The sequence below is a fragment of the Triticum dicoccoides genome, chromosome 4B (assembly GCF_002162155.2).
Source record: "Triticum dicoccoides isolate Atlit2015 ecotype Zavitan chromosome 4B, WEW_v2.0, whole genome shotgun sequence".
NCBI lineage: Eukaryota > Viridiplantae > Streptophyta > Magnoliopsida > Poales > Poaceae > Triticum > Triticum dicoccoides.
This window is the reverse complement of record NC_041387.1, coordinates 291,150,656-291,222,744: the sequence shown is the minus strand read 5'-3', so window position 1 is coordinate 291,222,744 and position 72,089 is coordinate 291,150,656.

Here is a 72,089-nt window from a genome sequence, read left to right as displayed (position 1 = left end):
GCTAAATATAAACTTGCTGGAGATAAGGGTAGAAAACATGTTGTGTTTGCACCTGGAGATCTTATTTGGTTACATTTGCGTAAGGATAGATTTCCTGATTTGCGCAAATCAAAGCTAATGCCACATGCTGATGGTCCCTTTAAGGTGTTAGAGAAAATAAATGATAATGACTATAAACTTGAGCTGCCTGCAGATTTTGGGGTTAGTCCCACTTTTAACATTGCATATTTGAAGCCTTATTTGGGTGAGGAAGATGAGCTTCCGTCGAGGACGACTTCATTTCAAGAAGGGGAGGATGATGAGGACATCAATACCATTGTTACACCCACAGCCCCTACTACTACATATATTGGAGCAATTACTAGAGCTCGCGCACACCAATTAAATTATCAGGTACTTTCGTTTCTTGGAAATTATTCTAATGTTCATGAGAATATGATGCTGCCTAAATTGGATACATTTGTTTTGCTTAAAATGAAGGGCCTAGCTTGGAGAAAGATGAACATTGGAGCAAGAACAAGCATGGAGATGATGCCATGCGCAAGGGGAACAAGAACGGAGTTACAAGTGATGATTTCAGGACTTTGAAGCCACCATAATGAGTGCATGAAGCCATGGATGAAATATACAAGATGCCACTTCATAAATTTTGTTCCAAGGCTATTCTAGGTGCTGCATCACCTTATTATTGGGCCAGACCCATGTAATTTCGAAATACATAAGTATAGGCTATTTTTAGAGTCCGTATGTGTGGGGAAACAAGAGATAGGGTTGATTTCGGACCCCTCCACCAAGGGCCATGAAATTCACCCCCTCTTCCTCCATATATATAACCCTTAGGGCACCGTTTAGACTTTGGGTTTTGTTTAGATTAAAGTTCGCCATAGCTGCAACTTCGCGTACTTTGTCTGTGTTCAACAACTAGACAAAGGCGTCACAGAACCCCACCTTGATCAATAAAGCTTTCATATTATATTCGCAATATCCAGATTGCAATCTCAGTTTCTTGCTTGTTCTTCGTTTGCTCGCAAGAAACAGACCCTCGTGATCAGGTTGATCGTGCTCTGGCGTGGTCAATAACCTCTCGGAGTTGGTTTAGCGATTGCTAAGGCGCGACGTTCTCGCACGTTGGTAGTTGGATCATCAAAGTCGACTTCCACCAAAGCGAAATCCATCATCTCATCGAAAGACGGGACACCTTTGCCTCTATTACATCTTCATCTTGATGGAACCATGTGGGGGTGGATCATCGTCCATCATGGCCATCGGTTTTCCCATTGGAAGGATGGACTCGTCGAGGATAGGCATGTCGTCATGTAGGATACCTAGCACCAAAGAAGAAAACACACTAGGAGTAGAGGTTAAGTCATTAGAAATCATAGTGGCCTCACGTGCCGTGTCAACTACCTCACTCTCTAAGTGTTGTGGCTCACTCACTTCCTCAAGGATGCTCTCACTCATATGGTTGGTGGAGTCACTCAAATGGCTCTCAACCTCACATAGGATGTGTGGCATGCTCTCATGTGTGGGGCTAGTGGGGGTCACACTCATCCTCTCATAGGAAATGCTCTCAATGTCACGTATGGTGGAGTCACTCATGTCACTCATGTGGTGGTGGCTCTCCTCACATGGCACTTAGGGCATCTAAACATATGTGGTTGTCGGAGAGGTGTAGGTGCAAATGTCTCCATGCGTGGTCGCGTAGCTTGACTCGGAGTATGAGTCCAATATGGGTGCCGTCTTCATGTTGTTGAAGAGGTTCGCGCTCGTCACCGTAGTCAAAGGGGATGGCCCTTGCTCGACCGTCTTGTCGCCACCTTGGTGTTGGAGGCCCATATGATGTGGCACCTCGTAGCTCGTCTCCATGACCGAAGGGAGTTTCCCATGCTCGACCATTTTCCTTGAGGGGCTTCCGAAGATGGAAGTGTCGCCCTCGCTCGTAGGTAGTCTCCTTGGACTTGACGAAGTCGATGTAGGCATACTCGTGGGAAGTAGGCGAAGATGTCGTACGTCCAAAGGCGAAGATGCCTTGATAGCACTTGGCGAAGATGCCGAAGTGGTTGTTGTAGTCGTAGCACCGTCTTGGTGGTGGTCGTCTCGCGGTCTTCTTTGTGCTCATGAAGCATCGACTTGGCGTGAAGTAGGGCTTGTTGGGACTTGTGCATTTGCGCTTGTGGAGCATCTTCATGATGATGATGTCATCGTCGTGCTTGAGCTCGTAGTAATGTCGTTCGTCGTCGTCATGCACAGGTTCCTTGGAGGTGACTTGCCCTTCATGACGATGTGGATTACGAACGTGATGGTGGTCGCCATGTAGATGTGGACGAGGACGATTTGCACTTGCATCTTTTTCGCGCTCTGAAGAGTTGTGGCTTGAATGTCGCCGTCTAGAAGATGACGAAGGGGAAGAAGACTTGATCAAGGCTCTAATCTCCCCCATCCTTGCGTCTTGATCCTCTTTATGTGCGGAAAGCTTCTTGTCGATGTAGTCCCTTTTCCTTGCTTCGGAGTGACGAATGTTGATGGAGATGTTCTCGATGCGCTCTCGCAATCTTGATTGTGTGCCTTGCATTTGCCGTTGTAGATCGAAGATGGTGTTGTAGTTGTTCATGCCGTCGGTGTTGTCATAGACCGGAGAGGAAATGCCTTGCCTATCCATCACAAGACTCGAGCAAATATGAGTGGGAGAAAGAGAAGAACTTATACCGATGTACCTTGACCGATGTTGACAATGAATCAAGTTCACTCAAATGCGGACAATGAAATAGCACTATTGGTACCAATCCTTGTCGGTTCTCACACCTACACAAGTAAAAGCTTATGGTGGAGCTCGGTGAGGATAGTGGCGCAAATAATTTAATGCAAAATGTTAGCAAGAGTCAATAATGTTGAAAGAGATTCACAAATTCGCAAGCGAAACAAATGGACCAATAGCAATATGTGGCACACGGAAACACACACACGGATAGGTAAATGGGGTCGTGCAACCAAGGAATGAGCACAAAATGTGGAATCCCCAGAAAACGCTTGTGTTGCACAACTCAAGAAAGACGCTAGCACGATTGCTCAATAGGCGGATACGACACTTGTGCACAACCTATAAGAAGCAAAATGTATGGACTTCTATCCCAAGTATGCTATGTATGGTATTTCGGTGCTATGATCCAAGATGATCTTATATGACAATCTTAATGTAGTATGATGCTATGGTTCTTGCTTATAAGCTCTTTGCTTATCTTTCCTCTTTGCTTAAAAGCTTGGGTGGCTCTCTCACTTTTGAGCTCTTTTCTCATGCAAAACTTCACGAACCAAGATAGCAATTGTGTATGCTATGACAACTTTGTGACACACAAGTTGATTCCAAGATATGCACCACGGTGGTATGGTATGTATGCTATGGAGTACGATCACTAATGTGCACAAGTCACGTTGCCGACAATACTCAAATGGCTAGTCTCGATAGGCAAGTAACGCAAAATAGGCTAGGGATTAACAATGCAATGGTAAGGGGAATATACAAAGGAGGAATACCACGATACCAAGATGATATGAAGGTTACCGTCCTTGGCGATGATGAGTGGTGGTGTTCTTGATGTAGAAACCAAGATGATGGAGACTCGTCCCTAAGTAGCCGAAACACCTTAGGAAACGGAAAAACCGCGAACTCAAAATCTCAAACGTCAAATGTCAAAATGGGAATGCGGTGGTGGTTTGCACTTGGGAATGCGGAAGTGGAATGATGGGCTATACATGTGTCGGAGTTGAAGTTGTCGTCCGTAAGTAGCCTAAACACCTTAGGAGACACAAGCCACAACTCGAACAACCACTAATGCTGTATGGAACAAAATGGGTTAGGTTGCAGAAGTCGGTGGTGGTTATGCGGATGATATGGTCGAGGGCCTAGGAAAACTTGCCAAATTTTCAAAAATTTGATGGATTCAAATGGTGTTGGTGGTGTTTTTGTGGGAAGGGGGATGTCAAGAGCTTCAAAATGAGCTAAAGAACGTCAAAATCGGATTCTAAATGAATTAGTTATGGTCAAAACGGTGAAATGGAAAATGCTGAAATCCCAGGGGCCGGACATCCGGGGCTCGGGCCAGATTTCTGGGACCTGATGTACAGAAACTTGTGCGAAAATGCACTCCAGGAGCCGGATGTCCGGGCTATTGGCCGGATTTCCGGGATGGCCGGATGTCCGGGGGTCGGGCCGGATGTCCGGGCTCCAAATCCGAGGATGAACTCGAGGAACTCGATTTTGGGGCGGAAATTGATGATTTCGGGGGCAAAATTGGAGAGATTTTATGGATGAAAGATGGGAAAACTTGGGGGAAAGCTAGATCCACTTGAAACCAAGCAAATCCATGGATCAAAATCAACAAAACATCATCAAACCAACAAATCACAAAAAAATTAGGGGCTATTTTGGGCGGGGATTTTCGGATTTAGGACGAAATCAACAAAATCAAGCTAGAAAAAGAGGGGTAGGGGCTCCAAAAACATGATCAACGTGGCTCATGATACCAAGATGATGTAGGGAGGAACCCTAGGGGACGATCTTTCATGTTTGGAGTGGATCCTACGTGGAAACACGAAGAACGCGCGGAAATCACAAGGGAAAACACGGGGAGAAACGAGAGAATCACTCAACCGACAAGTAATTGATCACACAAGTGCTAGATCACCGAACACATGAGGTAGCACAAGATTCAAAATCAACAAAGGGAAGATACAAGAGTAACCGTTCTTCTCCGAGAGGAGGTCTTGAATCCACGAGGGGATCTTCTCGTAAAGGGGTCTTGAATCCAAGTGGATCTTCTCCGAAGAGGCCGTGGTCTCTCACGAGGAGGAGATCCAATGGATGAGCGAGGCTCTATCTCACAAATGAGCTAAATCAACGCTAACCCTAACTAGGAGGAGGTGGGAGAGTATATATAGTGCTAGTCCACGAAGGGGTAAGTGAGAGGGGGATACATGGGCCCTTGGCCCGTTCTTTGCGCACAGGCAGGTGCCGGATGTCCGGGGCTTCGCGACGGGCCGGATGTCCGAGCTGGGAGGCCGGATGTCCGGGCTGGCCTGGGTGCCCTACGGTTGCTCTCTGGACAGGCGGGGTCCGGATGTCCGGGCTGGGGGCCGGATGTCCGGCGGCTCGGGGAGAGCCGGATGTCCGGGCCTCTGGTCGGATGTCCGGGATGATGGGGTTCAGCTTCTGGACGCGTTCTGTGATGGGCGCCGGATGTCCGGGCTGTGGCCGGGTGTCCGGGCTTGCGGGAAGGGCCAGATGTCCGGGCTGGGGCCAGATGTTCGGGGCCAGTAGCAGCTGGCTCTTCTTCCTTCTCCTCTTCCATGCTTGGCCTTTGTCCTTTGATTCTCGATGGTCATCTCGGTTATACCTGAGTTTAGGCAAGGTCCATGCATGAGGTAGTAGCCATGTCTCACACGTGGAAAGTGACGGTTCGAAGAGGTGTGAATTCACCTTGTTTCCAATGGTGCATAGTCGAGGTCTCATCTTATGTCTTGGGGCATGGAGAGTAGAAGGATTGTACATGGGGATGAACGTGGGATGCTCCACATCATATATCCTCCCAAGGAACACTAGGTACAGGCAAAGGCATATATAAACCATGAGGAAACATTAGATACATGTCAGTTCTATCCATTATGTTACTTGTCGGTTTATGTTACCTGGCTCTGATACCAAGATGATGTAGGGCGGAACCCTATGGGGCCGATCTTTCACGTTTGAAGTGGATCCTACGGGGAGACACGGAGAACGCGCGGAAAACACAAGGCAAAACACGAGGAGAAACGAGAGGATCACTAAACTGACAAGTAATCGATCACACAAGGGCTAGATCACCGAACACATAGGGTAGCACAAGATTCAAAATCAACAAAGGAAAGATACAACGGTAGCCGTTCTTCTCCATGAGGAGGTCTTGATGGTCTTCCCTTGAAGGGGTCTTCAATCCGCTTGGGGGATCTTCTCCGAAGAGGTCGTGAGCTCCGAGGAGAAGTAACCAAGTGGATGAGCACGGCTCTCACACAAAATATGAGCTAAGCCAATGCTAACTCTAACTAGGAGGAGGTGGGGGAGGATATATAGTCTAAGGGACGAAGGGGTACATGGGACTCGTCCCGGATGAGCTGCACGCAGGCAGGGGGGCCGGATGTCCAGGCGTCGGGCCGGATGTCCGGGCCTTCATGAGACGCCGGATGTCCGGGCGCGGGGGCTGGATGTCCGGGCTGGCAGGGTCCAGCTTCTGTGATGGGGCGCCGGATTTCTGGGCGCTAGGCCGGATGTCCAGCGGCTCGCGACGGGCCAGATGTCTGGGCCTGGGGGCCGGATGTCCTGGCTGACTTGGCCGACTCTAGTGCTCTCTAGATAGAAGGTGGGCGAATTTCCGGGCGTTGGGCCGGATGTCCGGGCCTGACCAGATGTCTGCGACATGGCCGGATGTCCGGCTGCTGTAGCAGCAGACTCTTCTTCCTTCTCCTTCCTTCACTTCCGTGCACGCTTGTCCTTGGTCCTTGGGTTCTCAATGGTCTCCTCGGGTGTACCTGAGTATGCACAAGGTCCGCGCTTGAAGTAGCAACCATGTCTCACGCAAATGGAAAGGGGAAGCATTTAGGAACGGGTTCACCTTGTGTCCAATGGCGCATAGTCGAGGTCTCATCTTATGTATCCTTGGGGCTTGGGGAGTAGTCGGAGTGTACATGGGGATGAACGTGTGATAGAGGCCAAGGTGTCCCGTCTTTTGATGAGATGGTGGCTATCGTTTTGGAGGAAGTCGACTTTGACGATCCGACTACGAACGTGCAAGGACGTCGCACCTTAGCAATCGCTAAACCAACTCCGAGAGGTTATTGACCACGCCGAAGCACGATCAACCTGACCACGAAGGTCTGTTTCCTGCAGGCAAACGAAGAACAAGCAAGAAACTAAGATTGCAATCTGGATATTGCGAATATAAGAGGAAAGCTTTATTGATCAAGGTGGGGTTCTGTGACGCCTTTGTCTGGTCGTTGAACACAAACGAAGTATGCGAAGTTGCAGCTATGGCGAACTTTAATCTAAACAAAACCCAAAGTCTAAACGATGCCCTAAGGGTTGTATATATGGAGGAAGAGGGGGGAATTTCGTGGCCCTTGGTGGAGGGGTCAGAAATCAACCCTATCTCTTGTTTCCCCACACATACGGACACTCAAAATAGCCTTTACTTATGTATTTCGAAATTACATGGGCCTGGCCCAATAATAAGGTGATGCAGCACCTAGAATAGCCTCGTGAAGAAATTTATGAAGTGACAGCTTGTACATTTCGTCCAAGGCTTCATGCACCCATTATGGTGGCTTCAAAGTCCTAAAATCATCACTTGTAACTCCGTTCTTGTTTCCCTTGCGCATGCCATCATCTCCATGCTTGTTCTTGCTCCAATGCTCATCCTTCTCCAAGCTAGGCCCTTCATTTGTAAGCAAAACAAATGTATCGAATTTAGGCAGCATCATATTCTCATGAACATTAGAATCATTACCAAGAAACGAAAGTACCTGGTAATTTAGTTGGCGTGCGCGAGCTCTAATAATTGGTCCAGTATATATAGCAACAGGGGCTGTGGGTATAACAATGGTATTGATGTCCTCATCATCCTCCCCTTCTTGAAATGAAGTCGCCCTCGACGGAAGTTCATCTTCCTCACCCAAATAAGGCTTCACATATGCAATGTTAAAAGTGGGACTAACCCCAAAATCTGCAGGAAGCTCTTGTTTATATGCATTATCATTTATTTTCTCTAACACCTTGAAGGGACCATCAGCATGTGGCATTAGCTTTGATTTGCACAAATCAGGAAATCTATCCTTACGCAAATGTAACCAAACAAGATCTCCAGGTGCAAACACAACAGGTTTTCTACCCTTATCTCCAGCAAGTTTATATTTAGCATTCATACGCTCAATGTTTTCCTTAGTTAACTCATGCATTTTTTAAAATCAACTGATGAGGACATCAATACAATTGTTACACCCACAGCCCCTGCTGCTATACATACTGGACCAATTACTAGAGCTCGTGCACGCCAACTAAATTACCAGGTACTTTCGTTTCTTGGTAATGATTCTAATGTTCATGAGAATATGATGCTGCCTAAATTGGATACATTTGTTTTGCTTACAAATGAAGGGCCTAGCTTGGAGAAGGATGAACATTGGAGCAAGAACAAGCATGGAGATGATGGCATGCGCAAGGGGAACAAGAACGGAGTTACAAGTGATGATTTCAGGACTTTGAAGCCACCATAATGGGTGCATGAAGCCTTGGACGAAATATACAAGATGCCACTTCATAAATTTCGTCCCGAGGCTATTTTAGGTGCTGCGTCACCTTATTATTGGGCCAGGCCCATGTAATTTCGAAATACATAAGTATAGGCTATTTTTAGAGTCCGTATGTGTGGGGAAACAAAAGATAGGGTTGATTTCGGACTCCTCCACCAAGGGCCACGAAATTCCCCCCCTCTTCCTCCATATATATAGCCCTTAGGGCATCGTTTAGACTTTGGGTTTTGTTTAGATTAAAAGTTCGCCATAGCTGCAACTTCGCGTACTTCGTTTGTGTTCAACGACCAGACAAAGGCGTCACAGAACCCCACCTTGATCAATAAAGCTTTCATCTTATATTCGCAATATCCAGATTGCAATCTTAGTTTCTTGCTTGTTCTTCGTTTGCTCGCAGGAAACAGACCCTCGTGGTCAGGTTGATCGTGCTCCGGCGTGGTCAATAACCTCTCGGAGTTGGTTTAGCGATTGCTAAGGCGCGACGTCCTCGCACGTTCGTAGTCGGGTCGTCAAAGTCGACTTCCACCAAAGCGAAATCCACCATCTCATCGAAAGACGGGACACCTTTGCCTCTATCACGTTTTGTGAGAGATTTCAGCACCATTGCTGCACCTCTCAATGAGCTTACAAAGAAAGATGTGCCTTTTCTTTGGGGTACCGCACAGGAAGAAGCCTTCACGGTATTGAAAGATAAGTTGACACATGCTCCTTTACTCCAACTTCCTGATTTTAATAAGACTTTTGAGCTTGAATGTGATGCTAGTGGAATTGGATTAGGAGGTGTGTTATTACAAGATGGCAAACCTGTTGCATACTTTTCTAAAAAATTGAGTGGGCCTAGTCTGAATTATTCTACTTATGATAAAGAATTATATGCTCTTGTTCGGACTTTAGAAACATGGCAACATTATTTATGGCCCAAAGAATTTGTTATTCATTCTGATCATGAATCTTTGAAACATATTAAAAGTCAAGCTAAACTGAATCGTAGACATGCTAAATGGGTTGAATTCATTGAGACTTTCCCTTATGTCATTAAACACAAGATGGGAAAAGAAAATGTTATTGCTGATGCATTGTCTCATCGCTATACTATGCTTTCACAACTTGACTTCAAAATATTTGGTTTGGAGACCATCAAAGATCAATATGTGCATGATGCTGATTTTAAAGATGTAATGCAGAATTGTAAAGAAGGAAGAATGTGGAACAAGTTTGTTGTTAACGATGGATTTGTGTTTCGTGCTAACAAGCTATGCATTCCAGCTAGCTCCGTTCGTCTTTTGTTGTTGCAGGAGGCGCATGGAGGAGGATTAATGGGACACTTTGGCGTGAAGAAGGCGGAGGACGTACTTGCTACACATTTCTTTTGGCCAAAGATGAGACGGGATGTTGAGCGTTTTATTGCTCGCTGCACTACATGTCAAAAAGCTAAGTCACGACTCAATCCTTATGGTTTATATATGCCTTTGCCTGTACCTAGTGTTCCTTGGGAGGATATATCTATGGACTTTGTTTTAGGTTTACCTCGAACAAAGAAGGGGAGGGATAGCATATTTGTTGTCGTGGATAGATTCTCGAAAATGGCACACTTTATACCATGTCATAAAAGTGATGATGCTGTTAATGTTGCTGATTTGTTCTTTCGTGAAATTATTCGCTTGCATGGTGTGCCAAATACTATTGTTTCAGATCGTGATACTAAATTTCTTAACCACTTTTGCAGATGTTTATGGGCTAAGTTGGGGACTAAACTGCTTTTTAGTACTACTTGTCACCCCCAAACTGATGGCCAAACTGAAGTAGTCAATAGAACATTGTCTACTATGCTTAGGGCTGTTTTGAAGAGTAATAAGAAAATGTGGGAGGAATGCTTGCCTCATATTGAATTTGCTTATAATCGTTCATTGCATTCTACTATTAAGATGTGCCCTTTTGAAGTTGTGTATGGTTTCCTACCTCGTGCACCTATTGATTTGTTGCCTCTTCCATCTTCGGAGAAGGTTAATTTTGATGCTAAACAACGTGCTGAATTGATTTTAAAAATGCATGAGTTAACTAAGGAAAACATTGAGCGTATGAATGCCAAATATAAACTTGCTGGAGATAAGGGTAGAAAACATGTTGTGTTTGCACCTGGAGATCTTGTTTGGTTACATTTGCGTAAGGATAGATTTCCTGATTTGCGAAAATCAAAGTTAATGCCACGTGCTGATGGTCCCTTTAAGGTGTTAGAGAAAATAAATGATAATGCATATAAACTTGAGCTGCCTGCAGATTTTGGGGTTAGTCCCACTTTTAACATTGCAGATTTGAAGCCTTATTTGGGTGAGGAAGATGAACTTCCGTCGAGGACGACTTCATTTCAAGAAGGGGAGGATGATGAGGACATCAATACAATTGTTACACCCACAACCCCTGCTGCTATACATACTGGACCAATTACTAGAGCTCGTGCACGCCAACTAAATTACCAGGTACTTTCGTTTCTTGGTAATGATTCTAATGTTCATGAGAATATGATGCTGCCTAAATTGGATACATTTGTTTTGCTTACAAATGAAGGGCCTAGCTTGGAGAAGGATGAACATTGGAGCAAGAACAAGCATGGAGATTGATAGAGGCAAAGGTGTCCCGTCTTTCGATGAGATGGTGGATTTCGCTTTGGTGGAAGTCGACTTTGACGATCCGACTACGAACGTGTGAGGACGTCGCGCCTTAGCAATCGCTAAACCAACTCCGAGAGGTTATTGACCACGCCGGAGCACGATCAACCTGACCACGAGGGTCTGTTTCCTGCGAGCAAACGAAGAACAAGCAAGAAACTAAGATTGCAATCTGGATATTGCGAATATAAGATGAAAGCTTTATTGATCAAGGTGGGGTTCTGTGACGCCTTTGTCTGGTCGTTGAACACAAACGAAGTACGCGAAGTTGCAGCTATGGCGAACTTTTAATCTAAACAAAACCCAAAGTCTAAACGATGCCCTAAGGGCTGTATATATGGAGGAAGAGGGGGGGAATTTCGTGGCCCTTGGTGGAGGGGTCCGAAATCAACCCTATCTCTTGTTTCCCCACACATACGGACTCTAAAAATAGCCTATACTTATGTATTTCGAAATTACATGGGCCTGGCCCAATAATAAGGTGACGCAGCACCTAAAATAGCCTCGGGACGAAATTTATGAAGTGGCATCTTGTATATTTCATCCAAGGCTTCATGCACCCACTATGGTGGCTTCAAAGTCCTGAAATCATCACTTGTAACTCCGTTCTTGTTCCCCTTGCGCATGCCATCATCTCCATGCTTGTTCTTGCTCCAATGTTCATCCTTCTCCAAGCTAGGCCCTTCATTTGTAAGCAAAACAAATGTATCCAATTTAGGCAGCATCATATTCTCATGAACATTAGAATCATCACCAAGAAACGAAAGTACCTGGTAATTTAGTTGGCGTGCACGAGCTCTAGTAATTGGTCCAGTATGTATAGCAGCAGGGGCTGTGGGTGTAACAATTGTATTGATGTCCTCATCACTCCGTCTATTATGACGCGCACAGAACGTTCCTTCACAACTCCCTTGGTATGGAACAAATTGTGCCTCTGATTTTGCCCAGCTTGTGTGACCTGCACACTCAAAACACGTTGAGCAACTAAACATTCATACCTGTCAGCGTCTTCAGGAGCCATGTATTGCGTCTCATGATCAGAATCATCTCCACCATGTTCTTCACGTGTAATAAGAGCCAATGTCTCCTCATCATAGTCACTAGCGGACTCATATCCACCATCCGCGGTAGCAATCATCACACGCGGAGATTTGCATTCCCTCGCATAATGACCTCCTCCCTTACAACGACGACAAATAATATCACTTGTGTGCCCTGTTGATGCCATGGAAGAAGAAGAACATTGTGCAGGACCCGCAGGTGCGCTCTTGGAAGATAATGGTGGTTGTGCCTGTTTTCTTGTATCACGGCTGGAGATGGCACCGGATGGAGGTGCTGGTGCAGTTGAAGTAGAAGATGCACGTGGTGTCCATGATGAAGGTCGGCCTGCAGAAAAGTTAGTTCGCCCCAATGCTTGTCGATCCTGCACTTCACGTTCAGCTTTACAAGCAAGATGGAATAAACGAGTGATATTAGTATACTCCTTATAGTCTAGAATGGTCTGAATCTCTCTATTTAATCCACCCAGAAAACGTGCAAGCATAGCTTCATTCTCCTCAACAATACCACATCTAATCATGCCAGTTTGTAATTCCTGATAATATTCTTCTACAGAATTTTCCCCTTGTCTTAAACGCTGCAATTTTTGAAGCAATTCACGTTGATAATATGGTGGAACCCAACGCGTACGCATAGCAGTTTTCAAAGCAGCCCAAGTAGTTGGAATAGGATATAATCTACAATGTTCAGACCACCATACACATGCAAAACTAGTGAAAGCACAAACGGCAGCAGCAACTCGTCTCTCCTCAGGATATTGTAAACATGTAAATCGTTGTTCAGTTTCTAACTCCCAAGTAAGATATATATCAGGAACATATCTACCCTCAAATGGTGGAATATTCAATTTCAGTTTAGGAATATGGACATCATCTCATACCTGAGGTGGTGGTGCAGGCCTACCATTACGAATATATACCTGAGGTCGACCTGCTGGTGGTGGTATAGGTGGCTGCACGTAGTGTTGATTTTGATCAACCTCATCCTCATAATCTCCCACATAATCATCCTCCTCCGCATCAGCAGCAGGAGCCACAGAAGTATCAACAGCAGCACCAACAGTTTGGCCAAACGCAAGAGGAACACGGCTTGCTCGGCGGAGGTCTGCTTCGCGACGTGGAGGTAGTCATTGTTGTTGTTGTTGGAGAGGTGCGTTAGGTGCAGCGGGTGGTGGTGGTGGAAGACGCGCGAGCAATTCATTAAACTTGTTATCGAGCTTTGTTTCGAACATCTTCTCAAGGCCAGTGATCTTCTCCATGGCGTCTTCAAAATTGTTCAGCACATCTTGCACCTGTTCAGTCATCATTTGCTGAAACTTATCATGAAGCTCCTTGTTCGATAAATTCTCCCAGTCAATCTCGTCGGCTTGTGATCCTGGCATGGTTAGCAGCAATAGAAACACACAAGAATATGATCCTACAGACTACGAACAAGTGGTGGTGGTGGGTGTCACAAATCCGTCAAGCAAATCTCAAATTCTTACCAGTTCTTACCCAGCAGCAGGCGGTGATCGGCAACCGTTGTAGTCAAAAACTCTCAAAGCTTGGATAGAGCGATTACCAGGGAGAGTCAAACGCACGACGTAGATGTATGTGGAGCTGGGAAGGCTTATAATATGGTAGCAAAAAGGGTCAGCAATAATCAATTCAGAGATGCAAAGTTGAATAAACGCTCAACGACGGTACTGTGCTGGTCCTAGGCTAGACTGTGCTAGAGACGCGAGCCTAGAACACCAACAAAATCACGGTGCGGCACGTAAACAAGGGAAAAGCACACTCTGAAATTTTTTTTTCGCTCTTTTTTTTTGCGCTCTTTTTTTTTTGCGCTGCTTTTTTTTTGCGAAAAATCACTATAATGGCGAGTGTCTCAAAACTCTTCCTAGGTCAAACTGACAGGATGGGCACGAAATTTTTTTTTTCGACCAAATTTTTTTTTTCGACTGCCCGGACCCAAAAATTGGAAACGGGTCAAAAAAAACTTCCTATAATGGCACCTGTCTCAAAACACTCAGAAACACCTAAAAATAGGATAGCCAGAAATTTTTTCGAAAAATTCGTTTTCGAAAAATTTTGGGCCTAAACGGAGCGTGGCTACCCGACTCTTTTTTTTTTCCCGAAACCTACTCCGGCAAGGAAACACGAATCGGAAACTAGATGGATCTCGGAAACAAACCTAATAAGCAAGGAACTCGGATTGGTGGTAGATATATGGTGGTGGTATATGGCAGTGGTGGTGGTAGTGGTGGTAGTATATGGATATGGATCGGTGGTGGTATATGGACACGGATTGGTGGTGGTATATGGATACTGATTCGGAGCGGTGGCGGATAAGCGGTGGTGGTAGATGGCAGGGGCGATGATGATGGTGCGGCGGCGGCGTGACAACTTATGACCAGAACTCGAAACTCTAAAAGACTAGACTCTAAGACCAGCAACTAGACCGACGATGCAACCGCAATTCAACAAAGCAAAAACCCTAAAAAGATTATGCAAAGGCTCAGATTGGTTCGGATATGATGAACTAACCCTAAATTTTTTTTGTGGCTTTTTCGTGGACTGTAGGTATGAAGAACAGACTCGATCTAAACTACGAAAAACTGTAAAATCTCACCGAGCAACCTGGAAATCTGATACCACTTGATAGAGGCGGGGTGTCCCGATCTTTCAATGAGATGATACTACCGATTTGGTGGAGACGACTTTGATGATCCGACTACAAACGTGCACGACGTTGCGCCTTAGCAATCGCTAAACCAATCTCCTGAGGTTATTGACCACGCCGGAGCACGATCAACCTGACCACGAAGATCTATTCCTGCAAGCAATCGAAGAACGAGCAAGAATATGATAAAAGCAATCTGAATATTGCGAATATATATGAAGTATTGATAAAGGTGGGGATCCGTAAGCGGTCTTGGTCTGGTCGTTGGACACAAACGAAGTACACGAAGTTGCAATGGCTAACTTTTAACTAAACAAATCCCAAAGTCTAAACGATGCCCTAAGGGCTGTATATATGGAGGAAGAGGGGGGAATTTTGTGGCCCTTGGTGGAGGGGTCCGAAATCAACCCTATCTCTTGTTTCCCCACACATACGGACTCTAAAAATAGCCTATACTTATGTATTTCGAAATTACATGGGCCTGGCCCAATAATAAGGTGACGCAGCACCTAAAATAGCCTCGGGACGAAATTTATGAAGTGGCATCTTGTATATTTCGTCCAAGGCTTCATGCACCCATTATGGTGGCTTCAAAGTCCTGAAATCATCACTTGTAACTCCGTTCTTGTTCCCCTTGCGCATGCCATCATCTCCATGCTTGTTCTTGCTCCAATGTTCATCCTTCTCCAAGCTAGGCCCTTCATTTGTAAGCAAAACAAATGTATCCAATTTAGGCAGCATCATATTCTCATGAACATTAGAATCATTACCAAGAAACGAAAGTACCTGGTAATTTAGTTGGCGTGCACGAGCTCTAGTAATTGGTCCAGTATGTATAGCAGCAGGGGCTGTGGGTGTAACAATTGTATTGATGTCCTCATCATCTTCCATGGCATCAACAGGGCACACAAGTGATATTATTTGTCGTCGTTGTAAGGGAGGAGGTGATTATGCGAGGGAATGCAAATCTCCGCGTGTGATGATTGCTACCGCGGATGGTGGATATGAGTCCGCTAGTGACTATGATGAAGAGACATTGGCTCTTATTACACGTGAAGAACATGGTGGAGATGATTCTGATCATGAGACGCAATACATGGCTCCTGAAGACGCTGACAGGTATGAATGTTTAGTTGCTCAACGTGTTTTGAGTGTGCAGGTCACACAAGCTGAGCAAAATCAGAGGCACAATTTGTTCCATACCAAGGGAGTTGTGCAGGAACGTTCTGTGCGCATCATAATAGACGGAGGGGGCTGCAACAACTTGGCTAGCATGGAGATGGTGGAGAAGCTTTCTCTCACCACAAGACCACATCCACATCCTTACTACATCCAATGGTTCAACAACAGCGGCAAGGTTAAGGTAACACGTACTGTTCGTGTGCATTTTAGTATCTCTACATATGCTGATTATGTTGATTGTGATGTGGTACCTATGCAAGCATGTTCCTTATTACTTGGTAGACCATGGCAATTTGATAAAAATTCTGTACACCATGGTAGAAACAATCACTATACTCTTGTTCATAAGGATAAAAATATTACTTTGCTTCCTATGACTCCTGATTCCATTTTGAAAGATGATATTAATAGAGCTAATAAAGCACAACAGGAGAAGAATAAGAGTGAAAATCAGATTGTGGCAAAAGAATTTGAGCAACAAATGAAGCCTAATAATAAACCATCTAGTGTTGCTTCTGAAATTAAATTGAAAAGTGCATGTTTATTTGCCACCAAATCTGATATTGATGAGCTAGATTTTAGCAAATCTATTTGCTATGCTTTTGTGTGCAAAGAGGCATTATTTTCATTCGAGGACGTGCCTTCCTCTTTGCCTCCTGCTATCACTAACATTTTGCAGGAGTTCGCTGACGTTTTTCCACAAGACGTGCCACCGGGATTACCGCCTATTCGAGGGATTGAGCATCAGATTGACTTAATTCCCGGTGCTTCACTGCCAAACCGTGCACCATACCGTACCAATCCAGAGGAGACGAAGGAGATTATGCGTCAAGTACAAGAGCTTCTCGACAAAGGTTATATACGCGAATCCCTTAGTCCTTGTGCTGTTCCTATTATTCTAGTGCCGAAAAAGGATGGTACATCACGTATATGTGTTGATTGTAGAGGCATTAATAATATTACTATTCGTTATCGTCATCCTATTCCTAGGCTAGATGATATGCTTGATGAATTGAGTGGCTCTACAATATTCTCCAAAGTTGATTTGCGTAGTGGCTACCATCAAGTTCGTATGAAATTGGGAGATGAATGGAAAACAGCATTTAAAACTAAGTTTGGATTATATGAGTGGTTAGTCATGCCTTTTGGGTTAACTAATGCACCTAGTACTTTCATGAGATTAATGAACGAAGTTTTACGTGCTTTCATTGGACGATTTGTGGTAGTTTACTTTGATGACATATTGATTTATAGCAGATCTTTGGAAGAACATTTGGAACATTTACGTGCTGTTTTTATTGCTCTACGTGATGCACGTTTGTTCGGTAACCTTGGGAAGTGCACCTTTTGCACCGACCGAGTATCTTTTCTTGGCTATGTTGTTACTCCACAGGGAATTGAAGTTGATAAAGCCAAGATTGAAGCTATTGAGAGTTGGCCGCAGCCCAAAACGGTCACACAAGTGAGGAGTTTTCTTGGCCTCGCTAGATTCTATAGGCGTTTTGTGAGAGATTTCAGCACCATTGCTGCACCTCTCAATGAGCTTACAAAGAAAGATGTGCCTTTTCTTTGGGGTACCGCACAGGAAGAAGCCTTCACGGTATTGAAAGATAAGTTGACACATGCTCCTTCACTCAAACTTCCTGATTTTAATAAGACTTTTGAGCTTGAATGTGATGCTAGTGGAATTGGATTAGGAGGTGTGTTATTACAAGATGGCAAACCTGTTGCATACTTTTCTGAAAAATTGAGTGGGCCTAGTCTGAATTATTCTACTTATGATAAAGAATTATATGCTCTTGTTCGGACTTTAGAAACATGGCAACATTATTTATGGCCCAAAGAATTTGTTATACATTCTGATCATGAATCTTTGAAACATATTAAAAGTCAAGCTAAACTGAATCGTAGACATGCTAAATGGGTTGAATTCATTGAGACTTTCCCTTATGTCATTAAACACAAGAAGGGAAAAGAAAATGTTATTGCTGATGCATTGTCTCGTCGCTATACTATGCTTTCACAACTTGACTTCAAAATATTTGGTTTGGAGACCATCAAAGATCAATATGTGCATGATGCTGATTTTAAAGATGTAATGCAGAATTGTAAAGAAGGAAGAATGTGGAACAAGTTTGTTGTTAATGACGGATTTGTGTTTCGTGCTAACAAGCTATGCATTCCAGCTAGCTCCGTTCGTCTTTTGTTGTTGCAGGAGGCGCATGGAGGAGGATTAATGGGACACTTTGGCGTGAAGAAGACGGAGGACGTACTTGCTACACATTTCTTTTGGCCAAAGATGAGACGGGATGTTGAGCGTTTTATTGCTCGATGCACTACATGTCAAAAAGCTAAGTCACGACTCAATCCTCATGGTTTATATATGCCTTTGCCTGTACCTAGTGTTCCTTGGGAGGATATATCTATGGACTTTGTTTTAGGTTTACCTCGAACAAAGAAGGGGAGGGATAGCATATTTGTTGTCGTGGATAGATTCTCGAAAATGGCACACTTTATACCATGTCATAAAAGCGATGATGCTGTTAATGTTGCTGATTTGTTCTTTCGTGAAATTATTCGCTTACATGGTGTGCCAAATACTATTGTTTCAGATCGTGATACTAAATTTCTTAGCCACTTTTGGAGATGTTTATGGGCTAAGTTGGGGACTAAACTGCTTTTTAGTACTACTTGTCACCCCCAAACTGATGGACAAACTGAAGTAGTCAACAGAACGTTGTCTACTATGCTTAGGGCTGTTTTGAAGAATAATAAGAAAATGTGGGAGGAATGCTTGCCTCATATTGAATTTGCTTATAATCGTTCATTGCATTCTACTACTAAGATGTGCCCTTTTGAAGTTGTGTATGGTTTCCTACCTCGTGCACCTATTGATTTGTTGCCTCTTCCATCTTCGGAGAAGGTTAATTTTGATGCTAAACAACGTGCTGAATTGATTTTAAAAATGCATGAGTTAACTAAGGAAAGCATTGAGCGTATGAATGCTAAATATAAACTTGCTGGAGATAAGGGTAGAAAACATGTTGTGTTTGCACCTGGAGATCTTGTTTGGTTACATTTGCGTAAGGATAGATTTCCTGATTTGCGCAAATCAAAGCTAATGCCACGTGCTGATGGTCCCTTTAAGGTGTTAGAGAAAATAAATGATAATGCATATAAACTTGAGCTGCCTGCAGATTTTGGGGTTAGTCTCACTTTTAACATTGCAGATTTGAAGCCTTATTTGCGTGAGGAAGATGACTTTCCGTCAAGGACGACTTCATTTCAAGAAGGGGAGGATGATGAGGACATCAATACCATTGTTACACCCACAGGCCCTGCCGCTATACATACTGGACCAATTACTAGAGCTCGCGCACGCCAACTAAATTACCAGGTACTTTCGTTTCTTGGTAATGATTCTAATGTTCATGAGAATATGATGCTGCCTAAATTGGATACATTTGTTTTGCTTACAAATGAAGGGCCTAGCTTGGAGAAGGATGAACATTGGAGCAAGAACAAGCATGGAGATGATGGCATGCGCAAGGGGAACAAGAACGGAGTTACAAGTGATGATTTCAGGACTTTGAAGCCACCATAATGGGTGCATGAAGCCTTGGACGAAATATACAAGATGCCACTTCATAAATTTCGTCCCGAGGCTATTTTAGGTGCTGCGTCACCTTATTATTGGGCCAGGCCCATGTAATTTCGAAATACATAAGTATAGGCTATTTTTAGAGTCCGTATGTGTGGGGAAACAAGAGATAGGGTGGATTTCGGACCCCTCCACCAAGGGCCACGAAATTCCCCCCTCTTCCTCCATATATACAGCCCTTAGGGCATCGTTTAGACTTTGGGTTTTGTTTAGATTAAAAGTTCGCCATAGCTGCAACTTCGCGTACTTCGTTTGTGTTCAACGACCAGACAAAGGCGTCACAGAACCCCACCTTGATCAATAAAGCTTTCATCTTATATTCGCAATATCCAGATTGCAATCTCAGTTTCTTGCTTGTTCTTCGTTTGCTCGCAGGAAACAGACCCTCGTGGTCAGGTTGATCGTGCTCCGGCGTGGTCAATAACCTCTCGGAGTTGGTTTAGCGATTGCTAAGGCGCGACGTCCTCGCACGTTCGTAGTCGGATCGTCAAAGTCGACTTCCACCAAAGCGATATCCATCATCTCATCGAAAGACGGGACACCTTAGCCTCTATCATCAACTCAGCACGTTGTTTAGCATCAAAATTAACCTTCTCCGAATATGGAAGAGGCAACAAATCAATAGGTGCACGAGGTAGGAAACCATACACAACTTCAAAAGGGCAAATCGTGGTAGTAGAATGCACTGAACAAGTATAAGCAAATTCAATATGAGGCAAGCGTTCCTCCCACATTTTCTTATTATTATTCAAAACAGCCCTAAGCATAGTAGACAATGTTCTATTGACTACTTTAGTTTGTCCATTAGTTTGGGGCTGACAAGTAGTACTAAAAAGCAGTTTAGTCCCCAACTTAGCCCATAAACATCTCCAAAAGTGGCTAAGAAATTTAGTATCACGATCTGAAACAATAGTATTTGGCACACCATGCAAGCGAATAATTTCATGAAAGAACAAATCAGCAACATTAATAGCATCATCACTTTTATGACATGGTATAAAGTGTGCCATTTTCGAGAATCTATCCACGACAACAAATATGCTATCCCTCCCCTTCTTTGTTCTAGGTAAACCTAAAACAAAGTCCATAGATATATCCTCCCAAGGAACACTTGGTACAGCCAAAGGCATATATAAACCATGAGGATTGAGTCGTGACTTAGCTTTTTCACATGTAGTGCAGCGAGTAATAAAACGCCCAACATCCCATCTCATCTTTGGCCAAAAGAAATGTGTAGCAAGTACATCCTCCGTCTTCTTCACGCCAAAGTGTCCCATTAGTCCTCCTTCATACGCCTCCTGCAACAACAAAAGACGAACAGAGCTAGCTGGAATGCATAGCTTGTTAGCACGAAACACAAATCCATCATTAACGGCGAACTTGTTCCATCTTCTTCCTTCTTTACAATTCTACAATACATCTTTAAAATCAGCATCATGCACATATTGATCTTTGATGGTCTCCAAACCAAATATTTTGAAGTCAAGTTGTGAAAGCATAGTATAGCGACAAGACAATGCATCAGCAGTAACATTTTCTTTACCCTTCTTGTGTTTAATGACATAAGGGAAAGTCTCAATGAATTCAACCCATTTAGCATGTCTACGGTTCAGTTTAGCTTGACTTTTAGTATGTTTCAAATATTCATGATCAGAATGTATAACAAATTCTTTGGGCCATAAATAATGTTGCCATGTTTCTAAAGTCCGAACAAGAGCATATAATTCTTTATCATAAGTAGAATAATTCAGACTAGGCCCACTCAATTTTTCAGAAAAGTATGCATCAGGTTTGCCATCTTGTAATAACACACCTCCTAATCCAATTCCACTAGCATCACATTCAAGCTCAAAAGTCTTATTAAAATCAGGAAGTTGGAGTAAAGGAGAATGTGTCAACTTATCTTTCAATACCGTGAAGGCCTCTTCCTGTGCAGTACCCCAAACAAAAGGCACATCCTTCTTTGTAAGCTCGTTGAGAGGTGCAGCAATGGTGCTGAAATCTCTCACAAAATGCCTATAGAATCCAGCGAGGCCAAGAAAACTCCTCACTTGTGTGATCGTTTTGGGCTGCGGCTAACTCTCAATAGCTTCAATCTTGGCTTTGTCAACTTCAATTCCCTGTGGAGTAACAACATAGCCAAGAAAAGATACTCGGTCGGTGCAAAAGGTGCACTTCCCAAGGTTACCAAACAAACATGCATCACGTAGAGCAATAAAAACAGCACGTAAATGTTCCAAATGTTCTTCCAAAGATCTGCTATAAATCAATATGTCATCAAAGTAAACTACCACAAATCGTCCAATGAAAGCACATAAAACTTCGTTCATTAATCTCATGAAAGTACTAGGTGCATTAGTTAACCCAAAAGGCATGACTAACCACTCATATAATCCAAACTTAGTTTTAAATGCTGTTTTCCATTCATCTCCCAATTTCATACGAATTTGATGGTATCCACTATGCAAATCAACTTTGGAGAATATTGTAGAGCCACTCAATTCATCAAGCATATCATCTAGCCTAGGAATAGGATGACGATAATGAATAGTAATATTATTAATGCCTCTACAATCAACACACATACGTGATGTACCATCCTTTTTTGGCACTAGAATAATAGGAACAACACAAGGACTAATGATAGAGGCGGGGGTGTCCCGATCATTCGATGAGATGATAACTATCGATTTGGTGAAGATGACTTTGACGATCCGACTACAAATGTGCACGACATTGCGCCTTAGCAATCGCTAAACCAATCTCTTGAGGTTACTGACGATGCCGGAAGCACGATCAACCTGACCACGAAGGTCTATTCCTGCAAGCAATCGAAGAACAAGCAAGAATATGATAAAGCAATCTGAATATTGCGAATATGGATGAAGTATTGATAATGGTGGGGATCCGAAAGCGGTCTTGGTCTGGTTGTTGGACACAAACGAAGTACACAAAGTTGTGTTGGCTAACCTTTAACTAAACAAATCCCAAGGAAAAAGCTACTAGATGGATCTACTTATATAGGAGCAAGGGGTCGCGGCCAAGGAGGTGGGAGGACGTTCCAAGGCAGCCTAAAACTAACCCTAGGTCGTACAAGGCTCATGGGCCCAAGTGGAGGTGATGCAACACCTTTGGACTTGTTGTTTGACTCGGATTCTGCTGCAGCGTCTGATTGTTTCCTTGATATTTCAACGCTCCAGACGAATTTGAAGGTGAATCCAATTGGTCTGGAAAGAGCACGAAATCTACTTTCAAAAAAAAAAGAATCACCCAATTCGGAATCCGTATGAAAAAGTTGTTGGCGTTTTGAGTTAGGTATGTCTATGCAGTCCGAATCTGAATCCAGAACGTGAGAGACTTGGACTCTATCTTCTCTTGGGCCAAAAGTGACGTGAGAGAACTTTTTGAACAGCAAGTAAACATCTCTTTCTCCCTTATCTTCATATGTGGATTGTACAAATGTCCCATACACCTGCAATTAGACATGGCACAAAAGTTTGTGATGTATTTTTGTCCTGGATGACATAAATAAATTATTGCATAGTTTGCATTATAAATCACCTCACAAATATACGTGTATGCAATATTTTTGGTCGTATCCAAGGTAGTCATGTCCTCATCATCCTCCCCTTCTTGAAAACAAAGCCATCCTCGGCGTGGCTTAGTCTGAAATGTGGCTAACAAAAGAGACAAGGTGTACATGTTGTATATGTATATGTCATCCATTTTTACTTCCCTTGATTTTTGCACATATGACACATGAATAGATGAGTAACTTGCATAGTTCACAAAATCTAAAGCCAAAACATTATCACAAGAAGTAGAAGGCATGAAAATATTGCAACTCAGTTTGCACATATAAGTGAAGCACTTATTCATTTCAAAAGATTGACAATGTTCATCATTAAACCATCCCAATATTGGTGAATATACCTTACTTGCATCAAATTTACATGCTACAACATACTTAAATAAACAAACATGCAATAAGTCATTCGACACAAAATCATCACCAAGATTAGAGGTCATATCAAAATGATTAAACATTGATTCTTTTGCATCAACAGTAAATTCAATGGGTGCACTCAAAATTGTTGGTATTTCAGTTGTTTGATCACATGATGCATTCATGACAGTATCAAGATTCTCTAAAATAGGTGATGTGCTCAAATCACCACGTAACTCAACACATGATGCATTCAAGTTAACTAGGGATGCATCATTCTCATGTGAAGTTATATCATCAATACCTTTATTGTTACCTTGTCGCAAAGACGTAGCTGATGTAGGTACGGACGTTGACAATGCACCATACTCTTGAGATGATGTCCCGCTCACAATCCGAGGTGGGGCTGCTCTAGTAGGTGCAACGATGGAGGAACCAACCAGAGATGGTGAGCATAAACTGGAATAGTAGTTGTTGTAGTCACCCAATGCTTCCTCCTGTATCTGTCTCTCAAAGGTACAAGCGCGAACATACATACCAGCAATGCAACGAGGAATATACTAAAATCTTGCCTGAATATCATGGTTCAAACCACCAAGAAATCTATTCATTGTATCATCCTCAGATTCTTCTATGTCACAATGATGCATATAAGATTTGAACTCTTAGTAGTAAGCATGAACAGTGTTGTTGCCTTGTTTAAACTGTTCAAATTTGCGAAGCAATTCACGATGATAGTAAGGAGGGAAAAATTGTTGTCTCATTACATCTTTCAAATGTTTCCACGTTGTGGGTTGGATATCAATGTTTTTCTTACAATGCACACTCCACCAAACAGAAGCAAAACCAGTAAATGCTCTAGTGGCAACTCGTACTCTCTCAAGTTCAGAAAAGTCATGGTGACAAAAAAATTCTTCTACTTCAAGCTCCCAAGCTAGATAAATAGCAGGATTAAATCTACCCTCAAATGACGGTAAAGAGATAACCTGACCATGTGCTTGTGTGTGTTGTCCCAACTCTCGTGATGGTGAAGATGTGTCTGTCATCCAAGAACTTCTATCTCCGGAACCTGTCATGATTAGTAGAAACAAGAAACAAAATTCGAGAATAATGTTCTTATGAACTACTAGGATGTGGTTGTGTGCTCACAGTAAAGCAAATATCAATATCTTACAAGTTCTTACCATGCGGCAGGTGGTGACAGGCAACCAGCGGTGTCAAGTAACTCTGAAGATTGTGTAAAGTGATTGCCAGGGGAACGTACGTATACACGGTGTAGAAATATGTGGAGCTGGGTTGCCTATATATGGTAGCAAAAGATTAGCAATAATCAATTCAAAGATGCAATGTTGAATAAACGCTCAACGACGGTACTGTGCTGGTCCTAAGCTAGACCGGACTAGAGACGCGAGCCTAGAACACTAATGAGGTCACGGCGTAGCACAACTAGCATCAATGAAGGATACTAAGTAGCTCTGGACAGCAAGATATAAGTGAAGATCACAACGACAGTAAAGATAATGATGAAAAACAACTGCCAAGCAGGATATACAACAACTCTCTCTCCAACTTTCGTCTTGAAAAGTTTGAGCCAATTTTCTGATAACTTTTTTCAAAGAATGCTACTAACTCAAGCTTTCCAATGCTAAAATAATCACTCAATTCTGAACTGGTATGAGGAGTCAAAGAATTCTAAAGCTGGCCTGAAAAACTGGAACAAACTATATGCGCGAACTTCGGAGGGCAAAAAGACCTATTTAGAAGCTGATTTTGAGGTGCCAAATATTGAACTAGCTTCTGCAACTATTTAGATGCGGCTCGTTGCTAGCTTTCAATTGAGTACTCCCAGAGCCAAAACGAACTTCGAATGAGAAAGTTATGCCTGTTTTACTGAACAGTGCACGAAGCAGATTCCAATCCGAATTCTACTACAAGATTGAGGCTAGATAGATCCGAATTTAGTTTTTTTCTTCTCTCTTTTTTCCCTAACACTTTTTTTTATTTTTCTTTCTCTCTTTTTTTTTCTCTGACTTTTTTTTTTTACTTTTTTTCTCTTTTTTTTCTCTGTCTCCTTCCAAAACAAACTAGATAAGATGCAGATTGGATCAAGCCAAGATGTGAACTATCTCAACTGTGATTATGACAATGAACGGTGGGTAGCACGTGATGGAAATTGATGGATGTGTAGTGGACGGCGGAAGGGATAACGATGCAACGGCGGCGTGACTAATGTGAATAGAACTCGAAACTCTAAACGAACTAGACACTAAGACCAGCAACTGACACGACGATGCAACCGATAATTCAACTATGCAAGCAATAAATACAAAATTGCAAAGGCTTAGACTGGCTTGGATAAAGGATGAACAAATCTAACTTTTTTTGTGGCTTTTTCTTGGACAAAAGGTAAGAAAATAATAGATGCGATCTAAACTATGAAAAACTGTAAAATCTCACCAAGCAACCTGAAAACTAATACCACTTGATAGGGGCAAAGGTGTCCCGATGTTTCGATGAGATAGCAATCGTTTTCTGTGGGAGTAGACTTTGACGATCCGACTACGAACGTGCGAAGATGTCGCGCCTTAGCAATTGCTAAACCAACTTCCCAGCGGTTATTGACCACGCCGGAGCACGATCAACCTGACCACGAGGGTCTATTTCCTCCAAGCAAACGAAGAACAAGTAAGAAACTGAGATTGCAATCTGGATATTGCGAATAAAAGAGGAAAGCTTTATTAATGAAGGTGGGGTTCTGTGACGCCTTGGTCTGGTCGTTGAACACAAACGAAGTACGCAAAGTTGCAGCTATGGCGAACTTTTAATCTAAACAAAACCCAAAGTCTAAACGGTGCCCTAAGGGTTGTATATATGGAGGAAGAGGGGGTGAATTTCGTGGCCCTTGGTAGAGGGGTCCGAAACTAACCCTATCTCTTGTTTCCCCACACATACGGACTCTAAAAATAGCCTATACTTATGTATTTCGAAATTACATGCGCCTGGCCCAATAATAAGGTGACTTAGCACCTAGAATAGCCTCTGGACGAAATTTATAAAGTGGCATCTTGTATATTTCGTCCAAGGCTTCATGCACTCATTATGGTGGCTTCAAAGTCCTGAAATCATCACTTGTAACTCCGTTCTTGTTCCCCTTGCGCATGACATCATCTCCATGCTTGTTCTTGCTCCAATGTTCATCATTCTCCAAGCTAGGCCCTTCATTTGTAAGCAAAACAAATGTATCCAATTTAGGCAGCATCATATTCTCATGAACATTAGAATCTTTGCCAAGAAACGAAAGTACCTGATAATTTAATTGGCGTGCGCGAGCTCTAGTAATTGGTCCAGTATATGTAGCAGTAGGGGCTGTGGGTGTAACAATGATATTGATGTCCTCATCAACTAAGGGATTCACGTATATAACCTTTGTCGAGCAGCTCCTGTACTTGATGCATAATCTCCTTTGTCTCTTCTGGATTGGTACGGTATGGTGCATGGTTGGGTAATGATGCACCGGGAATTAAGTCAATCTGATGCTCAATCCCTCGAATGGGAGGTAATCCCGGTGGCACGTCTTGTGGAAAGACGTCAGCGAACTCCTGCAAAATGTTAGTGACAGCAGGAGGCAAAGAGGAAGGCACGTCCTCGAATAAAATAATGCCTCTTTGCACACAAAAGCATAGCAAACAGATTTGCTGAAATCTAACTCATCAATATCAGTTTAAGTGGCAAGTAAACATGCACTTTTCAATTTAATTTCAGAAGAAACACTAGATGATTTACTATTAGGCTTCATTTGTTGCTCAAATTCTTTTGCCACAATCTGATTTTCACTATTATTTGTTCTCCTATTTTGCTTTATTAGCTCTATTAATATCATCTTTCAAAATAGAATCAGGAGTCATAGGAACCAAAGTAATATTTTATCCTTATGAACAAGAGTATACTTATTGTTTCTACCATGGCGTACAGAATATTTATCAAATTGCCATGGTCAACCAAGTAATAAGGAACATGCTTGCATAGGTACCACATCACAATCAACATAATCAGCATATGTAGAGATACTAAAATGCACACGAACAGTACGTGTTACCTTAACTTTGCCGCTGTTGTTGAACCATTGGATGTAGTAAGGATGTGGATGTGGTCTTGTAGTGAGAGATAGCTTCTCCACCATCTCCACGCTAGCCAAGTTGTTGCAGCTCCCTCCGTCTATGATGACGCGCACAGAACGTTCCTTCATAACTCCCTTTGTATGGAACAAATTGTGCCTCTGATTTTTCTCAGCTTGTGTGACCTGCACACTCAAAACACGTTGAGCAACTAAACATTCATACCTGTCAGCATCTTCAGGAGCCATGTATTGCGTCTCATGATCAGAATCATCTCCACCATGTTCTTCACGTGTAAGAAGAGCCAAAGTCTCCTCATCATAGTCACTAGCGGACTCATACCCACCATCCTCAATAGCAATCATCACACGCTGAGATTTGCATTCTCTCGCATAATGACCTCTTCCCTTACAACAACGACAAATAATATCACTTGTGTGCCCTGTTGATGCCATGGAAGAAGAAGAACTCTGTGGAGGCCCGGCAGGTGCGCTCTTGGCAGATAATGGTTGTTGTGCCTGCTTTCTTGTATCACGGCTGGAGGTGGCACCTGATGGAGGTGCTGGTGCAGTTGAAGTAGAAGATGCACGCGGTGTCCACGATGAAGGTCGGCCTGGAGAAAAGTTAGTTCGAGCCAATGCTTGTCGATCCTGCACTTCACGTTTAGCTTTACAAGCAAGATGGAATAAACGAGTGATATTAGTATACTCCTTATACTCTAGAATGGTCTGAATCTCTCTATTTAATCCACCTATAAAACGTGCAAGCATAGCTTCATTCTCCTCAACAATACCACATCTAATCATGCCAGTTTGTAATTCCTGATAATATTCTTCTACAACATTTTTCCCTTGTCTTAAGCGCTGCAATTTTTGAAGCAATTCACGTTGATAATATGGTGGAACCCAACGAGTACACATAGCAGTTTTCAAGGCAGCCCAAGTAGTTGGAATAGGATATAATCTAGAATGTTCAGACCACCATACACATGCAAAACTAGTGAAAGCACAAATAGTAGCGGCAACCCGTCTCTCCTCAGGATATTGTAAACATGTAAATCATTGTTCAGTTTCTAAATCCCAAGTAAGATATATATCAGGAACATATCTACCCTCAAACTGTGGAATATTCAATTTCAGTTTAGGAAGATGGTCATGATCTCGTACCTGAGGGAGAGCCCTACCATTGTGATTATTTGCATGTGGACGACCTGGTGGTTGTGGTGCAGGTGGTTGCACGTAGTTCTGATTTTGAGAAACCTCATCCTCGTAATCTCCCACATAATCATCCTCCTCCGCATCAGCAGCAGGAGCCACAGAAGTATCAACAGCAGCACCAACAGTTTGGCCAAATGCAAGAGGGACACGGCTCGCTCGGCGGAGGGCTATTTTGCGACGTAGAGGTAGTCGTTGTTGTTGTTGTTGTAGAGGTGCGTTAGGTGCTGCGGGTGGTGGTGGTGGAGGACGCGCGAGCAATTCATTAAACTTGTTATCGAGCTTTGTTTCGAACGTCTTCTCCATGCCATCTATCTTCTCCATGGCCTCTTCAAATCTGTTTAGCACATCTTGCACCTGTCCACTCATCATCTGCTGAAATTTATCATGCAACTCCTTATTGGTCATGTTCTCCCAGTCAGTCTCATCGACTTGTGATCCTGGCATGGTTAGCAGCAATAGAAACACACAAGAATATGATCCTACAGACTACTAACAAGAGGTGGTGGTGGGTGTCACAAATCCGTCAAGCAAATCTCAAATTCTTACCAGTTCTTACCCAGCAGGAGGCGGTGATCGGCAACCGTTGTAGTCAAAACTCTCAAAGCTTGGATAGAGCGATTACCAGGGAGAGTCAAACGCACGACGTAGATGTATGTGGAGCTGGGAAGGCTTATAATATGGTGGCAAAAAGGGTCAACAATAATCAATTCAGAGATGCAATGTTGAATAAACGCTCAACGACGGTACTGTGGTGGTCCTAGGCTAGACTGTGCTAGAGACGCGAGCCTAGAACACCAACAAAATCATGGCGCGGCATCTAAACAAGGGAGGAGCACACTCTGAATTTTTTTCTCCTTATTTTTCCCTTTTTTGCACTTTTTCCCCTCTTTTTTTTCTTGCTCCACAAGAATTTTTTTTCAAAAAAGTCTACAAATGGTCTAAAAACTGCCTAGCCAGAATTTTCCAGACTTAGTTTTTTTTAGTTTGGAACTATTTCTCTACTGCGGGTAGCATGGAAGTTCGGGAGTCCTTCTCTGTCACGACTCGGAGTATGGCGTGATCTGGAAATTCAAAACAGAGTAACAAAATACTGGACTCGGAATAGGACTGGTGGCGGAGATGAAACTGGTGGAACTCGGACTGGTGGCGGAGATGAATCTGGGGGAACTCGGACTGGTGGCGGATATATGTTGCAGGTGGACTCGGATTGGCGTGATGGCGGTGGATATGTGGTGGCATATATGGACTCGGATTGGCGGTGAATATGTGGTGGTGGTATATGGCAGCAGCGACGATGATGATGCGGTGGTGATATAAGGCAGCGGCGACGTGACAACGGGTGAACAGAACTCGAAACTCTAAAGGACTAGACACTAAGACCAGCAACTTGACACGACGATGCAACCGCAAATTCGACAAAGAAAATACATAAAAGATTATGCAAAGGCTCAGATTGGTTCGGATGGGATGAACTAACGCCTAATTCTTTTTGGCTTTTTCGTGGACTATAGGTATGAAGAACATACTCGATCTAAACTACGAAAAACTGGAAAATCTCACCGAGCGACCTGGAAATCTGATACCACTTGATAGAGGCAAAGGTGTCCCGTCTTTCGATGAGATGGTGGCTATCGTTTTGGAGGAAGTCGACTTTGACGATCCGACTACGAACGTGCGAGGACGTCGTGCCTTAGCAATCGCTAAACCAACTCTGAGAGGTTATTGACCACGCTGGAGCACGATCAACCTGACCACGAAGCTTTGTTTCCTGCAGGCAAACGAAGAACAAGCAAGAAACTAAGATTGCAATCTGGATATTGCAAATATAAGAGGAAAGCTTTATTGATCAAGGTTGGGTTCTGTGACGCCTTTGTCTGGTCGTTGAACACAAACAAAGTACGTGAAGTTGCAGCTATGGCGAACTTTAATCTAAACAAAACCCAAAGTCTAAACGATGCCCTACGGGCTGTATATATGGAGGAAGAGGGGGGGGGATTTCGTGGCCCTTGGTGGAGGGGACCGAAATCAAACCTATCTCTTGTTTCCCCACACATACGGACTCTAAAAAAGCCTATACTTATGTATTTCGAAATTACATGGGCCTGGCCCAATAATAAGGTGATGCAGCACCTAGAATAGCCTCGGGACAAAATTTATGAAGTGGCATCTTGTATATTTCGTCCAAGGCTTCATGCACCCATTATGGTGGCTTCAAAGTCCTGAAATCATCACTTGTAACTCCGTTCTTGTTTCCCTTGCGCATGCCATCATCTCCATGCTTGTTCTTGCTCCAATGTTCATCCTTCTCCAAGCTAGGCCCTTCATTTGTAAGCAAAACAAATGTATCCAATTTAGGCATCATCATATTCTCATGAACATTAGAATCATTACCAAGAAACGAAAGTACCTGGTGATTTAGTTGGCGTGCGCGAGCTCTAGTAATTGGTCCAGTATGTATAGCAGCAGGGGATGTGGGTGTAACAATGGTATTGATGTCCTCATCAACGTGGGATGCTCCGCATCATCTCCCCCCCTTGGGAAAGATCCGACCTCGGATCATGATCCTCATCACAATGGAAATGGTTGTCGTGGGCGGACTTGTAGTTGGATGAAGTTGAAGACATGGCGCAATCCAAGTAGTCCAAGGTGTCACCGGAGTGATAGACATGCAAAAAGAGCAAACACAAGCGATACTCAGAAATACCATGGTTAGCGCACACAAAATGTCCATCATGTAAGAATGAGTCCGTGCGGAAAGATAGTGTGTGGCAAGGCACAAGATGCTTATCCAAAAGGTGTAGAATGAGATGTAAAGCATTTATGCGAGTATGATGAATATGATGTTGTGAATATGATGAATGTGACCAAAGGTGTTGTGAATATGATGAATGTGACCATTGTGCAAAATGATGTCATAATGGGATGGTGCGTCAAAAGCATGAACATGGCAATGGATGCTCAATATGTATATGTTATCATGCAATTGATGGTGGGTAATATGATCATGATGTATGAATATGCCATCAAGGAAGATCACAACAAATTTGCTTAGGAAGTGAACAAGCTCAAATATCATGGATGGCATGGGAATACAAGATGCAACAAGGCAATCATAATGTGAGTCAATCCATGCATGGGGTGCAAACTTGTGGTGAGTATGATATGTCCATCGAGCATGACATGTATGAGCACAATCAACAAATATGGAGGTGTTGGTGTACCAATGCTCGACGTCGTGGCATGAGTAGAGGTTCGAAGGTGCATCCCGTAAGTCCGAGCGCTCCTCAATGTGAAGGTCCATAGAACCAATCTCCAATGTCGCTCCGCCATACGCGAGATGTATCATGTAGACAACAAGAAGGAAACAACAATGAAAGAGTGACCCATCCAATATGCAAACTTGAGGATGGCTCAAAGGGAAGGAGTTCACCTTATGAATGTTCCCGAAGATGTTGTAGTTGCACATCATGTATGCCTTCACATAACCAATATGTCTTATGACGGTAATGCCTTGTGAATCCTTCAAAATGAAAGAACATGACAAACACTCGAAAAAACAAATGAGGTTAGCGGAAATGCAAAACCTATCATTCCAGTGGTAACATACCCAACAAGTGTGTGCATCATGCTCATCATAAGAAAGTACAAGGGAGCATTTCATAGTATGGAGGCATATGATGCAAGAACAACCAAATACAAGAGGCTCAATCAAACAAGCATGCATCACAAGTAAGGTGTCAAAGTCTCTAAGGTCAATAAGCATAGTATGGTTGCACTCAATACAAGTGGATATGAGAGAGGCAACTAATGGACACAAGAGACAATGATCAAGATATATCATGTGAGAGGCACGAGCATATATGTCATCACCCCAAGAAAGCGAGTAACAGTGGAACATGGGTGATGCAACGAAGCAAGCAATCATAGCAATCAAGTCAAGCAAGCTAGTAGTGCAAAGATGCAACATACTAGGAGGAATCATGGCGAGCATGTCATTGGTGCAAATAGTGTGCATGAATAAATCACATAACATAGCACAAGCATGAAAGCAAGATGTGAGGAAAATAGCATGAATGTATTGGTGAGAAGCCATATGTAAATAGCAATGGGTCATCATGACTCTCCCAACACAACAAGTATCAATAACATGGGGCACAAAGAAATCATGGCAATAGCTACAAGTATCTCCACCAAGCATGCAAATACACATAGAAGTATCATAATGGTGAATCATGGGTAGATGCAAGCAAGGCTCACAATTGCATGGCAAAGGCATAGAAGCAAGAATAACATGCAAAGTGAACACGGGAAAATGAGCATAAGGTGACAAGTGCTAAATAGCCCATAGCCGTGTGAGAGCCAAGTAGAAGAGATGCACGTAGTCCTTGCGCGAAGGGAACGGTGGTAATGATAGTCCACGGGATCCCAAAGCATCGTTGCTCTCAAGAGCTCGTTTCGTCAACTCTTGGGATTGAGAGGTTGACGAGTATACATGAGTACCTACACAAAACAAGGACAAAGGAAAAATTGTGTGTGCGTGGTAGATGTACACATCATCCATCATGATGCGCACATGCATGTGTCGGTTAGCACAAAATAGCCAATGCTCAAATAAATGAGATGCGTGATATAGAAACATGTCATCCATCATGAGAGGTTTTTTATTATGTATCGCATAATGGAGACTCAAATTGTGTAATGCATCATGAGAAATATCTAGAGCATTGTTATTCATGGAATGCATATGGTGCAAGCAATTATGTGAATCATGCAAAGTATGGAATGCATCAAAATCTCCTAATATGTATGAGGAAACTATGGGGGTCTCGTCATGAGCATTAATGGAAACATCACATGGAGAATATTGATAACATCCAAAACAAAGCATATTTGGTTCAATGTGATCATGGCATGGCATAGTAGATGAATTGCGCAAATCATGTAAAGGAAGCATGGCAATATCATCACAAGAGAAGCAAAAGCCAATGACCATCATCTTGGTTTCTACATCAAGAATACCGCCACTCATCATCGCCAAGGACGGTAACCTCCATATCATCTTGTTATTGTGGTATCCCTCCATTGTATATTACCATTTCTATTGTATTGTTAACCCCTAGCCCATTTTGCGTCACTTGCCTATCGAGACTAGCCATTTGAGTATTGCTGGCAACGTGACTTGTGCACATTAGTGATCATACTCCATAGCATACATACCATATCATCGTGGTGCATACATTGCTATCATATATTGTGTCACAAGTTTGTTCCCGCATATACACAATTGCTATCTTGGTTTGTGCATTGTGCAAAAGTGGCCATACACAAAAAACAAAAAAAAGAGAATAAAGCTTTTAAGCAAAAGAAAGAGAGAGGAAAGAAGCTTGTAAGCAAGTGCCATAGCATCATACCACATTGCATATAAGATTGTCATATCCGATCATCTTGGATCATCTTGAGAGAAACACCGAGAACCACATAGCATACTTGGGATAGAAGTTTATCCATTTTGCATCTTATAGGTTGTGTATAAGCGTCATATCCGCCTATTGAGCAATCGTGCTCGCGTCTCTCTTGAGTTGTGCAACACGAGCGTTTTCTGTGGATTCCACATTTTGTGCTCATTCCTTGGTTGCACGACCCCATTTATCTATCTGTGTGTGCGTTTTCGTGTACCTTTCATTGCTATTGGTCTACTTGTTTCGCTTGCAAATTTGTGAATCTCTTTCAACATTATTGACTCTTGCTAACACTTTGCATTAATTTTTTGTGCCACTATCCTCACCGAGCTCCTCCATAAGCTTTACTTGTGTACGTGTGAGAACCGACAAGGATTGGTACCAATAGTGCTATTTCATTGTCCGCATTTGAGTGAACTTGATTCATTGTCAACATCGGTCAAGGTACATTGGTACAAGTTCTTCTCTTTCTCCCACTCATATTTGCTCGAGTCTTGTGATGGATAGTGATAGAGGCAAAGGTGTCCCGTCTTTCGATGAGATGGTGGATTTCGCTTTGGTGGAAGTCGACTTTGACGATCCGACTACGAACGTGCGAGGACGTCGCGCCTTAGCAATCGCTAAACCAACTCCGAGAGGTAATTGACCACGCCGGAGCACGATCAACCTGACCACGAGGGTCTGTTTCCTGCGAGCAAACGAAGAACAAGCAAGAAACTGAGATTGCAATCTGGATATTGCGAATATAAGATGAAAGCTTTATTGATCAAGGTGGGGTTCTGTGACGCCTTTGTCTGGTCGTTGAACACAAACGAAGTACGCGAAGTTGCAGCTATGGCGAACTTTTAATCTAAACAAAACCCAAAGTCTAAACGATGCCCTAAGGGTTGTATATATGGAGGAAGAGGGGGGAATTTCGTGGCCCTTGGTGGAGGGGTCCGAAATCAACCCTATCTCTTGTTTCCCCACACATACGGACTCTAAAAATAGCCTATACTTATGTATTTCGAAATTACATGGGCCTGGCCCAATAATAAGGTGACGCAGCACCTAAAATAGCCTCGGGACAAAATTTATGAAGTGGCATCTTGTATATCTCGTCCAAGGCTTCATGCACCCATTATGGTGGCTTCAAAGTCCTGAAATCATCACTTGTAACTCCGTTCTTGTTCCCCTTGCGCATGCCATCATCTCCATGCTTGTTCTTGCTCCAATGTTCATCCTTCTCCAAGCTAGGCCCTTCATTTGTAAGCAAAACAAATGTATCCAATTTAGGCAGCATCATATTCTCATGAACATTAGAATCATTACCAAGAAACGAAAGTACCTGGTAATTTAGTTGGCGTGCACGAGCTCTAGTAATTGGTCCAGTATGTATAGCAGCAGGGGCTGTGGGTGTAACAATTGTATTGATGTCCTCATCAGATAGCATATTTGTTGTCGTGGATAGATTCTCGAAAATGGCACACTTTATACCATGTCATAAAAGCGATGATGCTGTTAATGTTGCTGATTTGTTCTTTCGTGAAATTATTCGCTTGCATGGTGTGCCAAATACTATTGTTTCAGATCGTGATACTAAATTTCTTAGCCACTTTTGGAGATGTTTATGGGCTAAGTTGGGGACTAAACTGCTTTTTAGTACTACTTGTCACCCCCAAACTGATGGACAAACTGAAGTAGTCAATAGAACGTTGTCTACTATGCTTAGGGCTGTTTTGAAGAATAATAAGAAAATGTGGGAGGAATGCTTGCCTCATATTGAATTTGCTTATAATCGTTCATTGCATTCTACTACTAAGATGTGCCCTTTTGAAGTTGTGTATGGTTTCCTACCTCGTGCACCTATTGATTTGTTGCCTCTTCCATCTTCGGAGAAGGTTAATTTTGATGCTAAACAACGTGCTGAATTGATTTTAAAAATGAATGAGTTAACTAAGGAAAACATTGAGCGTATGAATGGTAAATATAAACTTGCTGGAGATAAGGGTAGAAAACATGTTGTGTTTGCACCTGGAGATCTTGTTTGGTTACATTTGCGTAAGGATAGATTTCCTGATTTGCGCAAATCAAAGTTAATGCCACGTGCTGATGGTCCCTTTAAGGTGTTAGAGAAAATAAATGATAATGCATATAAACTTGAGCTGCCTGCAGATTTTGGGGTTAGTCCCACTTTTAACATTTTAGATTTGAAGCCTTATTTGGGTGAGGAAGATGAACTTCCGTCGAGGACGACTTCATTTCAAGAAGGGGAGGATGATGAGGACATCAATACAATTGTTACACCCACAGCCCCTGCTGCTATACATACTGGACCAATTACTAGAGCTCGTGCACGCCAACTAAATTACCAGGTACTTTCGTTTCTTGGTAATGATTCTAATGTTCATGAGAATATGATGCTGCCTAAATTGGATACATTTGTTTTGCTTACAAATGAAGGGCCTAGCTTGGAGAAGGATGAACATTGGAGCAAGAACAAGCATGGAGATGATGGCATGCGCAAGGGGAACAAGAACGGAGTTACAAGTGATGATTTCAGGACTTTGAAGCCACCATAATGGGTGCATGAAGCCTTGGACGAGATATACAAGATGCCACTTCATAAATTTTGTCCCGAGGCTATTTTAGGTGCTGCGTCACCTTATTATTGGGCCAGGCCCATGTAATTTCGAAATACATAAGTATAGGCTATTTTTAGAGTCCGTATGTGTGGGGAAACAAGAGATAGGGTTGATTTCGGACCCCTCCACCAAGGGCCACGAAATTCCCCCCTCTTCCTCCATATATACAGCCCTTAGGGCATCGTTTAGACTTTGGGTTTTGTTTAGATTAAAAGTTCGCCATAGCTGCAACTTCGCGTACTTTGTTTGTGTTCAACGACCAGACAAAGGCGTCACAGAACCCCACCTTGATCAATAAAGCTTTCATCTTATATTCGCAATATCCAGATTGCAATCTCAGTTTCTTGCTTGTTCTTCGTTTGCTCGCAGGAAACAGACCCTCGTGGTCAGGTTGATCGTGCTCCGGCGTGGTCAATAACCTCTCGGAGTTGGTTTAGCGATTGCTAAGGCGCGACGTCCTCGCACGTTCGTAGTCGGATCGTCAAAGTCGACTGCCACCAAAGCGATATCCATCATCTCATCGAAAGACGGGACACATTTGCCTCTATCAAGTCCATCCTCCCCTTCTTGAAATGAAGTCGTCCTCGACGGAAGTTCATCTTCGTCACCCAAATAAGGCTTCAAATCTGCAATGTTAAAAGTGGGACTAACCCCAAAATCTGCAGGCAGCTCAAGTTTATATGCATTATCATTTATTTTCTCTAACACCTTAAAGGGACCATCAGCACGTGGCATTAGCTTTGATTTGCGCAAATCAGGAAATCTATCCTTACGCAAATGTAACCAAACAAGATCTCCAGGTGCAAACACAACATGTTTTCTACCCTTATCTCCAGCAAGTTTATATTTAGCATTCATACGCTCAATGTTTTCCTTAGTTAACTCATGCATTTTTAAAATCAATTCAGCACGTTGTTTAGCATCAAAATTAACCTTCTTCGAAGATGGAAGAGGCAACAAATCAATAGGTGCACGAGGTAGGAAACCATACACAACTTCAAAAGGGCACATCTTAGTAGTAGAATGCAATGAACGATTATAAGCAAATTCAATATGAGGCAAGCATTCCTCCCACATTTTCTTATTATTCTTCAAAACAGCCCTAAGCATAGTAGACAACGTTCTATTGACTACTTCAGTTTGTCCATCAGTTTGGGGGTGACAATTAGTACTAAAAAGCAGTTTAGTCCCCAACTTAGCCCATAAACATCTCCAAAAGTGGCTAAGAAATTTAGTATCACGATCTGAAACAATAGTATTTGGCACACCATGCAAGCGAATAATTTCACGAAAGAACAAATCAGCAACATTAACAGCATCATCGCTTTTATGACATGGTATAAAGTGTGCCATTTTCGAGAATCTATCCACGACAACAAATATGCTATCCCTCCCCTTCTTTGTTCGAAGTAAACCTAAAACAAAGTCCATAGATATATCCTCCCAAGGAACACTAGGTACAGGCAAAGGCATATATAAACCATGAGGATTGAGTCGTGACTTAGCTTTTTGACATGTAGTGCATCGAGCAATAAAACGCTCAACATCCCGTCTCATCTTTGGCCAAAAGATATGTGTAGCAAGTACGTCCTCCGTCTTCTTCACGCCAAAGTGTCCCATTAATCCTCCTCCATGCGCCTCCTGCAACAACAAAAGACGAACGGAGCTAGCTGGAATGCATAGCTTGTTAGCACGAAACACAAATCCATCGTTAACGACAAACTTGTTCCACATTCTTCCTTCTTTACAATTCTGCATTACATCTTTAAAATCAGCATCATGCACATATTGATCTTTGATGGTCTCCAAACCAAATATTTTGAAGTCAAGTTGTGAAAGCATAGTATAGCGACGAGACAATGCATCAGCAATAACATTTTCTTTTCCCTTCTTGTGTTTAATGACATAAGGGAAAGTCTCAATGAATTCAACCCATTTAGCATGTCTACGATTCAGTTTAGCTTGACTTTTAATATGTTTCAAAGATTCATGATCAGAATGTATATCAAAATCTTTGGGCCATAAATAATGTTGCCATGTTTCTAAAGTCCGAACAAGAGCATATAATTCTTTATCATAAGTAGAATAATTCAGACTAGGCCCACTCAATTTTTCAGAAAAGTATGCAACAGGTTTGCCATCTTGTAATAACACACCTCCTAATCCAATTCCACTAGCATCACATTCAAGCTCAAAAGTCTTACTAAAATCAGGAAGTTGGAGTAAAGGAGCATGTGTCAACTTATCTTTCAATACCGTGAAGGCTTCTTCCTGTGCGGTACCCCAAACAAAAGGCACATCCTTCTTTGTAAGCTCGTTGAGAGGTGCAGCAATGGTGCTGAAATCTCTCACAAAACGCCTATAGAATCCAGCGAGGCCAAGAAAACTCCTCACTTGTGTGACCGTTTTGGGCTGCGGCCAACTCTCAATAGCTTCAATCTTGGCTTTGTCAACTTCAATTCCCTGTGGAGTAACAACATAGCCAAGAAAAGATACTCGGTCGGTGCAAAAGGTGCACTTCCCAAAGTTACCAAACAAACGTGCATCACGTAGAGCAATAAAAACAGCACGTAAATGTTCCAAATGTTCTTCCAAAGATCTGCTATAAATCAGTATATCATCAAAATAGACTACCACAAATCGTCCAATGAAAGCACGTAAAACTTCGTTCATTAGTCTCATGAAAGTACTAGGCGCATTAGTTAACCCAAAAGGCATGACTAACCACTCATATAATCCAAACTTAGTTTTAAATGCTGTTTTCCATTCATCTCCCAATTTCATACGAATTTGATGGTATCTACTACGCAAATCAACTTTGGAGAATATTGTAGAGCCACTCAATTCATCAAGCATATCATCTAGCCTAGGAATAGGATGACGATAACGAATAGTAATATTATTAATGCCTCTACAATCAACACACATACGTGATGTACCATCCTTTTTCGGCACTAGAATAATAGGAACAGCACAAGGACTAAGGGATTCGCGTATATAACCTTTGTCGAGAAGCTCTTGTACTTGACGCATAATCTCCTTCGTCTCCTCTGGATTGGTACGGTATGGTGCACGGTTTGGCAGTGAAGCACCGGGAATTAAGTCAATTTGATGCTCAATCCCTCGAATAGGCGGTAATCCCGGTGGCACGTCTTGTGGAAAGACGTCAGCGAACTCCTGCAAAATGTTAGTGACAGCAGGAGGCAAAGAGGAAGGCACGTCCTTGAATGAAAATAATGCCTCTTTGCACACAAAAGCATAGCAAACAGATTTGCTGAAATCTAGCTCATCAATATCAGATTTGGTGGCAAATAAACATGCACTTTTCAATTTAATTTCAGAAGCAACACTAGATGGTTTATTATTAGGCTTCATTTGTTGCTCAAATTCTTTTGCCACAATCTGATTTTCACTCTTATTCGTCTCCTGTTTTGCTTTATTAGCTCTATTAATATCATCTTTCAAAATGATATCAGGAGGCATAGGAAGCAAAGTAATATTTTTATCCTTATGAACAAGAGTATAGTGATTGTTTCTACCATGGTGTACAGAATTTTTATCAAATTGCCATGGTCTACCAAGTAATAAGGAACATGCTTGCATAGGTACCACATCACAATCAACATAATCAGCATATGTAGAGATACTAAAATGCACACGAACAGTACGTGTTACCTTAACCTTGCCGCTGTTGTTGAACCATTGGATGTAGTAAGGATGTGGATGTGGTCTTGTGGTGAGAGAAAGCTTCTCCACCATCTCCATGCTAGCCAAGTTGTTGCAGCTCCCTCCGTCTATTATGACGCGCACAGAACGTTCCTTCACAACTCCCTTGGTATGGAACAAATTGTGCCTCTGATTTTGCTCAGCTTGTGTGACCTGCACACTCAAAACACGTTGAGCAACTAAACATTCATACCTGTCAGCGTCTTAAGGAGCCATGTATTGCGTCTCATGATCAGAATCATCTCCACCATGTCCTTCACGTGTAATAAGAGCCAATGTCTCCTCATCATAGTCACTAGCGGACTCATATCCACCATCCGCGGTAGCAATCATCACACGCGGAGATTTGCATTCCCTCGCATAATGACCTCCTCCCTTACAACGACGACAAATAATATCACTTGTGTGCCCTGTTGATGCCATGGAAGAAGAAGAACGCTGTGCAGGCCCCGCAGGTGTGCTCTTGGCAGATAATGGTGGTTGTGCCTGTTTTCTTGTATCACGGCTTGAGGTGGCACCGGATGGAGGTGCTGGTGCAGTTGAAGTAGAAGATGCACGTGGTGTCCATGATGAAGGTCGGCCTGCAGAAAAGTTAGTTCGCCCCAATGCTTGTCGATCTTGCACTTCACGTTCAGCTTTACAAGCAAGATGGAATAAACGAGTGATATTAGTATACTCCTTATAGTCTAGAATGGTCTGAATCTCTCTATTTAATCCACCCAGAAAACGTGCAAGCATAGCTTCATTCTCCTCAACAATACCACATCTAATCATGCCAGTTTGTAATTCCTGATAATATTCTTCTACAGAATTTTTTCCTTGTCTTAAGCGCTGTAATTTTTGAAGCAATTCACGTTGATAATATGGTGGAACCCAACGCGTACGCATAGCAGTTTTCAAAGCGGCCCAAGTAGTTGGAATAGGATACAATCTACAATGTTCAGACCACCATACACATGCAAAACTAGTGAAAGCACAAACAGCAGCAGCAACTCGTCTCTCCTCAGGATATTGTAAACATGTAAATCGTTGTTCAGTTTCTAACTCCCAAGTAAGATATATATCAGGAACATATCTACCCTCAAATGGTGGAATATTCAATTTCAGTTTAGGAATATGGACATCATCTCGTACCTGAGGTGGTGGTGCAGGCCTACCATTACGAATATATACCTGAGGTCGACCTGCTGGTGGTGGTGCTGGTGGCTGCTCGTAGATCTGATGTTGATCAACCTCATCCTCATAATCGCCCGCATACTCATCATCCTCCTGGGTACCAGCAACAGCAGTAGCAGGAGCCACAGAAGTATCAACAGCAGCACCAACAGTTTGGCCAAACGCAAGAGGAACACGGCTCGCTCGGCGAAGGTCTATTTCGCGACGTGGAGGTAGTCGTTGTTGTTGTTGTTGGAGAGGTGCGTTAGGTGCAGCGGGTGGTGGTGGTGGAAGACGCGCGAGCAATTCATTAAATCTGTTATCGAGCTTTGTTTCGAACGTCTTCTCAAGGCCAGTGATCTTCTCCATGGCCTCTTCAAAATTGTTCAGCACATCTTGCACCTGTTCAGTCATCATTTGCTGAAACTTATCATGAAGCTCCTTGTTCGATAAATTCTCCCAGTCAATCTCGTCGGCTTGTGATCCTGGCATGGTTAGCAGTAATAGAAACACACAAGAATATGATCCTACAGACTACGAACAAGTGGTGGTGGTGGGTGTCACAAATCCGTCAAGCAAAACTCAAATTCTTACCAGTTCTTACCCAGCAACAGGCGGTGATCGGCAACCGTTGTAGTCAAAACTCTCAAAGCTTGGATAGAGCGATTACCAGGGAGAGTCAAACGCACGACGTAGATGTATGTGGAGCTGGGAAGGCTTATACTATGGTAGCAAAAAGGGTCAGCAATAATCAATTCAGAGATGCAAAGTTGAATAAACGCTCAACGACGGTACTGTGCTGGTCCTAGGCTAGACTGTGCTAGAGACGCGAGCCTAGAACACCAACAAAATCACGGCGCGGCACGTAAACAAGGGAAAAGCACACTCTGAATTTTTTTTCGCTCCTTTTTTTTTGCGCTCTTCTTTTTTTGCGCTGCTTTTTTTTTTCGACTGCCCGGACCCAAAAACTGGAAACGGGTCAAAAAAAACTTCCTATAATGGCACCTGTCTCAAAACACTCAGAAACACCTAAAAATAGGATAGCCAGAAATTTTTTCAAAAAATGCGTTTTCGAAAAATTTTGGGCCTAAACGGAGCGTGGCTACCCGACTCTTTTTTTTTTCCGAAACCTACTCCGGCAAGGAAACACGAATCGGAATCTAGATGGATCTCGAAAACAACCCTAATAAGCAAGGAACTCGGATTGGTGGTGGATATATGGTGGTGGTATATGGCAGCGGTGGTGGTAGCGGTGGTAGTATATGGATATGGATCGGTGGTGGTATATGGACACGGATTGGTGGTGGTATATGGATACGGATTCGGAGCGGTGGTGGTAGATGGCAGGGGCGATGATGATGGTGCGGCGGCGGCGTGACAACTTATGACCAGAACTCGAAACTCTAAAAGACTAGACTCTAAGACCAGCAACTAGACACGACGATGCAACCGCAAATTCAACAAAGCAAAACCCTAAAAAGATTATGCAAAGGCTCAGATTGGTTTGGATATGATGAACTAACCCTAATTTTTTTTGTGGCTTTTTCGTGGACTGTAGGTATGAAGAACAGACTCGATCTAAACTACGAAAAACTGTAAAATCTCACCGAGCAACCTGGAAATCTGATACCACTTGATAGAGGCAAAGGTGTCCCGTCTTTCGATGAGATGGTGGATTTCGCTTTGGTGGAAGTCGACTTTGACGATCCGACTACGAACGGGCGAGGACGTCGCGCCTTAGCAATCGCTAAACCAACTCCGAGAGGTTATTGACCACGCCGGAGCACGATCAACCTGACCACGAGGGTCTGTTTCCTGCGAGCAAACGAAGAACAAGCAAGAAACTAAGATTGCAATCTGGATATTGCGAATATAAGATGAAAGCTTTATTGATCAAGGTGGGGTTCTGTGACGCCTTTGTCTGGTCGTTGAACACAAACGAAGTACGCGAAGTTGCAGCTATGGCGAACTTTTAATCTAAACAAAACCCAAAGTCTAAACGATGCCCTAAGGGCTGTATATATGGAGGAAGAGGGGGGGAATTTCGTGGCCCTTGGTGGAGGGGTCCGAAATCAACCCTATCTCTTGTTTCCCCACACATACGGACTCTAAAAATAGCCTATACTTATGTATTTCGAAATTACATGGGCCTGGCCCAATAATAAGGTGACGCAGCACCTAAAATAGCCTCGGGACGAAATTTGTGAAGTGGCATCTTGTATATTTCGTCCAAGGCTTCATGCACCCATTATGGTGGCTTCAAAGTCCTGAAATCATCACTTGTAACTCCGTTCTTGTTCCCCTTGCGCATGGCATCATCTCCATGCTTGTTCTTGCTCCAATGTTCATCCTTCTCCAAGCTAGGCCCTCCATTTGTAAGCAAAACAAATGTATCCAATTTAGGCAGCATCATATTCTCATGAACATTAGAATCATTACCAAGAAACGAAAGTACCTGGTAATTTAGTTGGCGTGCACGAGCTCTAGTAATTGGTCCAGTATGTATAGCAGCAGGGGCTGTGGGTGTAACAATTGTATTGATGTCCTCATCAGATATGGATATGAATCGGTGGTGGTATATGAATCGGTGGTGGTATATGGATACGGATTCGGAGCGGTGGCGGATAAGCGGTGGTGGTAGATGGCAGGGGCGATGATGATGGTGCGGCGGCGGCGTGACAACTTATGACCAGAACTCGAAACTCTAAAAGACTAGACTCTAAGACCAGCAACTAGACACGACGATGCAACCGCAAATTCAACAAAGCAAAACCCTAAAAAGATTATGCAAAGGCTCAGATTGGTTCGGATATGATGAACTAACCCTAATTTTTTTTGTGGCTTTTTCGTGGACTGTAGGTATGAAGAACAGACTCGATCTAAACTACGAAAAACTGTAAAATCTCACCGAGCAACCTGGAAATCTGATACCACTTGATAGAGGCAAAGGTGTCCCGTCTTTCGATGAGATGGTGGATTTCGCTTTGGTGGAAGTCGACTTTGACGATCCGACTACGAACGTGCGAGGACGTCGCGCCTTAGCAATCGCTAAACCAACTCCGAGAGGTTATTGACCCCGCCGGAGCACGATCAACCTGACCACGAGGGTCTGTTTCCTGCGAGCAAACGAAGAACAAGCAAGAAACTGAGATTGCAATCTGGATATTGCGAATATAAGATGAAAGCTTTATTGATCAAGGTGGGGTTCTGTGACGCCTTTGTCTGGTCGTTGAACACAAACGAAGTACGCGAAGTTGCAGCTATGGCGAACTTTTAATCTAAACAAAACCCAAAGTCTAAACGATGCCCTACGGGCTGTATATATGGAGGAAGAGGGGGGAATTTCGTGGCCCTTGGTGGAGGGGTCCGAAATCAACCCTATCTCTTGTTTCCCCACACATACGGACTCTAAAAATAGCCTATACTTATGTATTTCGAAATTACATGGGCCTGGCCCAATAATAAGGTGACGCAGCACCTAAAATAGCCTCGGGACAAAATTTATGAAGTGGCATCTTGTATATCTCGTCCAAGGCTTCATGCACCCATTATGGTGGCTTCAAAGTCCTGAAATCATCACTTGTAACTCCGTTCTTGTTCCCCTTGCGCATGCCATCATCTCCATGCTTGTTCTTGCTCCAATGTTCATCCTTCTCCAAGCTAGGCCCTTCATTTGTAAGCAAAACAAATGTATCCAATTTAGGCAGCATCATATTCTCATGAACATTAGAATCATTACCAAGAAACGAAAGTACCTGGTAATTTTGTTGGCGTGCACGAGCTCTAGTAATTGGTCCAGTATGTATAGCAGCAGGGGCTGTGGGTGTAACAATTGTATTGATGTCCTCATCAGATAGGCAAGGCATTTCCTCTCCGGTCTATGACAACAACGACGGCGTGAACAACTACATCTCCAAAGCATCCATCTTTGATCTACAACGACAAATGCAAGGCGCACAATCAAGATTGCGAGAGCGCATCGAGAACATCTCCATCGACATTCGTCACTTCGAAGCAAGGAAAAAGGACTACATCGACAAGAAGCTTTCCGCACATAAAGAGGAGCAAGATGCAAGGATGGAGGAGATTAGAGCTTTGATCAAGTCTTCTTCCCCTTCGTCATCTTCTAGGAAGCGACGTTCAAGCCACAAGTCTTCAGAGCGCGAAAAAGATGCAAGTGCAAATCGTCCTCGTCCACATCTACATGGCGACCACCATCACGTTCATGATCAACATCGTCATGAAGGGCAAGTCACCTCCAAGTATCATGTGCATGACGACGACGAACGACATCATCATCACGAAGATGCTCCACAAGGGCAAATGCACAAGTCCCAACAAGCCCTACTTCACGACAAGTCGACGCTTCATGAGCACAAAAGAAGACCGCGAGATGACCACCACCAAGATGGTGCTACGACTACAACAACCACTTTGGCATCTTCGCCAAGTGCTATCAAGGCATCTTTGCCTTTGGACGTACGACATCTTTGCCTACTTCCCATGAGTTCGCCTACATCGACATCCTCAACAACAAGGCGACCACCTACAAGCGAGGATGACACTTCCATCTTCGGAACCCCCAAGGAAGATGGACGAGCATGGGAAATTCCCTTCGGTCATGGAGACGAGCTACGAGGTGCCACATCATATGGACCTCCAACACCAAGACGGTGACAAGACGGTCGAGCAAGGTCCATCCCCTTCGACTACGGCGACGGTCGTGAACCTCTTCAACAACATGAAGACGGCGCCCATATTGGACTCATACTCCGAGTCAAGCTACGCGACCGCGCATGGAGACATTTGCACCTACATCTCTCCGACACCCACATATGTCGAGATGCCCCAAGTGCCATGTGAGGAGAGCCACTACCCCATGAACATGAGTGACTCCACCATACGTCACATTGAGAGCATTTCCTATGAGAGGATGAGTGTGACCACCACTAGCCCCACACAAGAGAGCATGCCACACATCCTATGTGAGGTTGAGCGTCATTGAGTGACTCCACCAACCATATGAGTGAGAGCACCTTTGAGGGAGTGAGTGAGCCACAACACTTAGTGAGTGAGGTAGTTGACACGGCATGTGAGGCCATTATGATTTCTAACGACATAACCTCTACTCCTAGTGTGTTTTCTTCTTTGGTGCTAGGTCTCCTACATGACGACATACCTATCCTCGACGAGTCCATCCCTCCAATGGAGACGACGATGGCCATGGTGGACAATGATGCACCCCCAAATGGTTCCATCAAAACAAAGATGACAACGAGTGGATCTTCGACACCTCACTTACAACACATGAGCGACGCACCAAAGGTAACATAGGTGATGGTGCTTCTCTTGTCCCACTAGTGGACTCTCTTACCAATGATTGCTTGCATGATGTTGATCCACCTATTGTCGTGGTTCATGCTAGTGAGACTTCTTCATGCCTTGACTTACCTATTTATGATGAATATGATGATGAGCATGTTGAGTTGCCTAGTTTTGATGCTATGCTCCATAGGATATCATGTGAAAATTCTATTGGTCACTTCATGTTTGACAACCCATTGAACCCTAACTAGGCCAAAAATTCTATTGGGCCGTGATTCCAATTTTAGGCCAAAAATTAGGATACATTCTGGAAAAATGAAACTTCCATTGAAGAGAAGCAAATGAAACGCTTTCATAAAAATTCTCATAGAATCGAGAATGAAGTTTTCATTCTGTACATGCCAGATCATGAATTAGTAACTGCATCCAATCTTCGAAAAGTCCCGATTGTTTCGATTTTAGAAATGGGATATTTACGAAATCCCCATGAATAGGATCAAACCTTATTCCATGCTATTTCCATAAGATTCTTCTTTCTTATTCTTAAGCAAGCCCTCGAGAGGGCTTAGTTGATCATGATTTCTGTTTTCTCTTTCTTTTCCTTTTCGTTTGTTTCAAGAAAGATATCGTCCGATTCTCCTTCTATTGATTCTTTTTTGATCGAGATGTACGGATCCATGTGTCTACATACATAGGTTCTGTTCATGGATTAACGAAAATGTGCAAGAGCTCTATTTGCCTCTGCCATTCTATGAGTCACTTCCTTTTTGCGTATGGCACCCCCACTGCCTTTGGCAGCATCTTCTAATTCGAAACTTAATTTGAAAGCCATATTTCGACCCGGACGCTTTTGGGATGCTTCTAATAACCAACGAATGGCAAGTGCTCTTCCTTGTTTAGATCAAAAGTAAGTTAAGTGGGACGCTGAGTTCATTGCTGCGATCGAGGGTCCAAAGGCAGCCAATTTGATGACCGCGTAGAAACGGGTTCCGAATGCTCACAATAATGTAGTTGGAAATGACAAAAGGCTCCTAAATTGATACCTAATAATAGCTTAGCAGCTCCTTCGTTTTACTAAAGAGCCAAGTTCGGACAAGCAACTCAGAAGGAGGAATATGTTGAGATGCCTATGCCTAAGAGAGATAAGCGGATGACGTATGATAGCCGAGAGGATGTCGGTAAACGATGGAGTTTAAGGAGTTGTTTTTGAATTCGGCATGGCATATTTCATTTTTTTAATGAGAACGTCGTCTCCTTGCTTACCAGCCTGGCCAATGGAAGGAATTAATTACCTTGGTCAGTCAGCGAAAGAAAGAATCTCACCAGCTCATCATCCCAATCCTTCCTATAAGTTTCATTAATTAATTCAGCCCCAGAGTGTTGGCAATCAAGGGCCAAGAAAGAATCCCAAGTCTATCCTATCTCGCCACGGTCGAAAGCACAATCCCTTTCTCTTCCTATACTGAAATCGTCGTTTCATTCCTTCGCAACTTCTATCATGGACATGATCCAATCTACCTTGCAAGACAGATTAAGATATAACTTAAGGCTTTCCCAAGCTGGCGCATAACCTCTGGTAGAGGCATTCACCCAGAGAGTGAGAAGTGGGAAACCGCGGATGAAAAGAATACCGAGGTCTTTGATAGCAAACTTCTACGCGAGCTTTCTAACTAAAAGGAATCTCTTATTCATATGGCATAAAATGGAAAAACTTGATGGAGATTTCTTCTCAATTTCCATGGTACAGTCCCTTTGCATGCTACAGTTCCATTACTTACTACCTGAATTTGCTATATACGAAATTCTGACATCTACAGTACCTGTCGTCTACTTCTGGTGGAAGCAATTCCATAGGTGAAGATAATACTGAGCCGAATAGTAATGAGGGGAATGCAAAATCTAGCAAAGGTAAGAAGGGTCAAGGAAGAATAGCAGTGACTTATAAAAGGAAAGCACCGAATAAAAGGAAGGAGATCCTTCTTGATTTTTTGCATGTGGTCAATGCGTTTGCTGATTGATAAATGTCTAATCTTAAGATGGTTTTGTGGCACATTACAAACATACATATACAATAGGTTGAAGAATTTTTACCAGATTTAAAAAATGAGATATGGTGCTTTCTTTGTTCGGTAGGATATTTTGCACTTTCATATTCTAGTTCCTCATTTGAGCATTCTTTTGCTTTGTTGGTGGGGCATAAACTCAGAAATAGTTTTTGTTTTTTCTTTAAATAATAGTAAAAGTATGTATTACTAGAGCTTGGCAGTGAATGAAGGCAGTACAGGAGACTCCGAATCCTATTCAGATTGCCAATGATCCAGTCAAGCGTGAACTAACCAAGCATATTGGTTTCGATCACGTCTATCCGAAGTCAATAGAGCAATTTAGAGCGTAGCGGTATCTTTTGCTAATGAAATGACATTGGATATGAATGTGGAATTCATTGAGTGGAGATATGAACTAATCTATACTCTGCCTGTCTTCCATTTCTCTGAAGATTTCGTTTACAACACAACATCAAACTCCAATTTCATGAATTGATAGGTCAGGATCGCTGTCGAACAGATCTTCTTCATTTCTTCCGGAATTCTTTCTTCTAAGGTAGTAGGTATCGGGTTTCCCTGTTCATACTCCGAACATGAGTTAATATACTCTTGTAGAGCAGATCACTTAGGGATTTATACTGGTTCAACGACTGGGTTCTTGTTCCTTTCTCTTCTTTGTCTGTCCACTCCCTTTGTTTTCAACGGTCTTTGGAGCTTCTGGTACCACTGGTGTGATCTCATTCTTGAATGCTAACACCCTGGTGTCTCCTAACGCTACGCTTTCTAAGCAACCTGAGTGTTCTCTGAACTAGGTGAACAATCCAGGGCGATAGTGTGAAAGGGCCTCGTCACTGCTCATCAAGTTTCACTACATCAGCCTCCTCGTGTTCCTAAGGGCTACCACCAACTAATGCTTTTCTACTTCTGGCTAGAGCTACTAACCTACCTCAAACAAGAGCTGCATCCCGGTAGCGCTTTGAATCATCATTTTACTATTCCTAGGTTCGATTCCTGCTGTCTTTACTTTCTGTCTTGCCTCTATGCCTTCCTGGTGGGTGACTGTGACCTGGAGATGGTTCGATGGTTGGTGACTCTAAGCCAGAGTGATGCTTTCTTAGTTTCATAAATGCCTTTCTAAGCCCTTTCCAATCAATGGAGAATGGTTACTAGAGCTAGCGCCTGTCCCACTTTAGAACACTAAGAACGTAATAAGCCTAGACGTGACAAATGCACTCAGTGTTAGTCCGATCACCTCGGCTAAAATCATCTTCCCTTTATTAATTACCAAGGGTATCCATATCATGATATGTAGATACAAGAGGGCAGAGGCATCGATGCGGGTAGGATGCGTGTCTGCTTTCCTGTTGTTTGAAGGAGTAGATACATTCATTTCCTTTTGTAAGAGTGAGAGTGAGAGTTGTGTGGGATGTTGACAATCACTATCTCGTGAAGTCACGAGCGTAAACCTTACATAGTTCCAGCAAAGCGCAAAGACGATGGTGAAAACCTTTGTTCTTGTCCGGCCGATGTTGTTCAAAGAAAACCTGGACAATGAGGGGCAGGTTATATTCCCTTTGTTTTGATCGATTGAGGAATCGCGGATAATGACACCACGTATGTAGCATCTACTGCTATTGCAAGGCCCGAAGCACGTGGGAGAATGTTCGTTTTTTCTGGATCAGATTAGCAAAAGCAAGCAAGCGTGTGATGTGGCGGGGAAGCCTAAAATAAGCCTTTGGGAGGAAGTGTGGTGACGCCTGTTTGGCGCGTGGGAATTAACTAAGCTAATGATATAATGGTAATTGCCTGTGGGTCCGCACACCACTCCTTATGTTCAGCTAAAAAGCCTTCCGGGTCGAATTTCTTAAGAAATAATCAAAGATTAGAATGCCAATGTGTTAGAATGTCAACGGGAGCTTTCACAAAGCCAAGTCAGGTTTGGAACTCGTGAGGGATGTTTCGTTGCATGTGGATCTTCCGCGCCTACTTTGTCCTAAATTTGGTCACCCATGCACTTTTTTAGTTAGGGCTCGACTCGGTCCTTTGATAATATAGGTAAGTCGCGCTTCTTTTTAAGCAATATCATGACTAGAATCTTGAGAGGATGACTACGTCCTTGAAGCTACAAAGTCCAACGAATGTTGAATCGACGCATGACGAAAACAAGGAAAAAGAAAAGGTGACTTCCGTTGACCAAGGAAATTGAAATGTATGTGCCGGTAGAACAAAGATACCATTAGGTGATAAATTGTTGCTGCCTGCACGCACAGATTTAGGAGATGAAAATTTTAGCTTCAATATGAAATGCCAATGATGCATTCAAAAAGGAATGAGTGATGCCCGAGTCGACCAAGAAAAGAGGGTAACATCCAAATTATGGACTACTGAGCAAGCTAACTGAATGGAACAGAGTGTAGGAGATTTCTGATTAGCTTCAGCGGAGAGGACCCTTAGATCCGAAGCAGAGTCATCATGGTCCTGTAACATAGAATAGCTTGCAGCAGTACTCTGCGATAATTCCGCCATTTCCTGAACAACATGGAATTGAACAATAGCTTTACACTGACAATCCTTCGCCCACCGCTCACCACAACCAATCCAGAGAACCTTCACGCGCCGATAAGCCTTCAGTCTATCATAAGAAGAATACTTGAAACTGACACTTAGACACTGGAGTAACCAATCAAATTGTACATCTTGTAGCATGCACACAAATATTAACGTAAAGTGAGGTGATCAGGGTTGATGCTGTGATGCGAAGGGAAGGGGCCACTCAATTCAATTCAATGTCGTAATCCGACCTGGCTTCTCCTATCTGCACTTGGGACAGATTGATACTCGTTTTTTGCTGGATTTGAACTTGCTTAAAAAGAAAGGACTCAGCTTCCGCAAAAGTGATCGATGGAGAAGCTCAAAAGTCTCAATCCACCACTAGCTATCATTCAAGTTTGCACTTTTCGAGCTCATTGCACTTTAGCTGCTTGTTCCCACTAACCCATTTCATTTTCTTAGCTGGATCCTTCATAAAGTATCTCTTATCGCTTGTCCAGAGCCTAGATGTCAACCTTAGCCAGAGCCTCTATCTCATCAGTCTCCATTTGGGCCTCAATCGTGAACTGAAGATGACGCGCGGTCAGCGAGGAATGAATTCGAAAACCCGTACTTGGAGCATTATTGCACTTGGGATAAAGTAGATGTCGAGAAAGCTACTTTTTCAAGTTCGCTATCGTGAGGGATGTCTATGATAATATGCTCACTGCATATGAGTTAGTTCATTCCATGAGGTCGAGGAAAGGTTGAAACCATTTTAGAGCTAGGTGGGGTCTCTCAGATGCACTAACCCATTTCGATGTGAAGCATCGCATCGGCTTGTGATCCTAAATATAGTGATTGATTATTGACTTGTCAAGGGCAGGTTGGTGTCTTAATGTGGAGGAATTCCGTACCTAAGATAAGAAGTTTCATTTCATGCCTACCGTAGTCCCTATTTTATTGGGCATAGTCCCCCTTACCTACTCCTGAGAGTAGAAAATCAACATTTATGTCGTTCTTAATAAGAAAGAGATGCTCGGGTAGCAAAGTTGCCTACCATTAGGTATTGTTTGAGCTCGTAACTTCCATTAGGAGAGGCATCCTCGCTCAGTTTCAACTGGTGGTTACTTAAGTTTATTTTCTCTGCCGGATTGCGTTTCAAATTCAGACTTGTCTTTGTTAAACAACACTTTCGGGTTGCCTAGACCAGAGAATTCAAGAAATAGAGACGCGCATTGCCTAATTGGTAGTTTATCTCCCACCATAGCTTTACTCAAGTGGAAATCCTTTGAATCGAATAAAAAGTTTGTAACTGCTAGGCTGCATCGTCGCCTTCAACCAGAATCATCTAGATTACAGATTTCATAACTGCATTTTGCAAGAAGAGAGTGCCTCCCATTCTCTGGAGTAACGATAATAATAACACTCCATGTCGCCTTCAGGCTTGGATCCATGCCTTGCATCTTCTTCTTTCTCAGAAAAGAACTCAGATCATTCAGATTCTTTGCCAGGAGAGTCCCCGGCTTTCAAGCCCTACTCGTGGGAGTTGCTTTATCCATCATTGCTATTGACATCTTGGCGTTAAACAATTCGTTTATATAAACACTTTTGACATAGCAGAATCCTTCTCAGGTTGATTTGTGTAGCACTCGTCATCATACAATGAAACGTCCAGTCTAGCCCTTAGCTGAGGGATCTTCACTCCTGTCCTGCCATCCATATCGGTGCCCAACCGAACCATGGGAAAGAAAGTTTGTCTGAAATTACTTGTACTTGAGGGCAATGATAAAGTGAAGAAAATTATAGAAACAATGAAATGAAATGAAAGTAATTGGAGAAGCCACCATAGAATATATCCATGAGCTTCTCAAGCACTTCTTCTTCCAATTACTTTGTGACGATTTCAAGGAAAAGTGAATGATTTCAATCAAGAAAAGAATCACATGCTCGATCTGTCGTAACAAGAGGGATAAAAAGTCTCAAATCCAACCGCGGGAGCATTTACTATTTGGAAGTGTACAAAATTAGCTGGTGGATCGGGGAAACAGGAAATCCTTGTCGTAATGCCGTGGGAATAGGAGTTGTTAGAGCGAGGTATTGCAATGAAACCGATTGTTCAATATATTTCTTCATTGCTAAGGGTAAATGGCATTTTCATGGTCAAAATTCCAGAGAGGAGTTCCGAGCTTCAAGGATGCCGGATCGCACCATTCATAAGAGAAACCCTTGGGTGCCCGATGAGGCACAAAACAGATAACCAGACTGTGCCTTGGGCAAGGAAATAACCATGGCAAGCCACGAAAGGAATGAATAAGCTCCCTCCGGGCTCTCCCTTCGGAGTTTCACGCCAGTGGAACTCACAAAAGCAGCGCAGCTAATGAATCAATGAATCAGTGGGCAAATCGTTGTGATGAGGACATGACTACCTTGGATATGACCAAAAATATTGCATATATGCATATTTGTCAGGTGATTTCTAGTGCAAACTATTCAATAATCTATTTATGTTATCCAGAACAAAAATACTTCACACACTTTTGTGTTTTGTCTAATTGCAGGTGTATGGGACATTTGTACAATCCACATATGAAGATAAGGAAGAAAGAGATGTTTATTTGCTGTTCAAAAAGTTCTCTCACGTCACTTTTGGCCCAAGAGAAGATAGAGTCCAAGTCTCTCACGTTCTGGATTCAGATTCGGACTGCACAGACACACCTGACTCAAAACGCACACAAGTTTTTCATACGGACTCCGAATTGGGTGATTCTTTTTTTGTTGGAAACTAGATTTCGTGCACTTTCCAACCCAATTGGAATCACCTTCAAATTCGTCCGGAGCGTTGAGTTGTGGGCGAAACAATCTGATGCTGCAGCAGAATCCGAGTCAAACTACAAGTCCAAAGGTGTTACATCACCTCCACTTGGGCCCATTGGCCTTGTACGACCTAGATTTAGTTTTAGGCTGCCTTGGGACGTCCTCCCACCTCCTTGGCCGCCACCCCTTGCTCCTATATAAGTAGATCCATCTAGTAGCTTTTCCTTGGGTTTTGTTTAGATTAAAAGTTTGCCATAGCTGCAACTTCGCGTACTTCGTTTGTGTTCAACGACCAGACAAAGGCGTCACAGAACCCCACCTTGATCAATAAAGCTTTCATCTTATATTCGCAATATCCAGATTGCAATCTTAGTTTCTTGCTTGTTCTTCGTTTGCTCGCAGGAAACAGACCCTCGTGGTCAGGTTGATCGTGCTCCGGCGTGGTCAATAACCTCTCGGAGTTGGTTTAGCGATTGCTAAGGCGCGACGTCCTCGCACGTTCGTAGTCGGATCGTGATGAGGACATGACTACCTTGGATATGACCAAAAATATTGCATATATGCATATTTGTCAGGTGATTTCTAGTGCAAACTATTCAATAATCTATTTATGTTATCCAGAACAAAAATACTTCACACACTTTTGTGTTTTGTCTAATTGCAGGTGTATGGGACATTTGTACAATCCACATATGAAGATAAGGAAGAAAGAGATGTTTATTTGCTGTCCAAAAAGTTCTCTCACGTCACTTTTGGCCCAAGAGAAGATAGAGTCCAAGTCTCTCACGTTCTGGATTCAGATTCGGACTGCACAGACACACCTGACTCAAAACGGACACAAGTTTTTCATACGGACTTCGAATTGGGTGATTCTTTTTTTGTTGGAAACTAGATTTCGTGCACTTTCCAACCCAATTGGAATCACCTTCAAATTCGTCCGGAGCGTTGAGTTGTGGACGAAACAATCTGATGCTGCAGCAGAATCCGAGTCAAACTACAAGTCCAAAGGTGTTACATCACCTCCACTTGGGCCCATTGGCCTTGTACGACCTAGATTTAGTTTTAGGCTGCCTTGGGACGTCCTCCAACCTCCTTGGCCTCCACCCCTTGCTCCTATATAAGTAGATCCATCTAGTAGCTTTTCCTTGGGATTTGTTTAGTTAAAAGTTAGCCATTGCAACTTCGTGTACTTCGTTTGTGTCCAACGACCAGACCAAGACCGCTTACGGATCCCCACCATTATCAATACTTCATATATATTCGCAATATTCAGATTGCTTTATCATATTTTTGCTCGTTCTTCGATTGCTTGCAGGAATAGACCTTCGTGGTCAGGTTGATCGTGCTCCAGCGTGGTCAATAACCTCTCGGAGTTGGTTTAGCGATTGCTAAGGCACAACGTCGTTGCATGTTTGTAGTCGGATCGTCAAAGTCGTCTCCACCAAATCGATAGTTATCATCTCATCGAAAGATCGGGACACCCCGCCTCTATCAAGTGGTATCAGTTTTCAGGTTGCTCGGTGAGAATTTCCAGTTTTCCTAGATTAGATTTATTTTCTTACCTATTGTCCAAGAAAAAGCCACAAAAAAGAGTTAGATCTATTCATCCTTGGTCCAAGCCAGTCTGAGCCTTTGCAATTTTCTTTTCATTGCTTGCATAGTTGAATTATCGGTTGCATCGTCGTGTCGAGTTGCTGGTCTTAGTGTCTAGTTCGTTTAGAGTTTCGAGTTCTGTTCACATTAGTCACGCCACCGCTGCATCATTATCTCTTCCGCTGTCCACCACCCATCCATCAATTTCCACCACGTGCTACCCATCATTCATTGTCATAATAATAGTTGAGATCGTTCACATCTTCACTTGATCCAATCTGCATCTTATCTAGTTTGTTTTGGAAAGAGGGAGAAAAAAAGAGAGAGAAAAAAAACAAGAGAAAAAAAGGAGAAAAAAAAAGTCAGAGAAAAAAAAAGGAGAGAAAGAAAAAAAGTGTGAGGAAAAAAAAGAGAGAAGAAAAAAAAACAAAAAAATCGGCACAAACTTTTTCAGAGGAAAGTTGGAGACAAAGTTGTTGATATATCCTGCTCGGCTGTTGTTTCACCTCATTATCTTTACTGCCGTTGTGATCTTCATTTATATCTTGCTCTCCAGAGCTACTTAGTGTCCTTCATTGATGCTAGTTGTGCTACGACGTGACCTCATTAGTGTTCAAGGCTCGCGTCTCTAGTTCGGTCTAGCCTAGGACCAGCACAGTACCGTCGTTGAGCGTTTATTCAACATTGCATCTTTGAATTGATTATTGCTAATCTTTTGCTACCATATATAGCCAACCCAGCTCCACATATTTCTACACCGTGTATACGTACGCTCCCCTGGCAATCGCTTTACTCAATATTCGGAGTTACTTGACACCGCTGGTTGCCGATCACCGCCTGCTGCATGGTAAGAACTTGTAAGACATTGATATTTGCTTTACTGTGAGCGTTTTACCACCACATCCTAGTAGTTATAGGAACATTATTTTTGGGTTTTGTTTCTTGTTCTACTAATCATGACAGGATCCAGAGTCAATTCATGGGCTTTGTCGACCGCGGGGGACGTGCCACCACCTTTGCAAATACCACAACCGTCACGAGAGGTGCACAAACATCCAAGTGCACATGATCAGGTTAATGTATCTATACCACCATTTAATGGCCGTTTTAAACCTGCTTTATATATTGAATGGGAGTTCGACATAAAAAATATATTTGCTTCCCATAATTTCGATGAACATAAAAAGGTTAAGGTTGCGGTTGGTTCTTTCACTGGTTATGCTTTGGTTTGGTGGAGTGAATATTGTCGGTTACACCCTGATTATATACCTACTACTTGGGATGATTTGAAACTTGCCATGCGACATACGTTCGTCCCTGCTTATTATACTCGTGACATGATTAAGAAGTTGCAACACTTAAAACAAGGTAGTGAAACTGTAACAAAATATTATGATGATTTACAAACTACCTTGTTGCATTCCTCTTTTGAAGAAAGTGAAGATGATTTTATGGATAGATTTTGGGGAGGATTAAACCGTGATATTCAAGAGATAATAATTCATGAAGAGTGTTATCCTATGGACCATTTGTTTCATCTTGCTTGCAAAGCTGAACAGGAAATAAAACGACGTGTTGGCCACGAGGAGAACAAGCGCATGGTGCACATTCCAAGAGTTGATATGATTGTTCCTTCAACTACTAGGCATACTATGACAACCACATCTGTTGTTGTCAGGACTACATCATCTCCACCATGTGACACATCGCCCCCGAGAGTGGCTACATCATCTGAGTTGATCATAAGAGGTAATGACAAAGGTACTGATCTTCTATCTCTACATGAGAATGATGAATGCCTTGTCAATTTGAATGCACCATCTGATGAGCTACCCACTACTTTGATCACACCACCTATTTTAGAGGACTATGTTGATAATTTGACTTTGCCATGTGATCAAACAACTGAAATACCAACAATTTTGAGTGCACCCATTGAATTAACTATTGATGCAAAAGAACCAATGTTTAATCATTTTGATATGACCTCTAATCTTGGTGATGATTCTGTGTTGAATGACTTATTGCATGTTTGCTTATTTAAGCATGTTGTAGCATGTAAATTTGATGCAAGTAAGGTTTATTCACCAATGTTGGGATGGTTTAATGATGAACATTGTCAATCTTTTGAAATGAATAAGAGCTTCACTTATATGTGCAAACTGAGTTGCAATATTTTCATGCCTTCTACTTCTTGTGCTAATTTTTTGGCTTTAGATTTTATGAACTATGAAAGTTACTCATCTATTCATGTGTCATATATGCAAAAATCAAGGGACGTAAAAATGGATGACATATACATATACAACATGTACACCTTGTCTTTTTTGTTAGCCACATTTCAGATTAAGCAACGCCGAGGACGGCTTTATTTTCAAGAAGGGGAGGATGATGAGGACATGACTACCTTGGATATGACCAAAAATATTGCATATATGCATATTTGTCAGGTGATTTCTAGTGCAAACTATTCAATAATCTATTTATGTTATCCAGAACAAAAATACTTCACACACTTTTGTGTTTTGTCTAATTGCAGGTGTATGGGACATTTGTACAATCCACATATGAAGATAAGGAAGAAAGAGATGTTTATTTGCTGTCCAAAAAGTTCTCTCACGTCACTTTTGGCCCAAGAGAAGATAGAGTCCAAGTCTCTCACGTTCTGGATTCAGATTCGTACTGCACAGACATACCTGACTCAAAACGCACACAAGTTTTTCATACGGACTCCGAATTGGGTGATTCTTTTTTTGTTGGAAACTAGATTTCGTGCACTTTCCAACCCAATTGGAATCACCTTCAAATTCGTCCGGAGCGTTGAGTTGTGGACGAAACAATCTGATGCTGCAGCAGAATCCGAGTCAAACTACAAGTCCAAAGGTGTTACATCACCTCCACTTGGGCCCATTGGCCTTGTACGACCTAGATTTAGTTTTAGGCTGCCTTGGGACGTCCTCCAACCTCCTTGGCCTCCACCCCTTGCTCCTATATAAGTAGATCCATCTAGTAGCTTTTCCTTGGGATTTGTTTAGTTAAAAGTTAGCCATTGCAACTTCGTGTACTTCGTTTGTGTCCAACGACCAGACCAAGACCGCTTACGGATCCCCACAATTATCAATACTTCATATATATTCGCAATATTCAGATTGCTTTATCATATTCTTGCTCGTTCTTCGATTGCTTGCAGGAATAGACCTTCGTGGTCAGGTTGATCGTGCTCCAGCCTGGTCAATAACCTCTCGGAGTTGGTTTAGCGATTGCTAAGGCACAACGTCGTTGCACGTTTGTAGTCGGATCGTCAAAGTCGTCTCCACCAAATCGATAGTTATCATCTCATCGAAAGATCGGGACACCCCGCCTCTATCACGTTGTGTCCATACATTTGATGTGCCTTTTGAAAGTCGCATTTGTTTTCAACAATCGGAAATGGGAATATTCCATTCCATGGCATAGTTCTCAATGTTAGTAAACGGAGTGCGTTATCAACTCAATAATAAATCTCCCCTACACCGTAATCAGATTACATTCATTCAAGTTGGCAATCCCTTGATCTTTGCTTCCGGTGTGCAATCCGAATTGACATATAATGACCGTAGTTAGCAGGCAATGGCCAAGGTCAGTGCATCTTGAACTAGTGGGTCACTATATCTAAACTATCTAATACAACTACAGAATCCGCTTTGAATTGCACTTCTGCTCATAACCAGTACGAACCAGAAAGGAAGGAAGCAGCTTTAGAGGAGGGATGCCGTCAAACAAAGGATTTTTTATATGCTAAAGATACCGGTTCAATATGTCATTTCTGAAACCGAGGACCACACCACTGGGAGGACAACCCAAGCACCAAAGACAAAGGTATCGCTCATAAAAGTGATTTTCATCGTAGTACTCGCTCTATTGTTAGGTTCAATGCAGCGTGTAAATACCTCTAGCCCTAGGGAAGGGGGCGTGCCTTTCCCAATGGTGGAATTGCTTCTTGTCTGCTTTGCCGAGGAGAGAGCTCGCTACCCGATCCCCCTAAGCTAATGTAGTTCCCAGGTTGCCTACTAGATACCGTTTACGGCTATATCCGTGTAGGAAGCCGAGGAAAGGATAATTGATAGTTGCCAAGACCACGTAAAAGAAATGAGATTGAACATATTTCAATTCAACAAATTCTGATTGTTTCATTATCAAATGCAAGGGATGTGGGACCAGGTTCTATTATTGGAGTTAAGCGGTGTAGGAGCCGTGTCGTTCCTGTGTATTAGCTCGTTGTTAGCAGCCCCGAAGGGCGGAAAGGGGGTAAAAGATTTCTCGGAAGCAGCTCTTCGCCTGTGGGAACTTGCTCTTTTATAGCTCCTGTAGGTTTATGTTACCTGGCTCTGATACCAAGATGATGTAGGGCGGAACCCTATGGGGCCGGTCTTTGGAAGCAGCTCTTCGCCTGTGGGAGTCGAGGGATCCCACTCCAATCGTGAAAGATCGGCCCCTAGGGTTCCGCCCTACATCACGTCTCTAGCACGGTCTAGCCTAGGACCAGCACAGTACCATCATTGAGCGTTTATTCAACTTTGCATCTCTGAATTGATTATTGCTGACCCTTTTTGCTACCATATTATAAGCCTTCCCAGCTCCACATACATCTACGTCGTGCATTTGACTCTCCCTGGTAATTGCTCTATCCAAGCTTTGAGAGTTTTGACTACAACGGTTGCCGATCAACACCTGCTGCTGGGTAAGAACTGGTAAGAATTTGAGATTCGCTTGACGGATCTGTGACACCCCACCACCACCATATTCCAGTAGTCTGTAGGATCACATTCTTGTCTGTTTTATTGCTGCTAACTATGGCAGGAACACAAGCCGACGAGATTGACTGGGAGAACATGACGAACAAGGAGCTTTATGATAAATTTCATCAAATGTTGGGTCAACAGGTGGAAGACGTGATGGTCAGCTTTGGAAAGGCAATGGAGAAGATGGATGACATTGAGAAGTCAATTGACACCAAGTTGGACGCCAAGTTTGATGAGTTACTCAAACATCTACCACAACCAGCTCTACGCCGCTATACAGTAGGGCGAGCACAGCGTGTTCCTATTGAGCCAGGACAAAATTCTGGTGCCGCTGCTACAGTTGTTGGTGCTTCTGTAGCTCCTACTGCTGTTGTAGAGGTGGAGGACTATTACGAGGATGAGGTTGATCAAAATCAGAACTACGTGCAGCCACCAGCACCACCACCAGCAGGTCAACCTCGGGTATATATTCGCAACGGTAGGCGTGCACCACCACCTAAGGTACAAGATAATGACCATATTCCTAAACTGAAATTGAATATTCCACCATTTGAGGGTAGATATGTTCCTGATATATATCTTGGGAGTTAGAAACTGAACAACGTTTTACATGTTTACAATATCCCGAGGAGAGACGGGTTGCTGCTGCTGTTTGTGCTTTCACTAGTTTTGCATGTGTATGGTGGTCTGAACATTGTAGATTATATCCTATTCCAACTACTTGGGTTGCTTTGAAAACTGCTATGCGTACTCGTTGGGTTCCACCATATTATCAACGTGAATTGCTTCAAAAATTACAACGTTTAAGACAAGGGAAATTTTTTGTAGAAGAATATTATCAGGAATTACAAACTGGCATGATTAGATGTGGTATTGTTGAGGAGAATGAAGCTATGCTTGCACGTTTTATGGGTGGATTAAATAGAGAGATTCAGACCATTCTAGAGTATAAGGAGTATACTAATATCACTCGTTTATTCCATCTTGCTTGTAAAGCTGAACGTGAAGTGCAGGATCGACAAGCATTGGCACGAACTAACTTTTCTGCAGGTCGACCTTCATCATGGACACCGCGTGCATCCTCTACTTCCACTGCACCAGCACCTCCATCAGGGGCCACCTCCAGCCGTGATACAAGAAAGCAGGCACAACCACCACTATCTGCCAATAGCACACCCGTCGGGCCTGCGCAGAGCTCTTGTTCGTCCATGGCGTCAACAGGGCACACAAGTGATATTATTTGTCGTCGCTGTAAGGGAAGAGGACATTATGCGCGAGAATGCAAATCTCAGCGTGTGATGATTGCTACTGAGGACGGTCGGTATGAGTCCGCTAGTGACTATGATGAGGAGACTCTGGCTCTTATTACACGTGAAGAACACGGTGGATATGATTCTGATCATGAGACGCAATACATGGCTCCTGAAGACGCTGACAGGTATGAATGTTTAGTTTCTCAATGTGTTTTGAGTGTGCAGGTCACACAAGCTGAGAAAAATCAGAGGCATAATTTGTTCCATACAAAGGGAGGTGTGAAGGAATGTTTTGTGCGTGTCATCATAGACGGAGGGAGCTGCAACAACTTGGCTAGCATGGAGATGGTGGAGAATCTCTCTCTCACCACAAGACCACATCCACATCCTTACTACATCCAATGGTTCAACAACAGCGGCAAGGTTAAGGTAACACGTATTGTTCGTGTGCATTTTAGTATCTCTACATATGCTGATTATGTTGACTGTGATGTGGTACCTATGCAAGCATGTTCCTTATTACTTGGTAGACCATGGCAATTTTATAAAAATTCTGTACACCATGGTAGAAATAATCTGTATACACTTGTTCATAAGGAGAAAAATATTACTTTGCCTACTATGACTCCGGATTCCATTTTGAAAGATGATATTAGTAGAGCTAATAAAGCAAAACAGGAGCAGAATAAGAGTGAAAATCAAATTGTGGCAAAAGAATTTGAGCAACAAATGAAGCCTAATAATAAACCATCTAGTGTTACTTCCAAAATTAAATTGAAAAGTGCATGTTTATTTGCCACCAAATCTGATATTGATGAGCTAGATTTCAGCAAATCTGTTTGCTATGCTTTTATGTGCAAAGAGGCATTATTTTCATTTGAGGACGTGCCTTCCTCTTTGCCTCCTGCTATCACTAACATTTTGCAGGAGTTCGCTGACGTCTTTCCACAAGACGTGCCACCGGGATTACCGCCTATTCGAGGGATTGAGCATCAGATTGACTTAATTCCCGGTGCTTCACTGCCAAACCATGCGCCATACCATACCAATCTAGAGGAGACGAAGGAGATTATGCGTCAAGTACAAGAGCTTCTCGACAAAGTTTATATACGCGAATCCCTATGCCCAAAAAGGATGGTACATCGCATATGTGTGTTGATTGTAGAGGCACTAATAATATTACTATTCATTAACGTCATCCTATTCCTAGGCTAGATGATATGCTTGATGAATTGAGTGGCTCTATAATATTCTCCAAAGTTGATTTGCATAGTGGATACCATCAAATTCGTATGAAATTGGGGGACGAATGGAAAACAACATTTAAAACTAAGTTTGGATTATATGAGTGGTTAGTCATGCCTTTTGGGTTAACTAATGCACCTAGTACTTTCATGAGATTAATGAACGAAGTTTTACGTGCTTTCATTGGACAATTTGTGGTACTTTATTTTGATGACATATTGATTTATAGCAGATCTTTGGAGGAACATTTGGAATATTTACGTGCTGTTTTTATTGCTCTACGTGATGCACGTTTGTTTGGTAACCTTGGGAAGTGCACCTTTTGCACCGACCGAGTGTCTTTTCTTGGCTATGTTGTTACTCCATAGGGAATTGAAGTTGATAAAACCAAGATTGAAGCTATTGAGAGTTGGCCGCAGCCCAAAACGGTCACACAAGTGAGGAGTTTTCTTGGCCTCGCTGGATTCTATAGGCGTTTTGTGAGATATTTCAGCACCATTGCTGCACCTCTCAATGAGCTTACAAAGAAGGATGTGCCTTTTGTTTGGGGTACGGCAAAGGAAGAAGCCTTCACGGTTATTGAACGATAAGTTGACACATGCTCCTTTACTCCAATTTCCTGATTTTAATGAGACATTTGAGCTTGAATGTGATGCTAGTGGAATTGGATTAGGAGGTGTGTTATTACAATATGGCAAACCTGTTGCATACTTTTCTGAAAAATTGAGTGGCCCTAGTCTGAATTATTCTACTTATGATAAAGAATTATATGCTCTTGTTCGGACTTTAGAAACATGGCAACATTATTTATGGCCCAAAGAATTTGTTATACATTCTGATCATGAATCTTAGAAACATATTAAAAGTCAAGCTAAACTGAATCGTAGACATGCTAAATGCGTTGAATTCATTGAGACTTTCCCTTATGTCATTAAACACAAGAAGGGTAAAGAAAATGTTATTGCTGATGCATTGTCTCGTCGCTATACTATGCTGTCACAACTTGACATCAAAATATTTGGTTTGGAGACCATCAAAGATCACTATGTGCATGATGCTGATTTTAAAGATGTATTGAAGAATTGTAAAGAAGGAAGAACATGGACCAAGTTCATCATTAATGATGGATTTGTGTTCCGTGCTAACAAGCTATGCATTCCAGCTAGCTCCGTTCGTCTTTTGTTGTTGCAGGAGGCGCATGGAGGAGGACTAATGGGACACTTTGGCGTGAAGAAGACGGAGGACGTATGATGTGGAGCATCCCATGTTCATCCCCATGTACACTCCGACTACTCTCCATACCCCAAGAGGACATTTGACGAGACCTCGAACATACGCCATTGGAATTAAGGTGAACCCGCTCCTCTTCGAGAACATCATGAATATCCATTGGACTTGCTTGCTACCTCACGAAAATGCTCTATGTGCCCTTAGGTATGAAGACCAACAACCACAAGCTGGTGAGGAACACCCCAAAGGAGTTGGAGAAGGACCACAAGGCCACAAGGAGGAAGAAGGAGTGCAACAGGATCAACTGAGCACCTCCCAGGCAACCCCGTGCCCACGGGCCTCGAAGACCCCGTGCGCACGGACTACTCAGGAAGTTGGCGGTGGAGCACCCCGTGCGCACGGGCCTGTACCGTGCCCACAGGACCCCCGTGCGCACGGGCCTGTACCGTGCCCACGGGACTCCCGTACGCACGGGCCCAACTTACCCCGTGCGCACGGGCCCTACAGGATGGACGGCTTTGATTGTTGTTTGGGCCTCCTCTTCATCCACTTCGTCCCCATGCCTATATATTCCGTACCTAGACCATATGTTAGGGATAGCAAAGTAGTTTATAGACATTTGTGATCTTTGCTCCATGGATCCTCTCCACTAGGAGATCAAGATCTCCTCTTGGAGTGACCAAACATCAAGACCTCCTCCTTGGGGAAGGATCCCAATCATAGGATCATCAAGCCCTCATCTCCTCCATAGGATTTGGGATGAACTCTACCATGTATCTTATTTCTCTTTGATTGTTCATGTAACTTGTGGATCTTGTGTGTTTGATTGTCTAGTGGATGTGTGATTTGACTTGTTCTTGAGTGTTCCTCTTGTTTTCCCTCTTTTTTTCATCTTGTTCTGGGGGATTCCCCCTCCAATTCGTGAAAGATCTCCCCATAGGGTTCCACCCTACAACAACGTACTTGCTACACATTTCTTTTGGCCAAGGGAAAAGCTACTAGATGGATCTACTTATATAGGAGCAAGGGGTGACGGCCAAGGAGGTGGGAAGACGTCCCAAGGCAGCCTAAAACTAGCCCTAGGTCGTACAAGACCAATGCGCCCAATTGGAGGTGACGTAACACCTTTGGACTTGTAGTTTGACATGGATTCTGGTGCAGCATCAGATTGTTTCGTCCATAACTCAATGCTCCGGACGGATTTTAAGGTGATTCCAATTGGGTTGGAAAGAGCATGTAATTTAATTTCCAACAAAAAAAGAATCACCCAATTCGGAGTCCGTATGAAAATGTTGTTGGCGTTTTGAGTCAGGTATGTCTGTGCAGTCCGAATCTGAATCCAGAACGTGAGAGACTTGGACTCTATCTTCTCTTGGCCCGAAAGTGACGTGAGAGAACTTTTTGAACAGCACCTAAACTTCTCCTTTTACCTTATCTTCATATGTGGATTGTACAAATGTCCTATACACCTGCAATTAGACAGAACACAAAAGTATGTGAAGTATTTTTGTTCTGGATAACATAAATAGATTATTGAATAGTTTGCAATAGAAATCACTTGACAAATATGCATGTGTTTTATCCAAGGTAGTCATGTCCTCATCACTCCCCATAGGGTTCCACCCTACAACATCTTGGTATCATGAGCCATGGTTGATCACGAAATTGGAGCCCCCTCTTTGTTTTCTAGCCTAGTTTTGTGTGATTTCGTCCTAAATTCGAAAATTCCCCACCAAAAATAGCCCCAATTTTTTTTTTGTGATTTGTTGGTTTGATGAGATTTTGTTGAATTTGGTCCATGGATTTGGAGTGTAGCAAGTAGATCCACCCCTCTACCACCTTCCCCTACCTTCCACCCTTCGATTTTGACCTCAAATTCGAGATTTGCCACGGATCCGGAGCTGTTCGTCCGCTCCTCGAGGACCCCGTGCACACAGGCCATCGGGACCCCGTGCACACGGGTCAGACAGACCCCATGCGCACGGCCCTTCCAGTGCGTTTCTGCCGCTGTCCCTTTGCCCACCCACCCCCCATACCACCCCCTTACCTCCCCAGCTACACCCCAACCACGAGATCCATCCATTTGGAGCCTAGATCGGGAAGAAATCCGCCAAACCCGTGTGTCCCAAAACACCCTGTGTCCCCGGTACGTGTACCGTGCGCACGGGATCCCGTGCCCACGGGCTCCTACCCCCATGCGCATGACCCCCCCAGGTCAGCCGCGAGCAGTTCACTGTTTTGCCAATAACTTCCACATCCGGAGTCCGATTTTCGCGTTCTCTAGCTCGTTGAGTAGCTATTGACATCCCCCATCCACCTAGATAGATTCCAACACCATTTGACTCCACCAAAATTTCGTCATTTTGGCAAGATTGCCTAGGCCACCATATCATCCGCTACACCACCATCGACTTTCGCAACCTAACCCATCTCGATCCCCTTAGAATTAGTGGTTGCTTGAGGAGTGATTTGAGTCTCCTAAGGTGCAATTGATTCTTCACAAACCACCACCACTTCCACATTGCCATTTCCACTTCCACCATTTGACCTTTGTCATTTGAGATTTTTAGTTTGCGGGTTTGACCGTTTCCTAAGGTGTTTCGGCTACTTAGGGACGGGTCTACATCATCTTGGTATCTACATCAAGAACACCGCCACTCATCATCGCAAAGGACAGTAACATCAACGACACCATTGTATATCCTTGCAATTGCATTGTTAACCCCTAGCCCATTTTGTGTTACTTGCCTATCGAGACTAGCCATTTGAGTATTGCCGGCAACGTTACTTGTGCACATTAGTGATCATACTTCCCATATCATACATACCATCTCACCGTGGTGCATATCTTGGTATCATATCTCGAGTCACAGTTTTTTTCCCGCATATACACAATTGCTATCTTGGTTTGTGCATTGTGCAAAAGTGGCCATAGAAAAAAAAAGAGAGAGAGAATAAAGCTTTTAAGCAAAAGAAAGAGAGCAAAGAAGCTTGTAAGCATGTGCCATAGCATCATACCCCATTGCACATATGATTGTCATATCCGATCATCTTGGATCATCTTGAGAGAAACACTAGGAACCATACATACATACCACACTTGGGATAGAAAGTTTATCCATTTTGCATCTTATAGGTTGTGCACAACTGTCGTATCTGCCTATTGAGCAATCATGCTAGCGTCTCTCTTGAGTTGTGCAACACGAGAGTTTTCCATGGATTCCACATTTTGTTCTCATTCCTTGGTCGCACGACCCCATTTATCTATCTGTGTGTGTGTTTCCGTGTACCACATATTGCTATTGGTCTACTTGTTTCACTTGCGAATTTGTGAATCTTTTCCAACATTATTGACTCTTGCTAACATTTTGCATCAAATTTTTGTGCCACTATCCTCACCGAGCTCTACCATAAGCTTTACTTTGTGGGTGTGAGTGAACAAGTCCGGTACCAATTCCACTATTCTTTCATTTCACATTGAGTGATACAAGATACATCCTCAACTTTGGGAAAAGGTAGCTTGGTATTGTTTATCTCATTTCCTACTCACCTTTGCTCGAGTCTTGTGATGGATAGGCAAGGCATTTCCTCTCCGGTCTACGACAACAATGACGGCGTGAACAACTACATCACCAAAGCGTCCATCTTCGATCTACAACGACAAATGCAAGGTGCACAATCAAGATTGCGAGAGCGCATCAAGAACATCTCCATCGACATTCGTCACTCCGAAGCAAGGAAAAGGGACTACATCGACAAGAAGCTTTCCGCACATAAAGAGGAGCAAGATGCAAGGATGGAGGAGATTAGAACCTTGATCAAGTCTTCTTCCCCTTCGTCATCTTCAAGGCGGCGACATTCAAGCCACAAGTCTTCGGAGCGCGGCCGCGATGCAAGTGCAAATCGTCCTCGTCCACATCCACATGACGACCACCATCACGGTCGTGATCAACATCGTCATGAAGGGCAAGTCACATCCAAGCATCATGTGCACGACGATGACAAACGACATCTACTACGAGCTCAAGCACGTCAATGACATCATCATCATGAAGATGCTCCACAAGCGCAAATGCACAAGTCCCAACAAGCCCTACTTCACGCCAAGTCCAAGCTTCAAGAGCACAAAAGAAGACCGCGAGATGACCAACACCAAGACAGCGACAAGAAGGTCGAGCAAGGGCCATCCCCTTCGACCACGGCGATAGGAGTTGAGCATGGAGACATTTGCACCTACATCTCTCCGACACCCACATATGTCGAGATGCCCCATTTGTCATGTGAGGAGAGCCACCACCACATGAGTGACATGAGTGACTCCATCATATGTGACATTGAGAGCATTTCCTATGAGAGGATGAGTGTGTCCACCACTAGCCCCACACATGAGAGCATGCCACACATCCTATGTGAGGTTGAGCGTCATTTGAGTGACTCCACCAACAATATGAGTGAGTGCATCCTTGATGGAGTGAGTGAGCCACAACACTTAGTGAGTGAGGTAGTTGACACGACACGTGAGGCCACCATGATTTCTAACGACTTAACCTCTACTCCTAGTGCGTTTTCTTCTTTGGTGCTAGGTCTCCTACATGACGACATGCCTATCCTCGATGAGTCCATCCCTCCAATGGACAATATGATGGCCATGGTGGACGATGATGCACCCCCCAAAGGGTTCCATCAAGATGAAGATGACAACGAGACGATCTTCAACACCTCACCTACAACACATGAGCTATGCTCCAAAGGTAATATAGGTGATGGTGCTTCTCTTGTCCCACTAGTGGACGCTCTTGACAATGATTGCTCCCATGATGTTGACCCACCTATTACCATGCTTCATACTAGTGAAACTTCGTCATGCCTTGACTTGCCTATTTATGATGAATATGATGATGAGCATGTTGACTTGCCTAGTTGTGATGCTATGCTCCATATGATATCATGTGAAAATTCTATTGGTCACATCATGTTTGACAATCCATTGAACTTGTCATATGCTATGAGTGAGATCTCCCACATTGCATCATTTCAATCTCAACATAGTAACTATGCATGCCCCATTAAAATAAATCCCATTTGCACTTATGGCATAGATGACGAGATGATGGTCATTGGCTTTTGTTTTTCATGTGATGATATTGCCATGCTTCCTTTACATGATTTGAGCAATTCATCTACTATGCCATGACATGATCACATTGTTCCAAATATGAATTGTTTTGGATGTTGTCAATATTCTCCATGTGATGTTCCTACTAATTCTCATGAGGAGACCCCCATAGTCTCCGCATACTTATTCGGAGATCTTGATACATTTCATACTTTGCATGATTTCCATGATTGTGTGCACCTTATGCATTCCATGAATAACAATGCTCTAGATATCTCTCATGATGCATTACACAATTTGAATCTCCATTATGCTATACATAATAACAAACCTCTCATGATGGATGGCATGTTTCTATATCACGCATCTCATTTATTTGAGCATTGGCTATTTTGTGTTCACCGACACATGCACGTGCGCATCATGATGGATGATGTATACATCTACCACGCACACACAATTTTTCCTTTGTCTTTGTTTTGTGTAGGTACTCATGTATACTCGTCAACCTCTCAATCCCAAGAGTTGACGAAACGAGCTCTTGAGAGCAACGATGCTTTCGGATCCCGTGGACTATCCTTACCACCGTTCCATTCACACAAGGACTACGCGCATCTCTTCTACTTGGCTCTCACACGGCTATGGGCCATTTACCACTTGTCACCTTATGCTCATTTTACCATGTTCACTTTGCATGCTATGCTTGTTTCTATGCGTTTGCCATGCAATTGTGACCCATATTTGCATCTACCCATGATTCACCATTATGATATTCCTATGTGTATTTGCATGCTTGGTGGAGATCCTTGTTGCTTTTGCCATGTTTATCATGTGCCTCATGCTATTGTTGATTCTTGTGTTGGGAGAGTCATGATGACTCATTGTGATAGAGGCAAAGGTGTCCCGTCTTTCGATGAGATAATGGATTTCGCTTTGGTGGAAGTCGACTTTGATGATCCGACTACGAACATGCCAGGACGTCGCGCCTTAGCAATAGCTAAACCAACTCCGAGAGGTTATTGACCACGCCGGAGCACGATCAACCTGACCACGACGGTCTGTTTCCTGCGATCAAATGAAGAACAAGCAAGAAACTGAGATTGCAATCTGGATATTGCAAATATAAGATGAAAGCTTTATTGATCAAGGTGGGGTTCTGTGACGCCTTTGTCTGGTTGTTGAACACAAACGAAGTACGCGAAGTTGCAGTAATGGCGAACTTTAATCTAAACAAAACCCAAAGTCTAAACGATGCCCTAAAGGCTGTATATATGGAGGAAGAGGGGGGAATTTCGTGGCCCTTGGTGAAGGGGTCCGAAAGCAACCCTGTCTCTTGTTTCCCCACACATACGGACTCTAAAAATAGCCTATACTTATGTATTTCGAAATTACATGGGCCTGGCCCAATAATAAGGTGACGTAACACCTAGAATAGCCTCGGGACGAAATTTATGAAGTGGCATCTTGTATATTTCGTCCAAGGCTTCATGCACGCATTATGGTAGCTTCAGAGTTCTGAAATCATCACTTGTAACTCCGTTCTTGTTCCCCTTGCGCATGCCATCATCTCCATGCTTGTTCTTGCTCCAATGTTCATCCTTCTCCAAGCTAGGCCCTTCATTTATAAGAAAAACAAATGTATGCAATTTAGGCAGCATCATATTCTCATGAACATTAGAATCATTACCAAGAAACGAAAGTACCTCGTAATTTAGTTGGCGTGTGCGAGCTCTAGTAATTGGTCCAGTATGTATAGCAGCAGGGGCTGTGGGTGTAACAATTGTATTGATGTCCTCATCATCCTCCCCTTCTTGAAATGAAGTCGTCCTCGATGGAAGTTCATCTTCCTCACCCAAATAAGGCTTCAAATCTGCAATGTTAAAAGTGGGACTAACCCCAAAATCTGCAGGCAGCTCAAGTTTATGGGCATTATCATTTATTTTCTCCAACACCTTAAAGGGACCATCAGCACGTGGCATTAGATTTGATTTGCGCAAATCAGGAAATCTATCCTTACGCAAATGTAACCAAACAAGATCTCCAGGTGCAAACACAACATGTTTTCTACCCTTATCTCCAGCAAACAAGTTTATATTTAGCATTCATACGCTCAATGTTTTCCTTAGTTAACTCATGCATTTTTAAAATCAATTCAGCACGTTGATTAGGATCAAAATTAACCTTCTCTGAAGATGGAAGAGGCAACAAATCAATAGGTGCACGAGGTAGGAAACCATACACAACTTCAAAAGGGCACATCTTAGTAGTAGAATCCAATGAATGATTATAAGCAAATTCAATATGAGGCAAGAATTCCTCCCACATTTTCTTATTATTCTTCAAAACAGCC